Raw genomic sequence first — 72,089 nt, forward strand, 5'->3', positions numbered from 1 at the left:
CACTTTACTCCTCAGTAATGTTGTGAAGTTCGGTTTTTAAAAGGATTGAATCCACGGAGCCGACACTGATGTTTCCATACTGAGAGCTCAGTGACCGAGTCTTTCTCAACCTCATGGCTGTTTTCTGTAAATATTCCGTTTTTACGGAGACCTTTTTCACTCAATAAAATACTTTGATCTACTCCCGTGTTTTTGCTGCTCACTAAATATTTGGATTTCTTTTGTTATTGCTGCTTGCGATTTGGTTTTCCAATAACATGATGCAGTGTCTATTTCCCTGTGATTGGGTCGAAGGAAAGAATGAATGTTTAATTTCCTGCACGCCGGGACAGAGCAGATTCCTCTCCAAATCTCTTCTGCAAAGAGCTGCGACTGGAGAAAAGCAGACAATTCCACCAAATCCCCTCATAACTGCAAACATCTCCAGCCTGCATGGACGGGTCTTTCAAACTAGAATTTGGTTCAATTCTGACTGCTTGAGATTAGATTAAATCAATTCATTGAAAAGCGAAGAAAGTTATTTTTCTTTTCCTAAGCCAAGGGGCCAAAGGTAAAATTCTATTTAGTCCCTAACGTCTACCCTGCCCTGCAGGCTGGTTCATTCTCGGGGAATGTTGCATCTGCCTTTAAAAGTGTGGAGTGATTATAGGTGTTTGGTTAATGCAGCAAAGAAGCCATCCTCTGCAGTCCACTGCCCCTTTCTAAGCATCTGACCTCTTGCAATTAAATGAGGATAATCACACTTTATCCTATTATGCTGAGGGATATATCCACCTCTCAGGGTCTAAACGTACAAATGTTTTCAAGGCTTAGCACATTGATCCCACAACAGGAAAAAAAATGGTGTTAGGAGTATCCAATCAAGCTTTTAAATACTGAAATACCCGTGAAAGTGTGCATTTATAGCTCATCTGTCTTTTCCATTAGTTTTAGCCGGTCAGGGAAAATGCATGACTACTAAAGATGCGATCAAAGTCATTCTTTAACTATTTTTCGCAGAAAATGATTTTATTCAGCTTTACAAGAAATCATATTAACTCAGAGGAAAATCCTTAGAAAACGCCAGTCACAACACGATGAATACACAGCAGGGGGCAACGCTTTAGAGACAGATGACTCAGGAAAACATAATAATACTGTCAAAACCTGTGAGCTGACACATGCTCCGGTTCTTCACTGCTGGGATATATTGAGCTGTTACATCCAGCGAGAGAGCGAAGCTCCAACTGGGTTGTGAATCACTGTCGACACAACACAACAACACAACAGTCTTCTGGAAACTTTGCACACAAAGATTCTCATTGTGTTTGAAGCGTTCGCAGACCTCTGCTCTGACAGAGTTGCTTCATTTGCCAAAAATCTCACTTAATGTTGAAGTGAAGTGGGTTTAATGTGAGTGACGATGTGAGAAAGCAGTTGGCACAGACCGGGGGCCTGGAGCCCCAACTCACCCCCCCCCCCCCCAACCCCCCCACCCCACCCCCACCCGCTTCCCCCGGACCAGAATGCAGCTCGGAGGAGGCCCCCCGCAGCTCCCACAATGAGCCTCTGAAACAAAGAACAAGGCTGAAATATATTTATTGGCTTGACACCAAGCAACACGAGGTCAACAGTTAGAATTACTACAATAACTAAATGACTTAAATGATTAAAAGAAAAACAGAAAAACCCTAACGTCTAAAACTTCAAGAATGAAGACGTCATAACTGTTAATTATGATGTCAACAGTTCTCAACTGTAGCTTCAATTTTGTGATTTATTAATCTTTGATTTGGCTGAAAATGACAAAACTGTCAAACTGTTTATGATTAGATTGGATTAAATTAGATTACATTACACTAGATTAGATTGGATTAGATTACTTTACATCAGACATTATTAATCCCACATGGGGATATTCGGTCATCACAGCAGCAGTATCACATTGCACAAAATAGTTAAAGACAATATAGATACACACAGAAAAACAGACTATGTATGTAAATAGTTTGTGATATATGAGTTGTATTGTGAACACTGTAGCCAAAGTTACCCTGGGAAAGTAATCCGATTACTGATTACTAGTTACTCCTTCAAAAGTAACTTAGTTACTTCACTTATTACTTGTTATTAAAAGTAACTAAGTTAGATTACAAGTAACTTTTTAGTTACTTCCAGCAGCTGCAGACCCCCCCCCCCCCCCATCCCGATCTCAACGTAAACACTCTGTTCTGATCACCACCTGGCCTCCTGCTGATACATATTTAATCTTTGGCCTCTATGGTTGTTTATGGCATTTATATCTGACTCATAGTTTTATTATCAGATTTTTACTATTAATGGTATTTATTTTCCCACAGATGTAGTTGTTGTCTGCAGTTGCATTATTTATCCATTCATTTATTTGCACCACCTGCTCGATGCGACCTTTTAATTGCCCCCAGGTGGAACAAATAAAGTCTTTCATTGATTGATTGATTGAGAAAAGTGGGGGCTGATCGCAATGTTAAGGTTTATTGATGACGTTGGTTTGTTCCCATTCTTTTGTGTTACCTGAACGCACCATTAGAGCGAGTTGGCCTGTGATTGGCTGAGAGTGGAGAAGGGGGCGTGTCAGGTCAGACTGCACGCACTGCAAGCATGTGTGTCAGTTTAGAGGAGAGAGAACCAGGGCCCGTTCTGTTTAATGATAAAGCTGCTTTGCAGAGTATAGTAATATCGTAATATATAGTAATATAATAGTAACGCACGTGCTGGAAGCAGTAACTTTAATTTGATTACTAGTTTGGAAATAATAACGTGTTAGATTACCCGTTACTGAAATAACGGAGTAACGCGTTGCTAATTAACACGTTACCGGCATCACTCATTGTAAAACACTGAACAACAGTTAAAATGGCTAAAGCTGCGTCAACAATGTTTAAAACAGTTTTAACAACAGTTAAAAGAACAACAAGAAATAAAAGTCGAATAAGTCGAACAGCTAAACAACTGCAAGCCGCTCAAGCAGTCAGTATAAACTAAAACATATCATATCATAGATGTAACATGAAGGAAGTTTATAAACGGTGTTGTCTTCACATTGAAGGTTCAGCGCGTGTTTCAGTGGCCGACTCATTATTTGCTGGATATGGGCAGTAACGTCTCTTTTGGTCTTAAAGCTGCAGATTTATGGTTCAAGTTAAGAAAAACAGAATCTCTGTGTTTTCTCTTCTCTCTCCTCTTCTGTGACACCATGCTTAGTGTTTTCTTTCTTTCTTTCTTTCTTTCTTTCTTTCTTTCTTTCTTTCTTTCTTTATACTAATTTCAAAAAAGAAATAAGAAATATCTCTGAGATTTCAGGAATGAAAATACTGAACTATTCGGGTCCCACTTCTTGAACAGGTAAATGTTTTTTTCCGATCACTGTAGACCAAACACTTTGATATGGAAGAAATGTAAGGATCTGACTTTGAATGGCTGGATAATCACCAGGATTCACAAACTGTGTAAGTCATCCATTCATTCAGACTGAAAGATAAAGCTGCACCATGTTTAGGTTTCAATAAAAAATACTTCGTTGTACCTATTGAAACACTTTGAAGTTGTAAGATATAACCTTGTTGTACATTTCAGGGTTTGCTTGTTTTTGTTACCATCAGTTGGGAAAATGTATTTCAAAAGAAGTTGACTGAAATCAGATTTTTGTCATAAATCTTTAAAATAGTCTTCACATTTTCCACATTCTTCTACAAATCAATTAGTTTTTTTTTCAAAAGATAGAAAATGAGTCTTGTAGGTCAAAGGGACAAAAACAAATTTCTGTTCTTATGAGAAGTTTTCCCTTAAATCCTCCACCAGGTTTATTGTCCTCGATGTGCAGCAGAACTTTAACGTTTAATTAGTTTGAAGATCTGAAGGAGGAAATGTGGTTACAAGAAATGGTTAATGGCCCACGAAAGGGTTCATCTTAATGATAACTTTTGCCTTTTGCAGCAAAATAAAATGTTGGGGGGGGGTGAATCACAACTTCGTGGAAGTCAGAAGATAAGACTATTTCCTCTATAGAAACAAAAGCAGAAAGAGCAGAGCGAGTTAAAGTGTGGAGGCTTCTCAGTGACCCCACTTCACTGCTCATCTGGAACACATTGAGCTCACAGGAGAAGATTTATGAGGAGCCGACAGCGGATGGAGGGGTACCCACCTGAGTGAAATACAGCGTCTGCACCCCTCAACACAAACAACCCAGTGAAACTCGGTATTCTTTCCATGTGTGATTTTCCATGAGCAGAAACAAAGGGTTAAGGGTCCAGGCTGGGAGCGAGGAGGGTTAACTTCTGCCGCTCTGTTTTGTTTTATGACTTAAAAGGAGCAGAACAGCCCCACTGAGGGACTCCGGTCAGCTTTCAAGGTGAAGGCCCCCCCTCTCCTCAAGGGTCATAACTCCACAAATGAATGTGGTGGGGAGCCAGGGGCCCCAGCACATACAAAAAAAAAGGTTTCCATGAAACCAGCATGTTCAGCTATGCATTAAACAACCTTCTCTCGACTGATAAAAATAAACTCACGGGGGTCGTTTCAACCGTGTGGACATTTTCCAGCAATCCTGGAAACCACAAGCGCCTCTCTGAATAAAAGGTTATATATGTGAACTTTCTTTACTGTCACAAACACTCATCAACAGAAGACTGTAATCTAAATGCCACCAAAGCTACACGAGTGAGAGAGTCGCATGCTGTTTACCGTTTGATGGAGCTGCAGGTCTGTCGCTGCTTCTTCAGGTCAGCGATCTGCAGCAACACAGCAGGAGGCTCACAGACATTTTCCAATAAAGCTCAGAACGCTTGGATGGAGCACAGCAAACAGCCGATGAACTGAAATTGTGCAGCATCAAAGTGGAACAAGATGTGTGATGTTGGACATGCAGCTCATCACCCAGAACAGAGCCCGACACCCCCTCACATCTTAATGTACGCAGAACCTTCCTGAACACTGACGGGAAATCTGATCACCTATAAACCTGCAGGAGTCTCTGATTGAACGGTATAGGGAATGAAGAAGAACAGGGGTGTCAAACATATAGCCCGTGGGCCAAAAGTGGACTCTCTCAGGGTCTCATGTGGACAAAGTGTGTTCACAGTACAAGGAGCATATTGCCAGAATGTAGGTACTGTGGATTTGAGGGGTATACCCTGAGTAGTGCTCACAACCCTGAGAGCTGAAGGCTGGTGAAGCATGAACCATGAAGTCACGTTATCATCGGAGTCACTTCAGAAAAACCTGCTTTATGACTTCATGACTTTCTCCTGTGAGCTGCACCAGTCTCATTTTGTTGACCAGGCTTTGTGAAACTTGAATTAAATGTTTCTCAATGGGGGGTTTCTGAATATACTCATTGAGCAATTCAGATCTAAATGGACGGTGTGTCTCTCTCTCCCTCTCCTCTCTCTCTCTCTCTCTCTCTCTCTCTCTCTCTCTCTCTCTCTCTCTCTCTCTCTCTCTCTCCCTCCCTCTCTCTCTGTATATCCTGTTGGATGGATGACACCCTGTGGTCTTGTACTGGGACTACATGAAGCTGAGAGCTCGGCTGAGCCTGAACCTTAAACGATCAGAACGCTTCAGTCTGTCTCTCAGCCGGAGACCAGAGAGTGGGAACGACACTCTTCACATACTTTCAAGTCCAAGAAATTATGTTTAAAGTTAGAGAGTCGTTTTATTTCGGTTCATGATGGAGCCCCAAGAAAACTGACTGTCTTCTCCTCTATACAAAGATGTTTCTGCCTGTTTCCACGTGACGAGTGAATAATGACCGGCAGATCAGTGTGTCGTTATCCTGCATGTTTTAGAGCTTTTTAACAGTCAGTCAATTATTTTCACCTTTTCTGAAATGAATTATAGACCGTCAGAGTGATTACCGATATTTACGATCGAAATACCACACGCTACATGATCTGAAATTGTTGACTTTTAGGTCATCTTCCAACATTTCCTTTCCAGTGTGGACCTGATCATCATTTTAAATCCTTCCAACATGCTGGCCATCGTGTTGACAGGGAGCATTGAGTGATGTGATCTATCCTGCTGGTTCTTGTCGGGACTCTCGTTGCAACACTTTGAATTATTTGAAGAATCTTTAAGCAGTTATTCGGACACCCTGAAGTTACAATAGTCTACTCTGGAAATAACAGATGCGTGGATTAGTTTTTCAGTGTCACTCTGAGTCAACTTGTTCTAGAAACATTACGCAGGTGAAAAAGTCCTGCAGACTTATTTAATGTTGGAGTTGAGGGATTAGTTCTGGTGAAAAGTAACTCCCAGGTTCCTCACAGTGGTACTGAGATTTGTGAATGTACCTAGAGGGAGCTCAAGGCTCCAGGTGTGAGTTACCTGGCAGGAAGACTATTAACATCCTGTCATGTGATGCTCACTCTCTCTCTGGGTACGTCCGAATTGTCCCTCCTATCTCCTTAACTATCGACTTTTCCTGAACCCCGGAAGTCTTTTGTGTGGCGGCCATGATAAGGACTGTCCGAATTCTCAATAAGCAAAGGAAAGGAGGCGTGTTGCTTCCTTTAGAGCCTCCTTTAGCTTAGGAACCACTGATGCATCGTTTCGCAAAGGAGACCAGCTCATGCTCCCCCACAATTCCTTGCGGCGACAACATTTAAAGGGACCCGCTCATCCGAGCGTTCAGGGAAACTCAGGATGTCGGAAAAAAGGAGCAGATCATGTAAGTTACCAAAGCAATAATCTGCCTTGAACAACTTTAAATTATATAAAACTCAAATGCACTTTTTGTAGTCCATTTTCGGAAACTTGTAGTTCTTTACCCACCATGGAGGACGTCACTAACCTGGGCCGCCGTCGCATTATCATCATGATGTCGCTCAGTGAAAGTGCTGTCCGACTGCCACACCACTGTGATCACCTTTCACTAACTCCTTTAGGAAGCCTTCTAACACCTTTCCGTAACCCTGTGACGTCGTCCACAGGGTTAAGGTAAAGTCCATAGATAAGGAGATAGGAGGGACAATTCAGACGTACCCTCTGTCTGTACTGAATGCTATGTGCTAGTAAAAAAAACCACACAAGCCATTTGTTGGTGTCCTGCGTCCTCCTTAAAGTTTCCTGGGGTCACAATATACATACCATCCAGTATTTATATATACGTAGATAATTTCTCTCTCAAGATGTTTTTACACACCTCCGTGGGTGTGGAAGTAGTTGTGAATGGGTGAATGTGATTAACAGTGTAAAGCGCTTTGGGGAACGCTCACGTGGTGGAAATACACTATATATGTGAAATCCATTTACCATTTACTAAATATTATTACTTTCAGTTCAGAAGCAGAAAATTACATGTCGTCCAGGATTTTATGTGTTATGTGGAATTTGATCCAGTTTTACAGGCTCATCCTCGTCTACTTGGCAAACCACACAACAGACTCCCCAGCTCTGCTAACCGGTCTGGACATTAACCACCTGCCGTGTGACCATTCTCAAACACAGATACGACAGGAGGTAGAAGAAACATACTCTCAGATACTCCATTGATATATCATGAAACATCCAAATAATAGTCATGGAAAGAAAAAGGCGACGGTACGTCGTTCCCTCGTTCTGAAACAGGCGAAGCCTCACTTAACCACAGGATGGAGACAGAGACTACTGCTGTCTGTGTATCCTGAGGACAAGCAGGGACACATGGTGGAGCACTAGTTAGCTGCCCTCATGAAGGACAAGTCAGGGCCGGCGGCTTTTCACGAGTTTTCCATGTTCTCCCTTTTCCAGATCTAGTTCATGTCTCAGCTGATTATCATTGAAAGAGGTTTGATGCAGCTTCACCGAAGAGCACTGATGTTGTTGTGTTCATACCAGAAATGACTCAGGTTTGCGTCAGTTGTTTTTCACACAGTAAAGTTTCTGATGTACTATTTCAACTTGTCTTCGACAAATCTGACATGGGATGAACACCTGTCCTGGATTTACTGTTGTTCCTCTACATCAACTGGAAAAGACTTTAGCTCCAGTAACCCTGATCTGTGTGACACCGCGATAGATGAATGAATGAACGAATGAATGAATGAATGAATGAATGAATGAATGAACGAATGAATGAATGAATGAATGAATGAATGAATGAAGGGATGAGCCTTAAAGAAGATCTTATCTTGACTTAAAGTTCAAACTTCAGGTAAAAAAGCAGCAAAAAAAGCAAAAAAGCAGCAAAAAAGCAGCAAGATAGTTTGATTTGATTTGATTTGATTTGACTTGACTTGGTAAGTTTATTTCTGACGTGTACAAAACAAAACAAAAACCAATAAATAAAATAAAAACACAGACAAACTTAACAGAGCAAAGCAAGCACAAAATAAGTATCTAAATAAAAGTGGCCTGACAATAGGTATTAGGAAGAAGCAAAGCTTATTTACCTCCACCCCTTCTCCACCTCAACCATCAGTCTTTCATAGTTATTTATGTACAAATTTATCAACAAACTCTATATATCCATTTGTATATGGATATATAGAAATTTAGTTGAGCTGATAATAATGAAGAGCCCTACCCAAGAAATTTATCACCGCCACTGCTCCCATCTCTGGAAAAAAAAAAAAAGCTTTGAGTATTTGTAGGAAGTTAGTTGTTTATTGCTCTACACATTATTTGTGTTGTTCAAAAATATACCAGTTCAGTGACTTTTAGTATTTTTGATTTTAAGAAGAGCAAATTTGTATGATCTCTATACCAGGTATTCTAAATGATCCCTCTTGCTCTTTTTTTGTAGAATTGATAGTGGTTGTAGTGAACATTTCTAAGTGTTGCCCCAGACCCCTGCACAGTAACTTAGCTATGATAACACCAGTGAACAGTATAATGTGCGGGGTGATTTGTGGTCCACAATGTGTTTTACTTTATTGAGCACCGATATTTTTCTTGAGATCTTGTTTTTTATATTGTGTTTTAAGTGTGATTTCCAATTTATGTTATCATCAATTATGACTCAATATACTGTATATCAGAATAACTACAATAATAGTGATGTCAAACAAATAAGTCCCTATAGAGGCACCCACAGCTCTGCAGCCACATGTGACTCTACAGCACCTCTGTAGTGGGTCCATGAAGCTTCCAACAAATTATATGTACATTTTTATTTTATTTTTTTAATCTTGTTTATATTTCACTTTTACACAACAGTCTATATTTTTAAATGACCCTTCTCTCCCAGTTGAAGGTCCAAATGTTCCATTTGAAGCAGGGGTGTCCAAATTCTGTCCTGGAGGGCTCCGGTCCTGCATGTTTTAGTTCTCAGCATAGAGGCACTGCTTTTATTGTACATCTTTATTTGATTGATTTTATTATATATCATGCACACATGGGATCTATCGACGCACGCTGCCTCTCACTTCAGCTGAGAAATGTTTAGTCTCCATGTAACAGGCGACCAGGCTACTCGAGAGGGGTGGACAGAGGCAAGGGCACACAGTTCACCATCTTTATTGATACACACACACACACACACACACACACACACACACACACACACACACACACAAACACCCTTTTCATGGAATCCTACTGTGTTTGTCCTGCTGCAGAGTGCTCTGTCTTTGCCCGTCACACTTTTCTGGCTCTTCCCAGAAGGGTAGGAAGCCAATCAGGCTATTGATGAGGCACGAGTGTGCCTGAAGAATGACGATGAAGTAAATCCAGTCAAATCTGAGGGTTGTCCCACCTAACTCCTTAACTATCGACTTTACCTTAACCCCTGGATGACGTCACAGGGTTAAGGAAAGGTGTTAGAAGGCTTCCTAAAGTAGTTAGTGAAAGGCGATCACGTTAGTGTGGCAGTCGGACCGCACTTTCACTTAGTGACATCATAATAATGCGACGGCGGCGCAAGTTAGTGACGTCCACCATGGTGGGGAAAGAACTACAAGTTTCCGAAAATGGACTACAAAAAGTGCATTTGGGTTTTAGATGATTAAAAGTTGTTCAAGGCAGATTATTGCTTTGGTAACTTACATGACCCGAGTTTCCCTGAACGCTCGGATGGACGGGTCCCTTTAAATGTTGTCGCCGCAAGGAATTGTGAGGCAGCATCAGCTGGTCTCCTTTAATAAAGGAAGCATCAGTGGTTTCTAAGCTAAAGGAGGTTCTAAAGGAAGCAACGAGCCTCCTTTCCTTTGCTTATTGAGAATTCAGACAGTCCTCATCATGGCCGCCACACAAAACACATCCGGGGTGAAGGAAAAGTCAAAAGATAAGGAGATAGGAGGGACAATTTGGACGTACCCCAAGTCTCCTCCCTTTGTGTCTCTGTGTGATTAAAAACAAGAACAAACAGATTCAAAAACAGTTTTTAACCCCCTGCAGTCATTTTACTCAACACTACAAAAAAGATCTGAAACAGATAAAACTAGAATGGTAATAATAATAATAATTATAATAATAATAATAATAATAATAATAATAATAGTACATTTCTCTGTATAAAGCACCTAGAAATGACTGTGTTGTATTCGATGCTATATATATAAAGTTGAATTGAAGTTGACCCAGTCCCGGTGTACCTGTTCTCGTTCAGTTAGCTGGGATTGATCCAACGCCCCGTGACCCTGACCAGGATTATACAAGATGGATGGATGGATGGTAAAAATGTCTGCTTTGGTCCTCAAGGTTTCAGAACTCTGACCCAAAGAACTAAACTAACTCCATGTGTCAGTGGAGGTGAGGCGAACTTTGCATTTATTGATTTTATTAAAAGCAACAGACACCAAAACACTGTCTGGTTTCAATACAACAATAAACTGAGAATAAATACTGATTAAGATGGCATGCCCCAAGCCTGTGCTCTTCATGTTCACAGTACAAGTCAAAAACTGAAACGTAATCGTGATTTGTTATGAGCACAATATTTCCACCCTGGTGGACACGGGTCGCCATCTCACGCCGGCAAATAACCAATAACATTTGTGAAAATATGTCAGCACTGAGTTCAGGGCTCGAAGGTGAAATCCCTGCAAACACAGACAGGGAGGATAAATCCTGCAATATCTCACACTGACCAGCTCACAGAATGATGAATAACTATTTACGCTACATGAATAAAATAATCTGATTAAAGATAGAAAATGATTAGCCTCTAAAACTGATCATAAAGTGTTTATATTAGATTTGACATCATCGTCTATAGTTTTTAAAGCAACAGTAGAATCCACCACCAGAGGAATCAAGCAAACACAACTGAATGAGCATTTTGTTTGACATTTTAAGACAATTCTATGAAAATTTGTTCTAACCGCCATAATTTCAACCATTTGCACGTTACCTGCACTGTACAAACACAATATGTATTCTTTAACACATGGAAACTCACTGCATGTTGTGAGGAGACGGTTTATACGATAACGAACTAATGAGTTTATTTCATGAATCGTCTTCGATCATTTTGTGTTTTCTTTTGGTTCTAGATATGTTTGAATTGGCGTCATTTGTTTCATCAGCATTTCCAGAGCCACATCATTATATTCTACTTTAGAAAAAGAGTTTAGAATATATGAACCATGTTTTTCATTCTGACGTGAAAAACATCTTCTAACCTGATGACGTCTACAGGTTAAAATCGGCTTTAGTTTTCTTCACAAATACAAAGTCTGGAAATAAAAGTGGCACTCTTCAAAGTTTCCAACAATAGTTCCTACTCAATGACATTGAGGTATCTTTATATTAAAACACGAGACTAAGAAATATCACATAATGACATCTTGTAAGATTCCTCAAAGTGCATTGGGGGAAAGTGTGTTTGTGAGGTTGAGACTAGATTTACAATCCGATGTCCTGCTCGTCCTTGAAGTCCAGTAAAAGCTACATTCAAAATATTCCAGCATCTTTCAAACAGTCAAAGAAGTCCATGTTGTTATATTTAGACAGTCGTCTCCATGCTGGGGGGGGGGTCATGTAATCAGATGGAGGTGTAGTGTCTCCCAAAGCTGGTGAGTCTAATCTTTTCTGGCAGGATGATGTGTACTGAGTGCTCCGGCTCCTCCTGGCTGCCTCCGCTTCCTCTCAGCAGGTGTTCCCTCTGCTTCCGAACAAGCTGGCTGTACTTGGCATTGGACAGCCACGTCTCGCAGCGGCCAAAAAACACAATGCCCGTGGTGCCCAGGATGATGAGGCAGGTGAGCAGGGCCAGCATGCCGAAGCAGACCAGCTGAGCGCGGGTGACCAGGACCCCGGACGAGTGCACGGTCTCCTTCAGAGTGATCTTGAGCAGGTCTCTCTCGGCCGGTCTGAGGAGTTTGTGGAAGGCGTGAGCGGGGAGGGAGTAGTGCTGCGGGCTCAGGGCAAACACTCGGTGCTCCGGCCTGCCGGCCTTCAGTCTGCTCCTGGGTTTGTGCTGCAGGGAGCACGTGGGGCCTGTAAACCCCTTCTGGCAAACGCAGTGAAACGTTCCATCGGATTGACTCACACAGGCGCCCTGGTTGGCACAGGGCAGGCCGGCGCAGGCGGACAGGCTGCTGGTGTCATTACAAGTGAAACCAGTGAACCGGTGTGGACAGACACATGTGAAAGCCAAGCCATGGTTTGTGCAGTTGCCACCGTTGAGGCAGGGGTTCGGCTGGCAGCTGTCAGAGCCAATCTCGCAGAAGGCTCCAGAAAATCCGGCGGGACACAAACAGGAAGAGCCGTCGGCGTCCGTGTACATTCCTCCGTTCTGACAGGGAGATCTGGAGGACAGAGCAGCAAGGTCAGTTTATCTCAATCACAAGCATCTTTCATCCTGTGATCAGGAAGCAGCAGCGAAGCAGCAAACCGGTGAGTTCCATCCCCTCGCTGTTTTCAGACATTGATCGGACACTTTGTCACCTCATAATTTGAGGAGTCCTGCAAAGCAGTGTCCTCGGCCCATTATGATTCTGCTCATGAGACGTCCTTCATCTGTTCCCACCGAGGAGCTACGTTCCTCAATTTAGTCATCGCATATTTTTCATACTGATAAACTGTTGCTGGAGAAATTACAGGTTGACTTTAGGGAACAGAAATATCATGCAGATCTCAGGGCAGAGACTGTGAAGCTTCAAAACTTTGAATTGTTTACATTAATTTAAGAGACGTGATGGGAGGCCTGAACAAAAGAAAGAAACCACAGCGCCCGGTCATTGTCATTGTTCCTCACAGCTTGTGAGTGCTGTGACTTCGCGTTCAGGCCCTGCTCAAAACACTTCTGCAAAACATCATACAGATCGTGAATTTAAAGAGCTAAAAACCTTTTTATCAACATTTTTCAAGGTGCAACATGAGGAAGCTCAAGTGACTTTCTTTTATTATTCTGTAAGATCTGGTTTTTGGAAGACTGATCCAGGAGCAGTGAAGTAGCAGCAGACTGAGTAGATTCAGACTCCTGCACCTCATCCGGTGGTTTACAAGTTAAGCCACAAGCATCCAGAACAATGATTTTCTTCTATCAAACATTCAGAAACGATTTATGGACAAAATGGAGGATCACAATAATAAAGAAACAATAATTTCAAATATTTTTCAGGACATCATCTAATAGAAAACATGAAAGAGTGAAAACATGATAAAAGTGATATAAGGAGTGTATTTTAAAAAGATTTAGTTTTGAAGAGGTCTGTATACTTGTATTATCTGCATGATGTTTTTCTTTCTGCTGCTTTTCTTCTTCACTTTGTTCAGTGACACTGCAGCAAGACACAGACATGAATAAGTCCTTAATAACGTGCAAAATCTGGACTTTTGCTTCATATTTGCTTAATATTTTCTGGGTTTTTTGGTTTAATATTTGTAGATTGTGAATTTTTTACCTTTCTCATGTTTCAAATAAAAAAGATCTGAACAGAATATTTTATTTGCAATACGGTATACATTTAATCTGCTAGGAAGATCAATAATTTTGGTTGATGACAATATGGTGAAACACATGCATTAATAGACTGTAGTCATAGCAGAGTCCGGGAATACATAGTTATTGATAACACAGGAGAAACTGGGTTTTAAAAAAGTGTCTATCGTCCATAATTCGAGTTGAAACTAGTGAATAATTCCATTGATTGAGACACCGACTCCTTCGACAGTGATATTGATGGATGTCAGGAGATTGATTTCAGTCTTTTCTTCCTGACTAATGAAAACCACTACAGTTCATTTTCTGCTTATTAGAAATCTGTTACCATGGAGACAAATGAAGGAAACCGCAGGCTATCTGATCAGCACGGTGAAAGCCTGGGGTAAAAAGCCCATCGATATCGCTAACAGTAATTACACAAGTTGTAACACACAGTGAGTCCAAAGAATTATGGCTCTGGCATACTGTCAGACTGTGAGGAGCTGATGAATGGAGTCTTTTGACAGAGCTGAATTCTTCCCGAAAAGCAGAGAAACAGTGAAAATCACATCGAGGATTAGAGTGTGAGAGCTGGAGGAGAGCCGACAAATCTCTTTTCGTGAACTACCATAGGATATTGAATTTGAGGTGTGTGTGATTGGAGTCAATAAGAAGAGCAGAGAAGAACAAACAGAGGAGAGAGGAGGGCTTCGCCAGCTGGCTGATCCCTCAGGGGCTTTTGTATTCCTGATTGGCAGGAGAAAGATTCCCGAGAGCTTCACCTTGTCAGTAAACCAACAGCAGACAGGATGTTATGCCGCCTCAAAGCAACCTGACTTCTTTATGTTTCAGGCAGCCTGTTCCGTTGGAACAATCACTTTACTCGGAGGCTGCAGAGAGTGCCAGGCTCGTTTCCAGTGGTGTGGAGGCCTCAGAAGGTCATTTTCTCTCAGAGGAACGGAGGGCTGAACAACATTTCATTTTAAGGTTAATTTTATTTGATTGCTGCTCATCAGCCCCTGAACCTGAACGTTTCAAGCAGGTTTCCCTCCAGTGACTTCAACTGATCCGATAACTTCAAATTCCATCAAACTTTACAAAACATGTCAGCACCTGATCCAACTCTAATGTGTCCAGGAGGGAAACAGAATCTGACAAATTGTTGACCTAACTGTTCTGATCTTCATCATTCTGACCGTTGCATCGTTCAGTTGCAGAGTCGTGACCTACATGGTTCTGATTTTACATCACTTTGATTGTTGCATCTTTCTGATTGTTTCATAATCTTCCTTGAGGTATCGTTCTGATTGTTAGATTCTTCTTACACTGTTGCACCTTTTCCTGCTGTGTTTCTGTGTGCCGTTAGCCCCATTCAGAGTTGTGTGACAGCACCAATAAAATCATCTCAAGCTGCTCTGAAATAAACACGATAACCGTGTGTGCTTATCGGTGACATGCGGTGAGGTTCCTGCCTGGCGAGGCACTGGGTACTGATTGCATCAGAATCAGATTTACAAATATCGGCCCCCCAGCAGAGTAGATTATTCACTGTTTGATCTGCAAAGGGTTATGTTCCAGATCTCAAACCAGCATTCTTTCCACACACAGAAAAAACACTTTATTAATCCATCTGCTCTCTCCTGTGGAGGGTCGCGTTGTGCTGGAGCCCCGGCGTAGCACGGGCGAGGGCAGGATGCACCCTGGATAAGGTCGCCAGTCTATCACAGGACGAAGACACAGAAACAGACAACCACACACACTCACCTTTACAACTCGGGGCAATTTAGGGTCACCACTTAACCTCTCATGTATTGCTTTTGGACTGTGGGAGGAAACCCGAGTACCCCGGAGGAAACACACACACACACAACAGCAGCAAACACGGCGCTAAGAAGCCACACCACTGCCACGCCTGCAGGGAAGGTTCCCACCGGACTGCAGAAAGGCCCCGGGCCGTACTCCGACCCATGTCCTATACACTGTGGGGAGAGACTCCAATCCACTCCACTCCACTCCACCATGCAGCCCTACTTTATTAATCCCAGAGGAAAATTCTACACAGTTGGCCTCCACAGGATAGAATAAAATATGATTCAAATGAAATATTAAAACATCAACTAAGAATAAAATATTAAATGAGAAAATAATATGTGTAAGGAAGTATTAATATTTACAAGGCAAATGGTTGATAAATATATACACAGTGAATGGCTGGACAGTAAAAACTATCAGCTGATCCCAGTAAACGAGCCAGTCGGTGTCCATTTACTGCTGAGTCTGAGAAAAAAACTGCATATTGGACCAAACCGAGTAAAACTCACCGACACACTCGGAAGAAAGAAACCAAAAGTGATGAAAATAGTTTCAAGATATTAAAGAGGAAAGTCAATGAAAACTGGAGCCCCAGGCAGCATCCAAATAGTGAACAATTACTTATAAATTAAGTTCATCTGCAGATACTTCTGAGGAAAAAACCCTTAATGATTACCCCCTACTGCGATTGAAAGCCCAGTTTACTGTAGACAATAGTTTCATCTTGGATGTATAATCCTACATGGAAAGCGCGCGGCTTCTTCCACTGCAGCTGCAGGACAAGAGTCTCTGGACACACAATCGCCCCCTACCATGAGGCAGAAGAACTCCAGTCTAAAAAATGTTGAGAATTTTAATTAGAAAAGCAATCGGGATGGTTTAAATGGAAAATCGGTTTATGGTTCAAACCATTGGACAGATATAATTATTTATATTCCTTTATTTGTCTGTCCGCCTGTTAACGGGATCGCTCAAAAACTAATGAGCTAATCGTCATGAAAATTGGAACACCGATGTATTTTGATTAAAGGAAGAATCCATTAAAGTTTGGTGGTAATCCGGATTAAAAATAATTGTTAAATAGAACATTTTTACTTCACAATATATTGTATTATCTTCAGTTCCTTCAAATTATGAAACAAAATCAAATGATCACCAAACTACATAAATGAACGAAGGCAGTTGATCTGGATGTGAAATATGTGTCATTTCCCTGTGTCCATGTCTTCCTTCGGCAGAGGTCAGAAATCTCTGACTGCTAGTTTTTTATGGTTTCCATGATGACACACGAGGCTCTGCCTCCCCTGCCTCTAATGACGTCACTGCTGCTGAGGCACCGTCCTTCCATCACACAGTAGCCCCGTTTAGGATTTACAAAGCAAACAAACAAGAAGTCTGCTCTTCACCTTTCAAATCTGAAGGATTTCTTTCTCAGCCTCTTTCAGGTCAGAGTCTTCACGCAGCCTGTGACACTTATTCCACCTCTGCACCCTCACACGCTTTGTCTCTGCCGTCTCATGAGGCCAGGATGAAGACGGCGATTTGACAGATTTTTGCTCTGCATCTCGTGCTGCCTCTTCTGAGGACTTGAGAAAATCTGATCTCCTCCAGTCGGTTGACTAGGAAACCAGAGCTCCTGCAGCCTGGAGAGGATTTTTCACTCAAGAGGCAGTGCAACACTTCATCTCGCAAATGCTCTTTTTCTCCCTCTTTTCTTCCTTCTCCGTGGCGTTTAAACTCGTCTCCGTGATAGCCTGTGTTTTACTCGTGATTTTATCCTACACTTACATGATTGGTGTTTATTTCAACAGCTCAACCCTGACTGCAGTCTCTCCGCCACACGTGAAGAGTTGATTCAGTCTTTTCAAACACTGGATGAGACTAATGTATTATTTATCATATCATTTCAAACAGAGTGTCCTGAGTCTCGGACGATGGAGAAAAAAAAAAAACCTGCTGCACAGTTTGGACTATATCCATCAGTGAGCAATGACAGTGTGAAAACGTGTTTTTATTAGCACTTCATTCATGCAAAGAATATAAAAAGGAATGTTACAGCATTTGGTGTAGTGAAAGGATATTTCAGAAGTGGAGAATTTGTACTGAAATAAACACTATTTGACCACATTCATACACAATGAAAACATGGTGGAAATGGTCAAACTGACCAAAATCGTACAAATTTCATCTTTGCTCTTTGGATGCAGTAATTCAATTGGGTGTGATGAGTGAAGAAAAGAACCAAAGAAAAGCTGTTATAATGAGAAGCGTAAACAGAAAATATATTTTATACATTCTAATTACCATGAGCCGAGGAGAGAGAGAAGAAAATGAAAGGTTTGGAGAAGTTTTCTCATCTGATGAGGGATTAAGTAGGTAAGAAATGGTGCTACAACATAGTGATCCCAGTGAAGCAGGACGTGCAGGTGGTTCTATAACATCCACGTTGGGCTGTTTGTGTGTTCGCTCTGTGAGACAAACACATGCAAAGTGTTTGTTTTGCACTGCAGCCAGAGGAAGGAGTTAGTGCTTCCTGTTGACTGCAGGACTGTTTTCTGTGTATTGACTTGAAGAGACGCCGTGTGTGTGAGGAAGGATGCATTTATGATGCTGCTCAGGTGCGCACAGCCTGCGACAGTATAAAGGAGCACTTTTTAACATGAACCTGCACAATGAGCCGGGCCGGCTGAGAAACTACTGCATCCTCCAGTTTACACGTCCTGGAAACTCAGGTTTAACTGTGTGAGTCTAAATCATCCAATAGTGTGAATTGTTTCTTTTCTACTGTTGATTCGGGGAAAAGGCTTATTTTAACAAAACTGTCAAGGTGGCTTCAAACAGGAGTCAACATGTGCCAGCCTACCGTGGTTTCTGTTGCTCACATTCTTTCACCTGCATTGTGCACAGGGGCTGTTTCAGCCGGCTGGAAAGACTCAACAATCCATTGATTATCGTCACTAATGGCAAATTAAAGCCGATGAGGCTGTAATTACGAGGAGGGTTTCAATAAAAACTCACCCTTTTGTGAGGCCGAGTCCTTTCTTCAGGTGGCAGTTTTCTCCTGTGGAGCCACTGGGGCAGATGCACAGGTACCCCCCCTCTCCAGTGTCGATGCAGGTGGCGTTGGTAGCACAGGGGCTGGATGAGCACAGACGGGTGTCTGTGGAGGAAAAAATGCTGTTTTTAAATCTCTCTCTCTCTCTCTCTCTCTCTCTCTCTCTCTCTCTCTCTGTTTCTCTCCCTCTCTCTCTCTCTCTCTCCCCCTCTCACTCCCCCCCCCCTCTCTTTCTCTTCACCTTCCAGCACAGAAAACGGAACTGAGCGTGTCGTAGCACACAGCTCACCGTGCACCGTGCACAACAATGAGAGGTCAAACTGAGCCAGCAGCTGAAGAAAATGTATTCATTTTAATATAATCCTTTTGTTTCCTGCTTTGCTTGAGGCTTGGCATGTGTTTTTTATTTTATAAAATAAGGTTCATTGGTGCCACAATAACCAGAATTACTACACAAGAGCTTGATTTAAAAACAGCATATACTGAAATAGAAATGTGACTATTAGATGGTTTAAATATCCACATTTAGTCATAGGTAGAGTTACAAGGTTGTGAAAAGTGATTTATGTGTTAAATTGAAAGAAATTAAGAAAAACTATTTTCATCAGTCTTATATTTCTTCTGGTTGGAGTTTGGCTTTTGAAGTCCTGGCTGATAATCCAGCCGACTGAATCCTTCAGAGGCTTCACTGCACGCCAACCTGTGACTCACTGTAACCTCACATGTGGGGATGTGGGGGCAGAAGGAGATAGCAGTGGCGTCTGGGGAGTTTAATGAGCCTCACCTCGGTCACACAGGCTGCCCACCCAGCCGTCCTCGCACACACACTGCCAGGCCTTCTCGCAGCGGCCGTGCAGGCAGCCGGGGAACGTCACACACTGGTCACAGTTTTCTCCCTGCCAACCTGGTTTACACCTGAGAGGAGGAGGAGGAGGAGGAGGAGGAGGAGGAAGAACCATCCGGAACTATTAATACACCACCAATGTGTCTAGTTCAGAGTGTCCTTGGGCCAAAATTGGCCAATCACGTGTCGGTTTTTTTCTAAGTTGTTGATGATTTAACTGGGGGGTTTATTTGGTCCCTAAGCTGAAATGAGTCAGACAGCCCTACTGTAAAATCAATATCAGCACGAGTGGAAAACAATTATTTCCGGAAAGTTTTAGCGGAGATGGGGCCAGCTGTGTGAGCAAGCTTTAGTGTTCAGCAATTTTAAACAAAAGACTAATTAGCGGTGGATTTGACACAATGCAGCGCCACAAATTACTGGCTGGATTGTGATCGTATTTATTTGACAGAGGACATTTCACTGGTCCAACACTTTATGGACATCAGATTACAGGAAGCTTCAGGGTGCCATCATCATCATCATCATCATCATCATCACCATCTACCTCACGTCGTTTAGTACCTGCACTTTCCTGGTTTCTCACAAAAACCATTTTCTTGGTCGCAGCCTCCGTTGCATTCCCAACCTCAGGGACAGACAGGGACAGAAATAACAAAAACCGTAAAGCACATGAGACATTCAGAGGCACGAAAAATTCATCCAACTGCTCCGGGAGGAGTTGGATTCATTACCACAATGTGAAATTACCTCTGACGATGCTTGTCACGACCAGAAATAAGACCACCGCTGTGAGACGCATCGTAATTTCCAGGAAGACGCTCTTTGTCCTATAAAATGCAAAGCAGGTGAAAACGCACAAGGAGCTCCTCTGTGGGGAGAAGCGACATTTTATCTGCGAAAAATCACAATTTAAAAGTTCCTTTTTCCGAAAAGGAAATAAACCAGGGGACCCACGCTGGATGAACGGAGCTTTTCTTCTTTTAATTCTCAGATACCGTTGGAGGAACCGTAATTGGGTCGGAGAGGAGAAGCCCACACAATGCAAAGCTGAATATCTCGTGGTGAAGAACCGACGCACCTGAACCACACGCGTCTTTCCCCAAAGGTATCCATGACGCAAAAAGCGGAGAAAAGCCTCACATTCACCCTCAAGACGCGAGCGTCAAGTTCAAATAAGAATTATCTTACTTATGTCGCCCCTCCGCTCCGTCTCCAAACGCCTCTCAGCATATTTGGGTTGGTTGTTTTTTTTCTGGCTCTCTGCGTATTAATGCGCTCAGGTGTGAGGTAGTCTGAGTCTGAGGAGGACCTGGAGAAGTGATGGGACTGCTGCTGCATCAAGCAGCTCGCTCCTCCCACATGATGAAGGAGCCCGAGACCACACGGATCTATCTATCTATCTATCTATCTATCTATCTATCTATCTATCTATCTATCTATCTATCTATCTATCTATCTATCTATCTATCTATCTATCTATCTATCTATCTATCTATCTGTCTATCTATCTATCTATCTATCTATCTATCTGTGCTCTTTGTTCCACCGGTGGTACTCCAGTACAAACAGGAAAGCCAAATTAAAATAATTAGACTACATGTAGTGGTAAATATTACAAACACTTAGAATAACACATTTAAACTAAGTGTTATAATGCATGTTCGTCTCTCGGGCAGCATCTGCTTCACGCTCTTAGTGAGCAGTGTAGAGAATTGTAATTTTTATGTGTGAAACTATAAACAGAAGAAGGAAGCATTAACAGGAAATAGTCTTCATAATAAGAGTCAACATGTCTCCGTGGCGAGCCAGCGAACAGCTGATCAGGTCAGTTTAAGAAACCTGAAATCAACAAGCAGGACTGGACAAAAACTCCATGAGCATTTACTGAGCGAAAGTAACATTTTACCAAAGTAAAAGCAGCTCCACAAAGAACATTTCATGTATTTCTGGTTTCTTGAAATCATTTCTGTTCTTTATTACTCATCAAAGAGAAAGGGTCGATGAATCAGTGTTCTCGTTTTTGAAGTTTTTACAGGGAACAAATTTCACCTGAAAATTCTCTTGCACTTTATTCCAGTCGTATAAAAGCAGCATTTTATCTTTTACATTTTGTCCAGGAATTTGCACTTGTATGCGCTATTGTATGCTGTTATTTATATTGAATCAGTTTCAAATGTTTTAAATGTGAAGATGTGACATCTGTGTGTGTGTGTGTGTGTGGGGGGGGGGGGGGGGGGGGGGGTAATTGATGAATCCTGATGGCAAAAGCAAGACCAACATATATTAGCCTTCATCCAACTCACACACCTGCACAGGGATGGGCTAAAGTATGCACACACACACACACACACACACGCACACACACACACACACACACCTTCGTCTCACGTATCCTTCCCAGGGGCAGTTGATGAGATTTTCCTCGCCATGATTTTAGCCCCTTTGATAATGACCTCCACCTCCCTGATGTCACTGAAGCCGCAAGATGAAAACGGCTCACACGTCTTTTGTTTTGAAGTGTTGATCCATGTGAGTCGGATGAAACCTGGAGGCTCTTCTCTTCTGTGTCGGGCCGACACTGACGCGGTGAGAAGCAAATTGAAGTGGAAGCAGGTGGACAGAGCTGCCTCCGCTGCTCCAGCAGAGCCAGACTGTACAGCTGCACAGAGGCGAGGGAATCGGATCACGCTCCTCACATCCGATATCATCTTCTCAGAGGTCTCAAGCATCACATCTCTCTGTTCAATTTAGTGTGAGTGGTTATTTCCAAAATCTCCAGAGAGCAAGCTCCCAGCCGCTCTGGCATTCTGCTGGTGACGGAGGAGATGGCATCAGACAGCGGCTCTAAAGAAACGTCTATCAGCTTCATCAACGTGAAGGAGTCCACCCTCAACTGATTTGTTTGTACTCACATTCGTGTGTGTGTGTGTGTGTGTGTGTGTGTGTGTGTGTGTGTGTGTGTGTGTGTGTGTGTGTGTGTGTGTGTGTGTGTGTGTGTGTGTGTATGTGTGTGTGTGTGTGTGTGTGCGTACCATCAAGAAACATTATTCATCCAACAAAACAAAAGATCCAAAATAGCAAATTATTCCTGGTTTGACACAAACAGAAATCTGCGAGCAGCTTTGAGCTTTGGAGGCGAATATGCAGATCAACAAGGGGCCAACATGTCAATGATCAGCACATCTAATGCTCTTAAAGTCCTTGATCTGAGTGATTATGAACAGTTTCATGTTTTAACGGACCAAATATCATCAGTTCACAGTTATTATGTTCATCACTTGGCCGTGTCTCTCCATTTGCATTTATATGACAGTTGTAATGTTCCGCAGAAAGACTTTGATTTCCAGTGATTATGCACCCACAGAGAATGAATATTTCCCCCGATGATACCATCCGTCAATGATACGACAGTCGAAGGAAACATTTCATGCCGTAGCAGCACAGTTTAGGTTTGCATATGAGCCGCACAGATCTTTTTCATTTCAGATGCACTTGACAGCGAAATGATTCAATTAGAATTCCCCGCATGCTCAACAAAGATGGGAGGAAAAGTCCATCAACAGAGCCTGAAATCTGATTAAAGGATTTCACATTCAGCTGACATATACAGCCGCCGTGCAGCAGGTTTCAGTCCTTGCAATCAGACTCTCCACACGTAACGCGGAGCAAACAGGAGTTGAGCAGTGAATCCTAAACACAGCTGGATAATAAAGGTGCTGCTGCTGCTGCCTGCTTCCACTTTCCTTCAGGTGGATCATTACTCACCACGGCTCATGAGGCTTCTTCAGTTCACGCCAGGCAGAACGAAACTCACTGACACACGGAAATAAACCTGTAAGCTGTCCTACAAAACACACAGTTTAATGTACTGCACATTATGTGTGTTGTTATTGCAATAAAAATGAATTAAACTTGAGAAAACACCTTTACTCTATAAAAAGGCTTTACAGCTTCTTATGAGTATGATGTTTTGATTCTGTTTTTCAATTTTATTAAGTTTTGGACAAAATCACGATCGTTTTCAACTGGAACAGCTTCGATCTGGATGAATTCAGGATTTCATCCCTGGAGTGACTCAGCAGGAGTTTATGATGATGGAAAATCCATCTGAATTGTTCACGGCTGTATCACCATCAATCAAATGTCATACAATTTTTCAGTCTTGTCTCTCCTGTTTTGTTGCCCACAGCCCCGCAGTGCCATCCTGGCCTGCAAAATGATATTCAAAATTTAAAAATGACAAAGAAAACGTAATATTTTTTTTTTCAAATAGTCACTCCTACTTCTGACGTATCAACTGTTTTAGAATTAGAGTCTCAGCGAGAAGACAAACCTGGGACAAGAGATGAGTGATCTGCAGGGAAGTCTGTCACAACAACATCACTAGTTTTAGCACTTATTTATTTATATATATATATATATATATATATATATATATATATATATATATATTTATTCCTATGAGAACGTTTTTAAGTGTAAACGCGCACCTTTGATTTATTGATTCATTAACACACAACTCAATAGTCATCTGTGTTGCCACAGTTACCCTGAAAAAGTAATCCAATCACTGATTACTCATTTGAAAACTAAGTAACTTAGTTACTTTTCTGATTACTCATTTGTAAAAGTAACAATTAGATTACAGGTAACTTTTTTTTAGTTACTTTCAGCAGCTGCCGACAACACCCCCCCACGGTCTCGACATAAAAAGGACAACCGGTGTGCTGATGACTGCCTGGCCTCCGGCGCCCTGCTGATTCATACCTGGTGATCGAGTTGTCTGTTGTTGCGCAATTTATCTATTTATTTATTTGCACTGCCTGCGCTGTGTAACCTTTCAATTGCCATCCCGGGGCCAAATAAAGTCTTTGATTGATTGATTGATTGATTGATTGATTGATTGATTGATTGATTGATTGATTGATTGATTGATTGAAGAACGGGTGGGCTTCCTGCCAATATATCTTTTTACTCAGGAAAATTACAAAAGTAGTGTAACATCTCTGCAGTTGTGTTCTTGTTGCAATGAAAAGGTTTATTGATGATGTTTGTTGGTTCTGATTCTTTTGTGTCACCTGAACGCACCGTCAGAGCGAGTTGGCCTGTGATTGGCTGAGAGTGGAGAAGGGGGCGGGTCAGGTGATGGTGCAGAGACGTCATGCACCACGAGCCTGTGTGTCTGTTCGGAGAAGGAAGGAGCCCGTTCTGTCTAATGATAAACAAGAAATTCGTCCTGCGGGACGCGACAACAGTAATACACAGTGACTTGTAGAAGTAACTTTAATCTGATTACTGGTTTGGAAATAGTAATGCATTAGATTAGTCGTCACTGAAATAAGTGGTCATATGAGAGTAACGAGTTACTAATTAACGCGTTACCAGTGTCACTGACAGTAATGGCAGCACATGAACAGAGAAAAACCTTTCTGAAGCATGTATTCCTCTGCAGGAGCTCGACAGTTACAGTCTGGTTCTGCTCATGTAAAAGCAGATGAACATAAATAAATCTTACAGGCAGTTTTATGTTATTTCTTTTCATGAATTTTATTTTTTGATTCAGATGTGCGTATTTATACTGCTACAACAATTTGGTATTTAGTTTCCCTTCTGGGGTAAATCAATCAAACAGTGTATCAATCTGTAGAGCTGTCTGTCTGCATGTATGTATTGCATTACAACAACAACAATGGGTAATAAATCAAATAAATATATTTTTAGAAAAATAATTAATCCTAAATATTAAAACTTTGAGAATTTATTTACAAAGAGAACTTTTCTTCCATAAAGATACTAAGAGGGGCTATAGCATGAAGAAGGATGGAAAAAAGGAGATGGCAGCTTTTCATCCTGTTCTCATGTAACAACAACAACAACAACAACAATAATAATAATAATAATAATAATAATAATAATAATAATAATAATAATAATAATAATAATAATAATAATAATAATAATAATAATGATAAATGTTAGTAAGTTATTAAGGTCACCTCACAAAAGTTCAAAAGAACATAAAAACCAAAACAAGACAGAAAAATGTGTGGTTACGTTCCAACAACACAGCATCAACTAGTGGCCAGGGGTATTATGACACTGGAGTTTCTGTTATTGCGATAACTTCAAGCATTAACCGTGGGTTTTCCGTACTATGATGCTCGTTCACTTCTCACCAGGATAAATCACCCCGGTCCTTAAACTGAAAGCCTAACCTGCTCCGGAGCAGGTTATGTTCTGAATAAGAGGTCAAAGCTTCGCCACCTGACCAATCAGATCTCTTGGAAAATGACCCGCCCATTCTTTAAATGATGATGATTGATGTGCAGGTTCAGCGCTGAGCTGCAGCGGACATGAGATAAGGAAGTATTTAATTTAATCTTTTTGACATAATAAAATAAATCCTGGTCTCTGGGGCTTTGAAGGATGTTTTTATTCTTGACTTGTTCCAAGTCTGTTTTTCTCCACGAGGGTTGATCTGGAATAATGAGGTTAATGATCACACCTGACAGAACTGCAGAAACATGAATTTATGGAACGCAGAAATCAGGATCGTGTGTGTCTAGATAAGATGACCTGGGAAACAGAGAGACCCTGGATATGTTGATCACGGCTCGTGGTACAGGCCTCTGGCTCACAAACCTCAGTGTTGTCAATGTTCGTCATGTTCCTGTGTGCAAGGCGATTGTTATTGATACATTGTTGTCTTCACAGAGGATTATTCTGATACATAAACAGGAAAATCAAACATTTTCCAGCAGAAAAAGAACTTAACATACCTTTAGAGTGAATTTGTAACAACCTGCACTTTAAAGGCTGTAAATGGCCTAATGGTAGTTGGACTTAATCTTTGGACAAATCATTATTTTGAGAGGGCACTTGCTCTGAAAAATACCCCCGCCCCCCAAAAAACCTAACAACTTTCAAACAGGTTTAGTCTAAATACGTCGTACCTCCTTGCACAAAACAAAGAGAGAGAAAACTGTCCATAAGATTGTGTTTTACAATAATTTTGCTGCTCAAACTGTGTGTTGTTCCTCAAAGATCCTCTCTATCCCGTTATCCAATGAAGTACAGTTCCAGTGTCCGCCCCCCCTCCCAGGTTACATTTCATTGTTTTCACATTCAAGCATTCAACTCTATTATGCATTAGTGAAAAGCAGCACCAATGCAGTTGTGGACAAGATAAAGCAATACACAGCACACAGATCTGATTGTGATGTGCAGCGTGTCACACCTCATGATATCATACATCTGACCTGAAAGTCTTTGGATAACACTGATTTTCAGTGGGATGAAGTTTTTCTGATTCCCCCAAGAGATCAGCACAGAAAGATTGTGGAGCTCCTCTCCTCTCTGTGGGTCAGCAGGAGAGAAATGCTTGTGAAAATAATTCTATTTTACACCTCCCGAACCTCTAAACACTCAATAATGAGTCACACAGGAAAAGGATGAGTCTGCCTTCAAGGCTGAGTGGCTCCTTTAATTATAACATAGAGGTGAAAGGTCAAACCCAACAAAGAACACACACACACACACACACACACACACACACACACACACACACACACACACACACACACACACACACACACACACACACACACACACACACACACACACACGCACACACATACACACACACACACACACACACTTTTGAGCAGTACAGTGGTGTGAGTTTATTGCAGGTTCTCCTGTTTTCCTCGAGTGTGGTAAGCTGGTAAAATTCCTGTGTGTTTGTGAGTGTCACTGTGTGTGACTGCAAATGTCCTGTGTGTGTGACTGTCTGCCTCTGTGTGTGTCCTGTGATGGACTGCACACCTGGCCAGGTGAACCTGCCTTCACACACTGTTGGTGGATGAAGGCGTAGAGAAATGTATTCATATTCTATAACTCTTGTTCAAACACAGTTGCATTGTAGAATAATCAAAGGTTTTTAAAATGCCTCATTAGAAACTGATGAATAGTTTAGGAACACCACAGTACTTGCAAGACATGCTTTTATTAACTCTTTATTATAGGAATATGTATTCATGCATCAGTGGATTAATATAGAGCTCCAGGCCTGTGTTGTAACAGCAGCGTCTCCTCATACTGCGTCTCTGCATGCTGAGAACGGACAAAGACACTTGTGTGTCCCTGCAGTGCATCCAGGACTGTTTATGGAAACAGTGAGCACCATTCCAGCATTACAATTGGAGTTGTCTCCGTCTGTTTGCTGCTCTCTCGCTCTATGCTCAGGGACATCTCTGTAGCCTCAGCCTTCAGAGGGGTTTCAGATCTTCAAACAATTTCAAACTCGTACAAAGTCCACTAGAGAATATTATCAAGTAAGAGAGAAATTAAACAAACTGTGCAGGAAAAAATGGCAGCTTGATCTCAGGCTCATTTCCGGAATATAAATTAGCAATTAAAAAGTCAAATGACTACATCACAACTGACTGTACTGATTTTACTGGAATATCGAAGGGGCCATCTACGATTGTAGACTCCGAGTCATTTAATTGAGTTGAAACATTTGATCCCACATAAGATGCTGCTTTGCACTGGATGATTTCCCTTTAAGTTAACTGACTTTTTAAATCACCAGGCACAGTAATTGGCTTGTCATGCTTTGAGCTCCCTTCTTAACGACTTCTGTAGGACTCGGTGTACACTGTCTTGCACTGATGTTACATCAACTGTCTTCAGTGCAGAAAAGACTTTGATCAGCCTTTCTGTGAAAGACTGTGTTTTTTTGTCTCTTTCAGCTCCTCTGCTCCTCCAGCACCTCACCACAAACCAACGCTTTGATTTGCTGTGTAGACCTTTAAATATTAAACACTGATTGTAGTGGCTATTTGTCCACAACAAATTAAATCAAACAATTACTCCAAACTTTTGAAATGGCCACTGAGGCTACGTTGGCTTTACACAGTTCAACAGATCAAAAATGACTCAACGTCCATACCAGAAAAGTCTGTTTGAGGTGGTTTATTTACTCGTTGAAGCAAGCATACATTTTCTGCAGCCTTTCTTTCACCATGGTAAAAAACCGTATGCCCTTGCAGCCTGCGGCTCCACCCACATTGACCCATTTATGTAAATTTACGTCTCGTAAGTGACCAATAAAGAAGAAGGTAAATAATGACGTAATTTAGCAAAATAGTAAACAAGAAATTAATCAGCATAAATTCTAAATAAAACAAATTAACTTTAGCAAAAATGAAATAAATTACTCTAACTAAACTAAAGCCTAAATTAAACAAATCACAAATAGCTCCGACAACCCAGCCCCTAATTGTGAAGGTACTTTACCCACAGTTAACTGTAGCATTGGCACAATGGAGCTATTTCCGATTATAGCTTAAGCGCTAAGTGAAGCTTCTGGATACCTGAAAGAAACAAATAGATGGAGAATAGAACTAGGAAGAGAGAATGAGCTGCTGGTTATTTGTTGGCCTCCGGGGGGAGACAGAGCTTGGTTACTGGTCTGTCCAGGATGCTGGTCCTTGTTTGAACCCTTTACAGAGCCGACCAGTCCTCTGGACTCAGCTGTGGTGCTCAGGACTCAGCCCATCATCCATGAGCCTCTTGGAGCTGTGGCATCAGCAATCATTACAACGTCTCCTGGGGAGAAGCTTCTTTTCTGCCTTGTCCATTTTTGTCGTTCTTGCATAACGAGCAAATACTCTGATGTCCATTTTTTCCAGAAGAGCTCCGCAATGTACTTACTTGCTTCCATCTCCTCTTGATGTACAGGTCAGATTTTTCAAACAGGCCTGGTGGCAGAACGGGTTTACCTTTTAGCTGGAGAGTGTGGTTTGGAGTAAGCACTTCCAAGTTATTGGGATCTTCTGAGACCTTAGTCATTGGCCAGTCAGTGACACCTCACAAAACAGTGTCTGCAGGCCCTCCTCGTCCAGCGTTTGATGTTCAAGAACAGAGGTAAGTACACTGCGCACAGAGTGAATCAGACGCTCCCAAACTCCACCTTGGTGTGAGACACTTCACTCCTTCCTGCACAAAGGTCCTCTAAATTTTAGAGTGAGTTAAAGCAGCCGGACCTTGCCTCAGCTCCTTTTTTGCAGCAATGAAATTGGTGCCATTAACTGTCCTTATACTTGTCACAGGTCCTCTTCTGCAGATAAAGCTTCACATGGCATTGATGCAGGAGTCTGTGCCGAGGGAGTGCACCACCAGCGCCACCTTGGATACAATTCCTTTAAGTTTGACGATGTTACGCAGGTTGAAAAAGCAGGAACGTGTCAACAGGCTGACATGGCTATATAGTGACAGAGACTGGTCAAAAGACACACCCAGGTTACGATATAATCATTTAATGGCCCAATGTGCTGCCCAATGAGTGGAATCCATGTCGGGGGGAAAGTATAAGAGCCTCTGTTTTGCTTGTCTTTAGCTGAAGGCAACTGTCAGTCATCCACATTTTAATGGCCAAACAGTCATTTAAAATGAAAAGTTTATTGATCTCTTTGGGTTTAAAAGAATAATATAACTGAATGTCATCTGCATACAGGTGGTAAGAAATCCCACTAAAACTGCTAATATTCTGACCCAGAAGCAATAAATACAATAAAAATAGTAATGGGCCCAGGACAGACCCCTGAGGTCCACCACAGGACAGATCCCTGAGGTCCACCACAGGACAGAGGGACTGTGTCAGACATGAACTGGCCCACTGAAACAGACAACCTCCTGTGGGAGAGGTAGGATGAGGACCAGTCCAATGCAGAACCTGAGAGACCCACAACCTGCTTTAGCCTGTCCAGCAGAATACTGTGATCCACAGTGTCAACAGCAGAATACTGTGATCCACAGTGTCAACATCGGAATACTGTGATCCACAGTGTCTACAGCAGAATACTGTGATCCACAGTGTCAACAGCAGAGCTGAGGTCCAGAAGTACCAGTACGGAGTATTTCCCATCATCTGCTGCCATCAAAATGTCATTAGTGATTTTAGTCAGAGCAGATTCTGTGGAGTGAAGTTTATGGAAGCCAGATTGGAACGGGTCAAGTGCCTCAAGAGTAGATGTAAGCTGACATTAAAAACCAAAGATGGAGGGAGAAAATCAAAGGGGCCATACGAAGGCTAAATTTTGATCATCAGACCTGTAACTTCCTCCAAGGAGACGGGAAAAGAGTTTAAAATTGAGATGTTGGGAGCAGCTGCAGGAAGATGAGAGATGTCTGGCAGATCTTGGCTCTGATTTCACTCATTTTATTGACAAAATATTTTAATAAATTATTGCACTCAGTGTGAGAGGAAACGGGCACTTGTGGAGTGGAAGGAGAGACTATCGCATTTAAGGTGTTAAAGAGAACTTTTGAATTTCTTTTGTTAGCAGAAATGAGGTTGGTGAAATATGCTGTTCTTGCATCTCGAATCATTTCATTGAGTTCCAGTAATAATTCCTTAAGATGCAGCCGGGGAACCTGTAGTTCAGTGGATTTCCATAAATGCTCTGTCCTCCTCCACTGACGCCTGAGACAGAGAATTGACCCTATAATCCGAGGTGAGGATTTTACTGAGGGATGTTTTTTAGGTTTGAGGGGAGCAACCATGTCTAGAACAGAGGAGCGCCTGCTGTGAAAAAACTCCACCAGGGTTTAACATCATCACAGTCTGACAGGCCATGTTCATCACTAAAAGCAGTACATTTTTCAGCAGTGTCTTCATTTATGATGCGCCTAGATTGAGACATGGAGTTACTTGGTTTCATATCCGGAATACAGGAAATTCCAAAAAGGACACATTTATGATCAGTGACTAGTAAATCCTCATGGCCAATGTTTTCCATAGTGAGTCCATGAGTCCAAAGTACTCCAGCTTTGTGTGTGGGCCCAGAAACATGTTGCCTAAAGCTATAAGACTCGGTGATCCAGATCCAGAAAGGCAGCGGCAACCTTAGAGGTAACATCATCAATGTGAAAATTGAAATCCCCAATAATTAAAACCTTTTCAAACATTATAAGTGAAGATAAAAACTCAGTAGAATCAGACAGGAAAGGGCCAGAAGGTCGGTAGAATAAAATACAGTAAAAAGGGTTAACATGGCCAACTTTTGTTACTGTGAGTTTAGAGGAGGGAAAGTCTCTGTGCTGACTGACCGGCAGTCAAAATGTATTTTGGAAATCACAGCGAGACCTCCAGCGCGGCCTGAGAGCCTCGGTGTGCTGATGTAGCTGCAGTCTGAGGGGCGGAGTTCATTTAAAGAGGTATATTCAGAAGACCTCTGCCAAGTTTCAGTGAGGGAGAAGAAGTCCAAGTTTTCCCTCATGAACAGGTCCTGAGGAAGAAAAGTTTTCTTGGTCATGGAACGTGCATTTAGCAGAGCAATTTCTACAGAACGCTCAGTAGGGGGCGCTGCAGCAGGAGCCAGCGGCAGTGTGCGCAGGTGACAGGTGTTCGCTCCCTGGCATACCTGCTCCTGTGTGACTGCTGTGTAGTGACAGTACAACTGATCATCACAGGGATGTAGTGAAGTGTCGGGCCAGTCTGCCCTCCACAGTGAGGAGGGCTGGAGGGTGAGACGCTGTCCTGGGGTGTGGCAGGAGTGGCAGAGGGGGGGGTTGGAGAGGGAGAGTGTTTAATGTAGCGTCATGATTGTGATCCATACCGGACTGCATACTGAATACTGGAGGAAAGCTTTTCACTGCCATGCTTATTTGGGTGAATTCCATCATTCCTGAAGAGTGAGGATCGATCCAGAAGAGATTAAAGTTCTCAATAAAAACCTGGTTCAAAGTTCTACATGCGGACTATAGCCAGGTGTGCAGGTAGAGGACACGACTGAAACGGTCTTACCCACCACCGATCCAGGGAATCGGATTATTATTATTATTATTATTATTATTATTATTATTATTATTATTATTATTATTATTATTATAATCAGACCTCAGGTATAATATTCACTGTGCAAAAATTGCACTTCTTTTTTGTGTCACTGCTGAAAAGCTCCAACCAAGCAGTTAAAGTTTCGTCTGTGAATTAGAAGTGTTGGCAAAAAAAAAAGTAATTGTCTGGAGTAATTGACAAAACTCAACTTAGTTTGTTGTTGTCTGAATTATTTTCTCTACCCTCCACCACACAACTTCTCTTTTAAAAGGTAAAACATATTGCTTATCACTTCTTGAGAGCTTTACGCAACTCTACTCCAATTTACAGCACTTTGAAAACAACCACAGCTGAACCAAAGTGCTGTAAATAAATAGACTTAATATCAAAAAACACAAAGTGCGAACAGTAAAACAATAAAAATGCAATGGAAAAAACTCTGAAATAGTAATAATAAAAACAGGAACAGAGTCCTAAGCTGGGTTTAACATCAAAGAATATTGATGGGTTTTAAGATTAGTTGGACAGTGAAGCAGCTTGTCTGATGTTTGGTAGTTTCTTCCATAACTTCAGGGCTGCAACAAAAAAACTCCTTCACCTCTGAGCGTCCATTTAGACCTCCGTACCTCCAGCAGCAGCTGATCAGCTGACCTGAGGCACCCAGCAGGAGTGAATGCTAATAGCCTATTGATGATACACCTATTCTTTGGAGGTGAACTGCTGCAGTTTGTGTTTACGGACTCGACGACCGGGCCAAGATGGCGGCCATATTCAGCAGAGCGTGCAAACAATGGGAGTGTTTATACGGCCAATGAACTATTTAAAAATTCACTACCGATCAGCTGACTGCTGCAGTGTAGCTCCTCCTTATGGAACCCAATGTGCTAGGTACCGCAATGGAGGGGTTACAAAAAATCGGTAACGGTTGAGTACGATACTTTTGGTACTTGCGACACCTTTTGTCAGTGGAAACACAAGAAAACTCACAACCATACAGTACTGTACCGAAAAATACTACGCAGTGGAAATGAGAAGAAAACTTAGGAACCTCCGGTAAGCAGCACTCTGACAACCAAGTGTTCTGCTGGGAAATGGGACTAACAGTTCTGAATACTCAACATAACAGTATTTCACCAACAAATCCTGACAAACAAGATCAGACTGAAGTCAGAAACAAACAATTCATAAAAGAAAAATGTGAATTCTCTATTTTCAAGCATTACCAGGGAAGAACTACGATTGTGTTTTTTCTTTTTATTCAGTTCTAACAATACATTTAGAGTAGCCACTCTAGCAAATAGTATTTGTGTTAATTTCATTATGATGATGCATCACTGCTGTGTGTGTGTGTGTGTGTGTGTGTGTGTGTGTGTGTGTGTGTGTGTGTGTGTGTGTGTGTGTGTGTGTGTGTGTGTGTGTGTGTGTGTGTGTGTGTGTGTGTGTGTGTGTGTGTGTGTGTGTGTGTGTGTGTGTGTGCGTGCATCTGATGATGTCAAACCTATAGGAGGGTATTTGTGGAATTTGCCATCTGTTTTATTGAGAACTGTGCTTGGAGATGTTAACTTAATTTCAATAATGGAGATAACGTTTCCCATATCTCCATAGCAACAGTGGCCTTCATTAGCGGGAGAACACTGAGGTTGTGGGAGAGGATGATGGAGAAGACTGATACCTTGCAGGACACAGGAAGAAATCTGAGGAGGGAGATGAGGAGGAAGACGAGGCAAGAAACAGGCAAATATAGAGGAATCCTTCACCTGTTACCACCTGCACCTGAGGTCAGGTTATTCCTGTCTCGTCACCATGGTAACAGGGGAATTATGCTTTGCGCTCTTTTTTTAGAGGGAGCGAGGATTTGCAACTTTGCAGTTCTTAAAAATCTGTTTAGAAATGAGTTTATAAAACATCCTGGAAGGAAATGAATAAAGACTGTTTATGTGTTGTCACCAGTGATGTATTCCCCATGCTTGACGGGAAGCATTCAGTGTGGAAAGTCAAGGAAAACAACCCATAGGGCAGAGGCAAGGCGTCAGATTACATTGAATCCAGTCCAGACTGCCGAGTTAGGAAATGTCATCTACGTGCTGCATTGTCAACTGCAGTAGCCACCATGGGACAAGTAAAGTAATGGGCTTGTATCGTATTTCATTGTGGAAGATAAACAGTTCAAGTCACGTCTCAGAGGTCACAAAGAGAGATGGCAAGGAGTTTTCCTGCATCCAACATTGATCTGCCCACCGTATAACTGTACAACTGTATAAACGGCTTCAACAGTAGTATACCACGTACCTACAGAAGCAAGAGTAGCGACCGCAGTGGACCGAGGAGGCGGTGACGGGGATTGTGAGAAATGAGAGACCTTGTTTGGTCATTGCCATGGTTGTGAGTTGCAGTTCCGTGTTCCAGTTGTGTTACTGTTTGTCATTGTTCCTAATCATTCTTATGTCTTGTTGGTTTATTTAAATGCATTTATTTTGAGTTGCACCGTGAGTTGAGAGGATGTTTTGCTTCCTGAGAGTCCTGAGTGTCTGTAGCTGTGCATTCAAGTTGAATCACTGTCTGTGTTTTGGAGAGCGCTGTCAGATGCAGGCAGCAGAATTGCTCTAACGCAAGTGGGAGCCGAGGTAAACAAATTGCAGAATGGTTACATAATCCACAACATATGACTGATTTATTCTCGATTAGTTTTCACCAGGAACACATTAAACGACGCCCAACCAACGACAGAGTTTTCAAATTGTTCCTCAAGTTTGGTGAACATATTCAGGATTTTAATGACTCCATCTCAGACTACACAGCTGGAAAGCTTTGCTATGGAGGTTTTACCTTATCAAAGTGGCTCAGAGCTCCCCTGCTGCCACTGCTGGGTCCTGATGTTTTCCTGGAAATATAATAGAGATTAATGGCGCTGTTACACATTGTGTCTGTTGTTCCAGACTCTATCCATTACCAGTCTGCACCCTTCCGTTCACCACACATGAAGAGAACAGCGTGAGGAAAGCAGAGAAAGAAGCGAGGGAACAAAGAGAAAATCTTCCACTGACAGGTTCAGTCAACATGGACAGGACACTCATTGACCTTGACTGAAGACCTGCTGCTTCACCTGGAGCGTCGAGATGAGCAGAAACTACAGAAGAAGCATGAAGATCTGAAACACATACAAAGTGATAAAACAGCAAAACATGCCACAATATATCTCCTCCAATAAAATGTAGTCATGAAACTTCTAAATTATAACAAACATAACAAAACCCTATATACAATTTAAAAAGAATTTAAAACAATCTATATAAGGTTTAAACTTATTTTGAGAGTCCACTGAATTCTATGTGATGATAAAGGTAAGTTAAATGAATAAAATAAAAGTGCTGTTTAATCAAGGTAAACTCTGATATCTTTTTTCCTCATCTTAATTTCACTGTGACTCAACCCACATATCACATATTTTCAACACAAAAAGTGTTAGAGTAATTTTATATATAGTTGCCATATCCGTGCTTAATTATATTCATGTTCAAGTTCAGTTATATTCCTTGTGTTCTTTCTTAGCAGCGCCGCTGAGGCACAGGTCAACCTGACCAAGGCTGATAAGCAGGATGAGCCGCGCTATCCACACAGCTGCCTTCTCGAGGTCCCATGCGCAGGGGATGTCCTTTGATTGTACTCATAGTTGATAAAACTGTTAAAGCTCACAGAATGTTTGTTTATATGATATGTATCCTGTAAACCCTCCCCTTTGTTGAATGGAATAAAAACGCAGGAGAAATGGCCTGGGAGCAGAGTGGATAGGAGGTGTATTTGGGCACACTCCTAGCCATTTCTCCTCGAGTAATCAAAAGCTCATTCTTGTTGTCTTCTTCTTTCTTGCAGATTTAATAAATGTCCGTAGCCTAAACCTGACAAAAAGCCAAATTGATTTTGGCTGAAGCTGTGTGCTGTTTAGCACATCCCAGGGCTTCCGAGGCTGAAGTTGAAGTCACCATAATGGATGAAAGCATTGATTCCTCTGCGGGATGACATGGACAGTGTGTCCTGCTGTGTTCACTATATCACCATATCCGGTTCACGGAACAAAACATGTCACTCAGCCCGAGAGGAGGAACACATTACTGTCAGCCTCTTTTCTCACAGCACAGGGCGACTGAAGAAGCAGGCTGTACACTGGTTTGTAAAGGTATTGATCAGCCCTGAACTTTTCCATATTTTGTCACATTCTAACCACAAATGTAAACGTATTTTATCGGAGAGACGAACACAACGTGAAGTGGAAGGAAAATAATTCATTGGGTTAAAAGTGTTTTTCAAATGCAAAACTGAAAAGTGTCGAGTTACAAAAGTCTTCACCCCCATTTACTCTGAAGCCCTTAAATAAAATAAAGGTAAACGAAAAGCATTCAGAAGTCTCCTATTTAGTAAATAGAGCCCAGCTGTGTGCAATCTAATTTCATTATAAATCCAGTGGTTCTGTGAAGGCCTCAGATGTTCTTTAGAGAACATTTATATTGAAGACCAAGGAACACTACAAACAAGTTAGAGAGAAAGATGTGGAGAAGTTTAAAGCAGGTTAAAAAAAAAAAAAAAAAAAAAAACATCACAAGGAGCACCATGCAATCCATCATCCCAAAACGGAAAGTGTATGGCACAACAGCAAACCTACCAAGACATGGCCGTACACCCAAGCTGAAGGCCTGGAAAGGAGAGCATTGATCAGAGAAGTAGCACAGAGGCACAGGGGAACTCTGGATGAGTTATAGAGATCCACAATCTATCCACAGGACAACCGCCCATCTGCACCCCACAAATCAGACATTTATGGAGAGGCAAGAGTTGCAAGAAGAAAGCCCTTGTTGAAACAAAGGCAGAAGTGTTTCCAGTTTGCCACAAGCCACATAGAAGATGCAGCAAACATGAGGAGAACTGAGTTCTGGACAGAGGAGACCACAGCTGAACTTTTTGGACTAAATGCAAAATGCTACAGTATGTGTGGTGGAAGACGAGCATCCACATCTCTGTGAACACTCCATCTCCACTGTCAAACATGGTGGAAGCAGCATCATGATGTGGGGATGCTTTACTTCAGGAGGGGTGGGGAGGCTGCTCAGAGTTGATGGAAGATTGGACGGAGACAAACACAGGACAATTTTGGATGAAAAATCTGTTAATCTGAAAAGACTTCAGAATTAACCCTGGGATTTCCCTACTGTGAAGCAGATTCGCTTCTTACTGGGATAAATCACCCTGGTGCTCTGATGTACCGTAGCAGAGAAAGAAGGTGCCTTCGACTGACCAACCAGATCTCTTGGAAAATGACCTGCCTATTTTTACAATATCTTGATTGGTGCACGGATTGTACCACGTGGTATACGCAGAGCGCAGACAGAGTCTTTAGAACAATCTTTTTGACGTAATAAAATAAATCCTCACCACCGGGGCTTTGAGGATGTTTTTGTTCTTGTTCTTGTCTTGTTTCCAAGTCTGTTTATCTCCACAAGGGTTGATTTGTAATAATGAGGTTAATAATAATGTTGCTTTCAGTCTGGTGGGCTTTCATACCGGGCCTGGCCTCCCCCGCACCTCCTACAGACGGACGGGGGGGTGGCACATTTCTTTCCCAATAAAGAAACATGTGGCTGGAAAAATTCGCCATTGGTCATGTGACCCCCACCAGAGGTTCCCCGCAACCCCTCCTCGGAAGCTGCGCCCCTGCAACTCACCACCAGGGGGATCCACCAACTCCGCCACACCCGTGGTCTGGAAACCTGAGACCAGCCCAAGCAGATTGGTTAAGAGGCAGCCTGGCACCACAGGGTGCCTCAACATGACGCGCAGGTACAAAAGTTCGGCTGCACGAAAACACACCCATCTCCAAGATGGATTGCGGTCGATCAAGACGTCCAACTTCATGCGGAGACACAAGGAGCGGTTAACTAACGCGGACCGGGCCAGGAACTGTTTACTTTGCTGGACAAGTGGAAAAAGCCGTTGTATTCCACCTCTTTATTTTCTTTCTTTTTTTTTTTTTCAACTGGATCTCCGGAACGCACCGCTGCACAGCCGCATCTCCCACCCTCCCATGTACGCGCCGACTGCGCATGAGCCACACCTGACCAGTCACTTGTGTAGGCAATCCTCCATCTCCCCGTCTGAACAATCACAAGTTAAAAGATATCCAGACGGCTCAGAACTCCTGAAGTGAAACATAAAGTACTTTAGGAAAGGTGGAGAACGCCGGGCAGCAGAAGTAGAGATATTTTTGGGATCATTACGTTATGTTATGGAACGCGCACAGAAGTGAGCCTAGAGTGGAGCATAGCCACAATCGTGTATGCCCCGCGGACACTCGCGGACGCTCACCTACTCGCCACACTCGCGGACATTGGTAGCATGGAGGGGCCTTTACAGGTTTGTGTACGCGTGTGAACATTGAATAGTGTGCGAATATTGTGTTCTCTAAAGTGCGGTTAGGGCACACCGACCCCCCCACACACTCACACACATTCACCCCCCAAACAAACAGACACATATATTTATATACAGAACACACACACACACACACACACACACACACACACACACACACACACACACACACACACACACACACACACACACACACACACGAGACAACCTCCCACATTTTCGGCCCTGGAGATCACCCCTCAGTCAGCTGTCCATCCAAGAACCAGAAGTACATTTTCAAACTTTACAGTATAATCAGATAAAGTTTGGATTTCCAGTTCATGAGGATCACCTTTTTTGCGACGCTTAGGGAGACCAGGAGCATGCAGGACAAATTTCTTTCTCTTATAACGTCTGTGAGATCACCTAACAAGCAAAGTGCAGGTGACACTGGAATAGCGTGGCCCAGGCATAATGATAAATCTTCACAGATCTTTTGCCAGAACATTTGGACTGGTGTACACAGCCAAACTGCGTGTAAATAGGTATCGGGGAGATCATCTGTGCAGTTTGAACATATGTTAGTGGAGGTGAGACCCATCTTGAACATCCTTTGTCCTGTGTAATGAACTCTGTAATGGACCTTGTATTGTATGAGCTGTATATTGGTGTTTTTGCTCATTTTGAATGTATTTCTCGTGGAGGCTTGGAAAGATGAGATCAACGAAGGAGTCGAGTCGGCTTTCTTTATTGCCTCCAGCCACATGACAGTTCACCCGTCAAACATTTCTCTCCTGCGTCACCGCACTTCCTCTTTTGACACGTCCCTGTCACCAACACACCCACCGCACGTCACCGCCAGACCCACTCCATTCTGCTTGAGAGAACCTTCCTCCAGGTGCACACCACACAGTTCATTGGCTTGAGGGTTGAAAGCCGTCGTCCGGTGTAGCTGCACCACAGGCCTTTAGCCTTTATTGGTGTCTTCCTTTGCAGGATGTCAGGATTGTTCCAGAGGGTGTGAGTTTGCAGGGGATGAGTGAAGATCCATTCATTTTAAGAAATTCCCCCCAAGATGTCAGCGATGTGTTTATATTGATGCTTTTAAAGCAGCTGTGTTTTTTGATGACAGGACTGAAGAAGGGAAGATCTCTGGTTTGGAGATCTTCACAGAATGTTTTTTCAATGTCCAGCCAGCTTCATCTGAGGTTTTCTGATTAATCCATTTTACAACATAAAGTCATGTATTGGCCAGATAATGATTATAAAAGTTTGGAAGGTCTAAGCCACCTTGGATCTTGGTGTTCTGTGGTGTTTTTAAACTTATACGTGATGGTTTGTTTTTCCATCAGAATGTTGAGACATGAGAATCAAGAGTGTTAAACCAGGTTTTTGGTGGTTTTGTTGGGATCATTGAGAAGATGGAGTTAATTTTAGGCAGGACCATCATTTTGATTGTTGCTACTCTCCCCAGAAGTGAAATAGGAAGTGTCCTCCATCGAGTGAGGTCCTCCTCTATTGTTTTAATAAGGGGGGGTGTAGTTTAAGTACACTAAGTCTGACAGCTTGGCTGAGATGTTAATGCCGAGGTATTTGATGATCCCTGGTTTTAGTGGGCTGTTAGGTGTGTGCTGAAATATAGAGTTAATAGGCAAGACGACAGATTTATTCCAATTTATAGAATATTCTGAGATTGCAGAGAATCTGTTTATTCACCCTATTGTTTCTGGAAGAGAGGTCTGTGCGCAGGAAAATTAGCACATCATCTGCATAGAGACATATTTTATGTGTAACATTTACTGTTCGTATTCCTTTTATGTTATTGTTCTGTCTGATGGCTGCTGCTAGTGGTTCAATAAAAATTGTAAAGAGAGATGGTGAGAGTGGACACCACTGTCTGGTGCCTATCTCAAGATATTTGGTCATTGGTTTTGACACAGGCGCTGAGTGAGGTGTACAGTATTTTTGTCCAGGAGAGCTAATTTTCTCTAAATCCAAATTTTCGTAGTGTAGCGAGTAGGAATTTCCAATTTACCCTATCAAAGGCTTTTTCTGCATCTAAGGAGGTCTTTTGTTTATTGTGGTGGCAGTGGTCTATATGGTTAATTAATCTATGTGTATTGTTAGTACAGTGGTCTATAAGATTAATTAATCTACGTGTATTGTTAGTGCAGTGGTCTATGAGATTAATTAATCTATGTGTATTGTTATTGCAGTGGTCTATAAGATTAATTAATCTATTGTTAGAGGAGTGTCGTCCTTTAATAAACCCAGTTTGATCAGGGTGTATGATGTGGGGTGTAATTTTTTCCAGTCTGCTTGCTAATGTTTTACTAATTATTTTAAGATCTACATTGATTAGTGATATCGGGCGATAGCTAGATGGTAGTGTGGGATCTTTATCCGGCTTTGAAGAAGACTGATATTTGCACAGTTCATATGTGGGGGGAGAGTTAACATTTTTTTATTCTCTTCAATTATTCTAAAAACGATTAGTGATAGTAAAGACCATAATTCTTTGTAAAGTTCAGCGGGGTATCCATCAGGTCCTGGAGCTTTACCATCAGGCATGTGCTGGAGAGCTTCCTGCAGTTTTTCCTTGGCCTTGGATCTGTTCGTCTTTTAATTTTGGGAGGTCAACTGTGCTCAGAAAGTCTATTTCAGATTGTGAAGGGTCAATTTGTGAAGAGTAAAGTTTTTTGTAAAATTCTCTGAAAGTATTGTTTATTTCTTGAGGGTCAAAAATGATTTTACCATTTTGAGTTTGGACCGAGGGGATTGTACATTCTTCTTTATTTCATTTTAATTGATTGCCTAAAGGTTTGATGGATTTATTACCATGTTCAAAGTTCTCCCAAGCGGAGTCTCTGTAGTGGAAATTGTGTTTTATGTTCATTTATTTCATTCAAGTCAATTTTTTAATTTCCTTAATTCCATCAATAAGCGGTCGTCTTTGCAGGCAACATGAGCTGTCTCCATGGTTTTGATTTTATCTTCCAGTTCTTTCTCCTTTATTTTTTCCCTTTGGTCTTGTATGAGGAATAAGAAATGATTTTGCCTCTCATGACAACTTTAGCCGTCTCTCAGAGGACACAGGGAGAGACACCAGGCAGGTCGTTTATTTCTAAAAAGATTGTCCATTGATTTTTAAAGAATGTGAGGAAGTCTGTATCCTTGAGGAGTGATGCGTTAAATCTCCATTCTCTAATAGGAGGGGTGATTGTTCTATTAGTGACTGTCATAGTGACCGGTGCATGGTCAGTGATCGTAATGGGGTGAATCTGTGTGTCCGAGGTGTCTTTAATCACTGATTTACTCACCAGAAAGTAATCTAAGCGTGAATAGGATTGGTGCACTGCTGAGTAGAAGGTGTACTCTTTAAGGGTGGGATGAGAGGTGCGCCAGGCGTCGCAAAGGCCATAGTCACTCATGTACTGCTGGACTATGTCTATGGATTCCCAGTGTCGGGTGTTTGCTGCTTTACTAACTCTGTGTGGATTGAGGACTTTGTTGAGGACTCCTCCCACTATCAGTGTTTTGTCAGAGTGTGTTGAGAGGGTGGTGAAGAAATTATGATAGAAGGAGGGGTCATCAACATTTGGGCCATAGATGTTTGTGATACACATCTCTATGTTCTGCAGAGAGATGTGAATAATTATAAATCTTCCCTCTGGGTCTGTGATTGTGTCTTTACAAGAGAATTGTATTTTATTGTTGATTAATATAGCTACGCCTCTCTGCTTGGAGTTAAAACAAGCTGAGTATGTGTGAGGGAATTGTGGTGAAATGAATTTGTGATGTACTGTGTTAGGAGTGTGTCTCTTGTAACAAGACAATGTCTGCCTGGAGTTTGTTTAAGTGTTCAAAAACTTTTTGTCTTTTTATTTGCGTGCCCATTCCTCGTACATTCCAGGTGACAAACCTGAACGTGTTCCTCTCTACACTCATCTTCTAGGTGTCTCTTCTAGTGTGTGTGTGTGTGTGTGTGTGTGTGTGTGTGTGTGTGTGTGTGTGTGTGTGTGTGTGTGTGTGTGTGTGTGTGTGTGTGTTTAAGAGTGTGATATCATGACAGTTGGATTGTGATGTGGTGGTTTTAATGTGGTGAAAACAATGGAAATGTATTGTTATTAAAACAAGGGAGGGGCTTAGAAGTAGAAAGTAAGAAACCAAAAACAGAACAAAAACCATTTCAAACCCATAGGTGACATTTAGCAGTGATGTAAGGAGTGCTTTGAAAAAAAAAAAAAAAAAAATTGATTATATCCCAGTGCTTACAGTGCAAGTCCAAGATAATTATTATAAAAACAATATCACAAACATCGTGTACATTAATGGTGTAATATTAATTAGCTTTGCCTGATTTTACGTTATTCATGATGTTTACCAATGTTGCTGTTAAATACTTACCTGGACCTGAGTAAACCTGTAGTGTGTTTGTTTGTGTGTGTGTGTGTGTGTGTGTGTGTGTGTGTGTGTGTGTGTGTGTGTGTGTGTGTGTGTGTGTGTGTGTGTGTGTGTGTGTGTGTGTGTGTGTGTGTGTGTGTGTGTGTGTGTGTGTGTCAGAGTGGTTAATACTCAGTCTGTGAGGACCATCAGTAGAGCCAGGGGGTGACAGCGGGGTCCCGGTACAGCTTGTCATTGACGTAAAGCCTGTCCACTGTGACTAAATCGTTTTTAACACCACAGGAAAATCCGACTCGATTTTTTTGCAGACATCCGACAATTGGGCCAGCGCTCCCAATGATGGAGGGGGAAATCGGGACTAAAATCGTCCCTATTATCCTCCTCCTCTGTATCTCCTTCATCACAGCATTATATATGTATATTCTAAAAATGCCTTGATGATTATCTGATTTGTTTATGGTGATTAAAAACATATTTATTGATAGCTTAGTGGTTTTTGAAAGGTTTTTATGAAATGATTTCTAATACAACTACACATATATATATAAACAGTATAAAACAGTAATACAGTAAAAGGGCAGTGTTGTGCGACATGTTAGATAGATAGATAGATGGATGGATGGATGGATGGATAGATAGATAGGCTCGGCGGCTCAATGCATGGCAGGACAGGTGTACTATATTTCAATAGATTTGATTTCAACTTATCGCGGGTCACAGTATTTGCACCATGGGCATGTGTGAACACTGCGTTTTCTATGTTTTCATGATGCTTGCTGCTCTCTGCAGGTGTCGCTGTTCTTTGTGTTTTGAAACCATGTTGAGCAGTTTTAGCTCTTTCATACCCCACAAGCTTCTCCATGACGCCGGCCTTCACTGAAGGGAGGAGTCCTTCAGCGCTGGATGGATAGATAGATAGATAGATAGATAGATAGATAGATAGATAGATAGATAGATAGATAGATAGATAGATAGATAGATAGATAGATAGATAGATAGATAGATAGATAGATAGATAGATAGATAGATAGATAGATAACAATTGTAATACATTTATTAAAAACATCATCCACACGTCCATTCAAACACCACTGTTTCTAATATGTGAATCAAATAAGTTAAATAAGATAAGAAAGTGTACAATAGGTTTAAAATATACGTAAAATTTGTTAAAATGGGAGGATAAATTAGGAAGTGGCAGTGAGCACTGGTTGTTACACTGTGATTGAAATGTTCGAAATTTCATTTCATTTATTTATTTTCCACATTTTCACATATACAACACTGATCTTGATATGTGCATGAATTTGCAAAATTATGACATGTCAGCTTTATTACTATAAAGAAAATCCACTGGGCTCCTCCATGTGTTTCATCTTTCTCGACTTCCACAACTTACATATAGATAGACAGAGTGACTATTTCTTTATTCATTTATTTATTAACAAGATAACCCCTTGAGATGTATAACGTCATAACTCATACATAACACTGATAAGAAATGTGTTCGGAGGATAGAACAACACTTCACAGCAGGTAATGATGTTTGAGATGAGGAGGGGCAGCAGACTGACTTCAGTCAACAGATCCAAACCAGCTTTGTGACAGCAAATAGACTAAACAAACAAGAGAAAATCTAAGCAGGATTTTTTTCGTATTGAGGTAACTTCAGGGTGAACCCTTTCTGTTCACTTTTTACTTGGTAAATCACCATGGTAACTTACTGAACCTCCCAGGAACAGGTTATGTTCTGGTTAAGAGCTCAACAAGCATTCTGACCAATCAGATCGCTTGGAAAATATCCTGCCTGTTGTGAGAAGATCCTGATTGGGGCACGGATTTAGAGCGGAGAGGAGAGCTGAGGAGAGAAAGATCTTTTAGGGAGAGATGCAATCCTTTTCACATAATAAAATAAAGCCTTGTTACTGAGTGTTTGATGTATGTTTTTGTCTGTTAAGTCTCTGTTAAATCTGTTTGGCTCCATTAGAGTTGCTAATAAAGTTGATAATAATGGTCACACATGGCATAACTGCCGAAACATGAATTTATGGAATGCACAACTACTCCCAGCTGTCATTGTGAGGAATTAATACTCCAACACAAAACATGCTCAGATGGGGGGAGGATTCTCTAAACAACTCAACGGAAAAAATAAACTAAAAGAAGAGCAGTGAGGAAGCTCTGTCCGACGTCTGCTCCGTTGTAAAGTGAAATTAAGCGATCACAGAGCCGAGCCTCTCCGTTTTTAGAGTCCAATAAATTAATTGTATAATTTCATAAAGTTAAGCATAAACGGAGTCAGCCATGTTCTGTCAGCATTCCTTCATGACTTTTAGCTGCAGCAGCAGTGGTACTTTTAGCCCGGCTGATGTTTTTAAATTCTTCACATTTTCAGGGAATAATTGCTCCTCCGTTACATGAGCTGCTCTGCAATCTTTGTTTGTAATCGGTCAGCCGCCAGAAAACCCCAGCCCTTAAATGTGCACTGATCCCGATGGGAAAACCCTGGGTATGAAATACCAAGTTGATAACCTGCTTCTTCGTAATGGTTTATCAGGATTGCAAATGTGTGTGTAAAGGCTTCTACACACTGTGCGATTTTAGAACGAAATCCCCCATATAGAGCAGGAGGTGAATATGGATCAGAGAGTGTAGGAGTCGTGCATGCCACCGGCGGATTCACCCACAGAGGCGCAGAGTCAGGGCTTTCCAAATCCGTTCTTTTATTAACGGAAATCACAAGAAAACTCAAAACACACACCAGACACCACTGCCTCTTTCAGGCTCTTCTGTGAGTCGGTGTGTTCACTCCCGCCTGCCACCCCTGTGTGTCCAGCGGCTCCTCCTTTATGGGCAGAGAGGTGAGGCAGCCCACATGATTCACATCAGGGCTTAGCCGCCTCTCTGCCAGAGAGAGAGAGAGAACAACCTGGATGGTAACGTGGCAACGGGAGCTTGAAGTATAGACTAGTTAGCATTTATTAAGATTTACTACCATTTGATGTTAGTATTTCCTGTTGTGGTCTTTCGTTTCCCAACAAAACACATTACATATAAATTAAAGGAACAGGCTGCAAGTCGCAGCAGTAACCATGATCACCCCAAATATCTGACACGGTCTGCTATTGACTGCAGGCTTACGAGCACCAAATCGGCCATCTGTGAACCTTGCACTCAGTGCCACAAACAGCCTCCGATTAGCGCCTCGACCACAGATTTTACTAACGCTTCTCCCACAATCCAATCTTTCATCTCCAATGGTCAAAAATTGCACAGTGTATGGGAGCCTTAAGTCAACCCAGGTAACAGATCGATATCCCGGGTATGTTAAACTCGGTTCATACTATAGAGCTTAGGACTGACAGGGTAGATGAAATGTTACCCTCTCACACGTTGTCCCCTCCAAAGGTACATGCTAATTGCAGGCACAAGAGTCTCCTATTAGACCGATAACGTCCCGCGCCTCTTGTGATTTTGATGAAAAAGCAGCTGGGCATTAGAGAAGGCGTGTAGAGGAAGGCCAGCAAAGGCAGGAGCACGCAGAGGGAGCGCTGCCTGAAAAAGTACAGATCGAGAGACGCATGGATGGAAATTACAGCAGCTGGAGAGCACGGTGAACCACGCGGCCTGAAATAGGCAGCAGCAGTAGGAGTTGTGTGTAAGTGATGGCTAATGAAACGGTTAAAAGAAAAGCTGTCTCCTGTTACACCCCTACTCTACCTTACATTTGGCATTTTTCTAGTACCTATTCGGTTCGACTCGACTCGCTTCTACTCGACTCAGTTTCGTTTTTCGTTACAATGCAGTACCACCTCAGCATCATGAGAGGAGAGGATACGGAGAAGACGAAGTGTAATGGTAAGCTAATGTTAGCAAATGCAAGTCAAGTCATTGCTCTTAGGTATTATAATATGTATGGTGTGTGTGTGTGTTTCAGATGTCTCGCTTGGTGCAAAATGGCCACAGGTCTGGGTCTCGGTGTTCCGCTGAGTGTCCAGTGGTGGGATGTTATTGTTCCCGGCTTCACAGAGGCACAGCGGCTACAGAACTTCAGGATGTCTGAAGAGACATTTAGCTTTCTGTGCAACCAATTGCACCCGGCTGTGTTAATGACAGAACTAATCCGTTTTCCTGACGCATGATGCAAGGGTCCTGAGGAAGTCCACAGTGTGGGAATTAGCCAGCCAGGCAAACTTCTTCCTCGCTCATATCAGGACTGTTGGTCTAGTTCCTGCTGACTACTACATCCTCCATCGTCTGCAGAACTGGCTCTTCAAACCATTCCACGGCGACTGACGGCAGAACAGCATCTCTTCAACCACAAAAATTGCTTTAGCATCGATGGTGCATTGCATTGCCTGCATACAGGAGACCATGATCTTACTTGTAAATTATCTGTCTGTTTGTTTTGACTGTACCAGTAACATACAATAATGTTTTATTTGACAAACATTCATTAGCCTCAATCACGATTTCTAAAGTCGTGGCAGAGTCAACGCCAGTCTCCCTCCTGTTGCTCGCCGATATGTGTCTGAAAATGGCGTCCATTTGGCTGAACCACTTCTAGGCTTTTTCCCGGCACTGCTTCACTGTTCTATGGTATCCGTGGGTATCCATCAGCTCGCAGAGCTCCCGGTTAACTGTTTCATTGCAGGTTGCTCCGTCCAGCTTCCGCTGGATCCTCTCATCAGCCACCAGACAAAGAAATGTGTCGACCCGTTCCATGAGCAGCCATCTCTTTGGTAATTTTGTCTTGTGGTTGGATCTTTAAAATGGCAGGGTTAACTCTTTGAATGAGTCGCTCTCATGCTGATTCATCCGTGTTGCCATGCCCCAGCCAATCAGGGGCCTGACTTCTACCAACGTCACATTGTCCACTCGCTTCAGCTCGCTTGGATCCTTGATCGGGGAGGTACAACGAAAGTACCTGGTACCAGGTACCAGGTACTAACACGTAATGGAAAAGTCTAAAAGGCAAGGTGAGGCGAAGGGTGTGGAGTCGAGTCAGGCCTTGTCGTCACTAGTGGAAAAGCGCCTTTTGCGGTATCTCCCAGAACCTTTGATTCGTCTGTATTTTAATGCCTCCTGCAACTCCTAATCATCAATCAAACTGATTTCTGTCTTTGACTTTTTCTTTCAGGCTCATCCTCGACCAACAGCCGTGAAGCACAAACACACAATAAAAACAAAGTGAGTTCAATCAGCACCGTCTGTTTTCAATCTGTAAATAAAACCAATCAACGCAGACTCTCCTGCGGTGCTTTGTCTTTACAGATATTTTGGAATATCAAGCCAACCGCACCTAAATCTATCTCCGTTACAATCTGAACAGTTTCTACATTGAGTTTAATATCTTCTATTGGTGCTACGTAATTAATTGACTTTGTGCTGCATCGGCTCACACAGCCCATAAAATCTTCCTCTGGTGATGTAATTGAATTTCACGTCCATAGAAACCTGTGGCTGCAGTTCAAGGTTAAGGCAGTGTTGATATTGCAGCTCAGCCCCCGCCGACTACGGTCCTCCTTTATGAATTATTCACATGCTCAGTCACAGCTAAAAGGAAGTGAGGGGTGATGAACTCTGTTTTTAGATCCAGCCACTGGGTATGAAGAATGCGTCAACAAAACACCTTTTCCCGAGGCGTGTCTGCAGGTATGGGACTGTTTTATGAGGGTACTCACCAAACTGTTCACGAGATTACTCCCAGTGGAGACAGCATCACAGTCCGTGTGTTCAGGTTCACTCACAGTTAAAGAGAGGGGTCATGATCTCTGAAGCAATGTAATATTCATTCATTCATTCAATCATGCATTCATTCATTACCTAATTAATGAATATATGTATTTTTGAATGGTCCTAATGCCCTTCACTTTTTCCAGATTGAGACAAGATTGTTTTTCTTTCTTTAGAAAAGAAAATCCAGGCCTCTGATGTAAATGATTAAATGAGTGAAGGAAGCACACAGAGAGGAGAGAGACAGAGGACTGACGGTACATTTTGACCTTGCTCTGCTATTTTATTGCCGGCTGTTCTTTCATTACCACTTCCTTTCACCCTCATTGAAAAGGAAAAAGAGTGATAGAATACTGAAATAGAGTTGATGAATGGATGGAGGCTGGAAAGGAGGTGAGGAGGTGCAGAAGAAGTGGCTCTTCCACTACACTGTGTAGGGATGTGATGTTGATGGGAAAGTGAGGATGATGAACAGGAAGAAAACTGAGAGAGAGTGAAGCTTGTTTAGTGGAGTGCGATCAGACTCTATGAAAATGCAAGGACAAATCCCGCCGAACCTCCAGGGGCAACAGTGCAAGGATATTCAGGTTTTGTAAAAAGATAATAAATTAAATGTAGACCTTCTTCATAACGGCATCACACACTGAAAAAAAACAATTCTCAGTCATTTCCACAAACACAGAAATAATTTGTTGAGTTAATGTAATTTAATCACGTCACACATTTCGACCTATTCATACTAAGTAGATTGAATCCCATTTATTCATATTATCTGAACAACATGTATTAGAATGAACCATTTAACAACAAGAAACTCAATGTGCTCATGTTAATCAAACATATTTCTGATATGTAAACTGAAAAACTGCATAGTTGATTCTTTTGGAGTGCACGTTACACGTGTTCATGCTATTATGCATTTTAAAGCCTAAAATTATGGATGCATATTCAATTGATATATCAACCATATTCTATAATGTGCCCCTAAAGGCATATTAGGGGCAAATTCAGGCATTCATGACATATTTAGGCAAGTGAAGACATACATGTAGATTGAAATCTAATTCAATCTACAAATATCTTGACTAAACAAACTTTTTACAGATCGTGTGTACATGCTAGGAACGTGAATGTGACATCAATAAACCAGATGTAACGTTTGCTCTTTTCATTTCAGTCGCCCCCACTGGAGTTTGGACTTATACATGTGTAGAGGTTGCTGAATGTTGAGGCCAATGTTAAATTGGATGATAGGACAGATTTTTCATGTTCGGATATTGATGTATTCGTGTGCACAAATGTTTAAAGTTGATAGACACCATATTTTATTTTCAAATAAGAATTAAAGATGTTTGATTGAATATCCATTGGTCTGTATCTTTTTTATTTTACATACGCACGCATATCTATGTTGCAATCAACATTTGAGATATATTTATTTTTATATGCTCATATCAGAATATCTATATTCTGAAGTGTACTAAGTACTTTATTACATATATGTCAATATATTCATCCATATATATCACAAAGTGTATTGAGTATATTATTACATATATTTTAATATATATTTCTTAACATATTCTTCCATATATATCACAAAGTGTATTAAATATATTATTACGTATATGTAATCAATATAAAAGTAAATATATTGTAAAAAAAAAATTTAATGTATGAAAAGCGGCAAGCGGGGGGGGGGGGGGGGGGGGGGGGCAGGCAGTGCAAATAAATAAATAGATAAATAGTGCAACAGACTACAACTACATCATAGTAATAAATACCAGTAATAGTAAAGTCAGAGTGTGAGTCAGAAAGATAAATACAACAAAGACTGTAAGTCAAAAGTTAAAGTATACATAAACATGGTACATGAGCCCAGACAGTGATCAGCACACAGCTTTTTGCAAAACCGGCTGAGACGGTGGAGCGTGTTGTGTTGTGTTGTGTTGTGTTGTGTCGTGTTGTGTTGTGTTGTGTTGTGTCGTGTTGTGTTGTGTTGTGTTGTGTCGTGTTGTGTTGTGTTGTGTTGTGTCGTGTTGTGTCGTGTCGTGTCGTGTCGTGTCGTGTCATATCGTTTTGTGTTGTGTTGTGTTGTGTGGTGTTGTGGCAGCTGCTAAAAGTGACTAAAATGTTATTTGTAATCTAGCAGGTCTGCAGACTTTATGACCAAAACAGACTCCGTTGCCTAGTTTTCAGGAGGATTTTCCTAGTAAAAAACCTCAGAGAGACAAAATACAAAGGAATCAGACTGAGAGCACAACCTCTGCATGATTGTCCAGGAGTTTCTCTCACTCTGAAGTCACAGTTCCTTCTTAAAGACTGAATTGTTTTGAGTCTGCATTGAAGGTCACCTAAAGTAGCACCGAGGTTTCAGAAGCGCTGACACAGGTCATCCTTGAACACAGACTGCAAAATTACACTTCATTCTTTATGAGACAAAACAAGATTTCTATAACACATATGTATTTAACTCTGCAATATGGTATGAAGTTTATTAAAATAGAATTACCACAGCTGTCGTTTATGCATGTCTGACATTTAAATCCTACAATTAAGACCTGCTAATGTTTCACTGTTTGAGCTGTTTTAAAAGTTTGCCTGAATCTTTTGTTTGGTTGTGACACATATTTATGTTATTTAGTTTAGCACATATGAAAGTCCCATCCATCCATCCATCCATCCATCCATCCATCCATCCATCCATCCATCCATCCATCCATTCATCCATCCATCCATTCATCCGTCCATCCATCCATCCATCCATCCATCCATCCATCCATCCATCCATCCATCCATCCATCCATCCATCCATCCATCCATCCATCCATTCATCCGTCCATCCATCCATCCATCCATCCATCCATCCATTCATCCGTCCATCCATCCGTCCATCCATCCATCCATCCATCCATCCATCCATCCATTCATCCATCCATCCATCCATCCATCCATCCATCCATCCATCCATCCAGCTTCTATCCCGCTTACCCAGTTCGGGGCTGCAGGGTGCTGGAGCCGATCCCTGTGGGCGAGGGCAGAGTACAACGTGGACAGGTCGCCAGTCTGTCACAGGGACATATGAAAGTGAAATCTAATAAGAACCAATGAAAGCTGCAGTCAGCTCTTATTTGAATACTTTAGAAATGTATCCAGACACAAACACTGAAACGTCGTTGATCCAGACTATACAGTCTATAATATACAGTACTCAGTGTTAATGTGTTTGGAGGTGAAGGTAGTATTAAATGCTACTGATCTGACTGCTCGTCATTTATTTTGTTAGATTGATGTTTGGGACTGGATTGAAAAGACTAGTTTGATTGACATGGAATCTAAACATAGTGTTTTTTAACATTGAACCTATTTCACTCTGTTGATTAGAAATACTGGGCTGTGTGTGACAACACCTTGTCAAGACCAATAACTATACAGCAGCAAAGATTATGTGAATGAAATAAATCACACCTGTGAGCAGCCAGACGGCGTCTCAGATATTCCTCTGCTTTAAATATACTATATATAAATAACTGTGACCCTCTCCAGTGTCAAAATGGTGATAATTCCAACCTGTGCAGGGATACATGAACTCATGAATACCTCTGGAATTTTCAAATACCAAATGTTTATGAAGCAGAGCTGCATCTCTTTCTGGTTAGAGTCACATGGGTGTTTCCTGTGCACGTGGCCTCGGCCCATCAGGATGGACATCCACCCAAAGTAGACCAGAAACCTTTTTGACTCCTTCTTGGCCACAGCAAACAGAAAATCTCATCATGCTTTTTCCATCTCACACAAAACTGTATATTTATGCAATTATCCACTGATTGAATGTGTTTGAAGGTGTGGAGGAGAGGAAAAGAAAAAGTAATAAGTGCTAATCAGTCAGGAGCATAGTGAAGCATGCCATTAGTCCTCTCAATTGGAAAACAGGAAAAAAATCAACCTTATTTCTTAAGTGATTATATACTCTTTTATTAAATTGTTCTGGGTTGAATATTTCAGGAAAGTTGAGAATATTTTTTATTTGCACACTATAAAAACGTCAGCATTTAAAAAAAAAAAAAATGTTTATAGCACTGTATTAATCCCGAATTGACCCATTGGTAGCAGCCGCACAGAGCAGCGCTCAGGGGGACGAGGGGGGTCCGGGGGTCTTGCTCAGGTACCCCCAGTGCATGTGTTTTGGGTGACGCAAAAAGGCCATTTGGTGATAATTACTAAGAGAACCCTATAAGCAAAGCTTCATAAACTGAAAGTGAATCTATTATTATTGACGGGACAAAGCAGTCCTCACAGACCAGCTGCTAAAATCAGTTGTTGCTGGGAAACACACACCGGGTCCACCTCACTGCATTTCTACCGTTCAGACACACCGTGACGTCTTCAAGCTGTGGCATCTCGAGAGACCTGTAATCCAGAGTGATGTGATGTTTCCCAGCTGTGAGGTTCAGAAAATGTGTTGCATGATAGCTTTTCTTCCATGTTGTAGGTTCCTGGGGATCCCTTGAGATTAATGAACCCATAACAGGGACATGCTCAGAGAACGGTTTAAAAGGCTGTGTTAAATCCATCCATTCATCAGCCCTCCACACTGTTCTATCCCATTCAGGGCTGTGGGAGCTGTGTCCCGTCCTCTCTATGAATAGAAGAATGATTTCTAGGCTTTTGAGTTGTTTGTATCAGTATAACTGACGATGAGGATGAGGAAGGCACTTTTTCTGGGTCAAACATAGCAGCGGCACTAGTGGTGTGTGTGTGTGTGTGTGTGTGTGTGTGTGTGTGTGTGTGTGTGTGTGTGTGTGTGTGTGTGTGTGTGTGTGTGTGTGTGTGTGTGTGTGTGTGTGTGTGTGTGTGTGTGTGTGTGTGTGTGTTTGTGAGACAGAGCTTTGTTCCTTGTTGGGTTTGACACTGTGGAATTTGTCCATTTAACATAAACTCCTCAAACAAGTTGGGAAACATTATTTGATTACATTTTTTCTCCCCTTTAAATGATACGAAGGAGTTTTTTTATTATATATTGTTGGAAAGCCTGATCAGTCACCTTTATAACAAGGTACCACTTGTAAGGATTGTGCTTTCGTAGAATTGAGGAACGCAACTCAAAATGTGCCAAAATCCCCTGCAATGTTCTCCTGTTGTTATTCACTCTTTGATTGGTTGGTTGATTGCCCTTTCTCACAGCAATAAGGAAAAAAAAAAACACCACATGCTGGCCATTTTTTTACTTTATTCATTTGACACTATCAGGGACCTCAGTAGCATTTGGAAGATCCATCCACAGCCACAACAGCTTGGCACCTCCTCCTCATGCTGGTCACCAACCGAGCCACATTTAGCTGTGGGATGGTATCCCTTTCTCAAACCAGGAGTTGTTGAAGATGAACTAGCGGGGTTGTGTGGGTCACTCTGGCACGTACAGCACACCCAAGCTGATCCCACAAGCATTCACTCGGATTGACGTCTGGACTCAAAGCAGGCCGTTCCATCCTCTCCACGCCCAGATCCTGTAGTGGTCTGTAATGATCCTGGCTCTGTGGGGGGGGGGGGGGGGGGACGTTGTCCTCCTGGAGGATGGAGTTCGCTCCCAGATTCTGCAGATATGGGATTGCCCCTGGCAATATCTCACTCGCATTGAGATTGCCTTCAATGATGACAAGTTCCGTTTTGTGCAGCAATCTGCATCCTTTGATTCTGCTATCCAGCTTCCACAGACACAACTTTGATTCTTCACTGAACGTGACGTTGCCCCACATTGTTAGGTTTCACTGTGTGACAGTGAAGGACAGTCATTGCAGGACTACTGGCCTTACTGACCACTGACCACTTTTTTCAGTAACGAGTAATCTAACACATTAAACCAGTTATCAGATTAGAGTTACTTCTCCAAGTCACTGTGCGTTACTGTTGCAGCGTCCCGCAGGACATTGGAACGGAAGACGGGTTTCTTGTCTGTAAAGCTGATTTATTACTGAGCCAGGCTGCTCCTTCATTCACCTCCAAACGGACACACACACACACACACACACACACACACACACACACACACACACACACACACACACACACACACACACAGTCTCTGCACGCTCGCCTGACGCCCGCCCCCTTCTCCACTCTCAGCCAATCACAGGCCAACTTGCTCTAACGCTGCATTCAGGTAATACAAAAGAATTGGAATCAACAAACATCAACACCAAAGCTTATCAATGCAACAGCAGAGATGTTACACTATTTTTGTAGTTTATACGGAGTAAAAAGACGGAAAGAAGCCCCCCTTTTTCAATCAATCAATCAATCAATCAATCAATCAATCAATCAATCAATCAATCAATCAATCAATCAATCAATCAAAGATTTTATTTGTCCCCCGGGGGGAATTAAAAGGTCCCATAGAGCAAGCTGTGCAAATAAATAAATACATAAATAAATACATCGCTAATTAGATGCAACAACAGACTGACAGGTTTTGTTAGTGTGAAGAAGAAGAAGTCTGCTGCACACCACTATGTGATTGTTATGCAGTACATCGGCTGGACCAGCAGTCAGGTACTCTGCAGGCCAAATGTGAGAAGATGCTCTCCTATTTTAATCAGATATTTCTCTGAATTAGTTCACGATAACACTGTGGCTTTATTCAGCAGGTCTGAGCTTAAAGAAGAGGCATGCTTCACTATCAGCAGGGAATTTCCCAGTGCTATGAGCTGTGGCATGGCTCTGTACCCAGTCTTTGTTCAGTGCATCTGGCCTTCCAGATGGCCTAAAGGATAATAGGATGAACGTTCACTCTGGCTGCTCCTGTTCAGAAGAAGGCCGGGGATATGTGGAGGCCTGCCAAAGGAGACGATCACAGCCTGGCTTCCAGTGTGGTCCAGTGAAAATGGACTCACTCTCTCCAACATTTCCTCGGTTCAACTATCGGAGCCTCAACCTCAGCATCCCACAATGATCGAACTGAGGAAGAAGAAGAAGATGAAGACGAATGAAGAACTATACTATAAATCTGTGCTGTCAGTTCTACAGGAGGAGGTGTGGTCAGTCTGAGTTCAGAGGAGACAAACACTTTTCACAAAATTAAACAGCATCACCGTCATTACATTATTCTGTCCTTCATATTTTGATTAATGTAAGTGTTTAAGTTTCTAAGTTGATTTATTTGCAATTCAGGTGTAATACTCAATTCAAACCAAAAGGTGTTGCTGTTTACTTGGTAACTTTACTTATTTAACTTCTTTAAGATTTACTTTGTTTGTGGTAGTGCCACCTACTGTCCTGTAAGCAGCAGGTTAAAAACGAGTTCACTTCCAAATTGCTCCTCTCTGTTCACTTTTCTTGTGTTGATCTTGACCAGACATAATCTGTAAGTAACAAATGTTCTGTAAGTTATTATTTGATGTAAATTCATGTTTATGTATTTTCTGCATAAATCTTTGTTCTGTGTGAGCCAGCTAAGCTAATTTGAGTCTGTGCTAGTTGTGTTATGCACTACTACCTCATGTGTATTAAGTTATACACTCTTTTATTTGAGTTTTGTACATAAATTCGAATGTATTTTTGTATCTGTTTTGCAGTTTTACAAGTTTAAGAAATGGTCTTCGGACATAAAAGACAGCCTGTTTCCTCTGTCGTTTCTGGGGCCTTTTCTTTTGAGTTTAGCTCGCTGTCTAAGTTGAGTTGGGAGGAAACGCTGAACTGATGGCAGGAGAACATGTAAGGCAAAGGACTTTTAGAGGTCACTTTATTGTGGAAGGTTACCGAGTGTACAAGATAACAAATTTTTCAAATGTAGTCGGCCCAGAAAGGACATTTAGATGTTACTGATCCCATCCTACATTTTATCATCTTCTTTTGATGATCATTGATTTTTATTTGCAACCAGACTCAGAGGTTGAGGCTTTCTACTTAAACTGTCCTCAGGCCAATTCGAAATTTCCTCATCCGCGTGTCCATGTGGTCCATGTGACGTAAATATCGTCATCCAGCCCTGTGCACCAGGGACCACGAGGCCCAACTGCGCATGCACCAGAGCAATGAACAACAACAACAACAATGGACCCCCACTGGGCACTTTCGTGAGCAGATCCCCTGGTATCCCCGTCTGTAAATTCCCAATTCAAAAGAAAATAAAGATAGCCAGATCCCACTGAGCAGAAAGTCTTCCAAAGCACGTCTGGGGCCCCGTTTACACGACAACAAAATCGAGTGTATCCGCAAAACCTTCTTCACTTTTGGGTGGTCCGTTTACACGCCACCAGTTTGCAGATGCACTGTATCCGCAAAGTTTTTAATCCGGCTTCCAAGGTGGAAAGATTCTTTCACGGCGCAAATCCCTCCTGCAGAGACTGATGGAAGCTACAGAGCCTGTTACTGCGCATGCACCTCTCTCCCCCTCCCTCCTGCTCATCCAGTTGTAAACAAACATGGCGGCCGCATAGTGGTACGACCCGCGGTCCATATTCTAGTTTTATCGTCCAGATCAGTAGTTTAATAGTTGAGACTCTCCCTGATAGTATCCGATGTGTCATCAGTCCATGCGGATGTCCGGTTCTCTCCATTTTCTTCACGTTTATAGTGTATTGTTCTCTGCGCACGTCTGTGTCGTTTCATAACGAAATCAAGCAACAGCGCCCTCCCGTGGCCCAGCATACTAACTACATCGTTGTCGCTGTGTCCGCTGCTGCAGCGTAAACGCACTCCTTTTTTTTTAGCGGATTAGGTGTTGTCACGTGAAACGTTGTCGTGTAAACAGGGCCTAAAAGACGTCATCTCAATACATCCAGAAGACGTCTTCAGGGGGGCCAGAATGAACATTTTTTTTAGACGTCTTTCTTGGACGTTGTCTTTACGTCTTGTCTGGACATCATATGGACGTCAATGAAAATATGTTAAAAAACAATGAGGACAGCTCATCAGTCTATCATAAGACGTGCACAGACGCACAATTTCAATCACCTGCATGCTTCTGGAATGTGGGAGGAAACCCATGCACAAACTCTACAAACACCTCCAGCTGGTTTTCAACCCACAACATTCTGTCTGTGAGATAAGAGCACTAACCACTGCACCAATGAAAGTTATCCATGGAAATTTAAAAAGTTCAATGCTTTGCCCCCGAAGCTGAACATGGTCATAACTCAGACATTGTGCAGTCTGTGTTAAACTTCACATGCTTGTCATGATCTACTTCTGGTGTCAAATAGACGTCCAGATTATGGCCTGGACGGACGGACGTGTCTTGGACGTCTATGGATATTGCTTGCTCAGTGGGGTGGCTCAGAACCCCTGGAGTAAAATACAAAAAACTTCAGGTACTGATGTGAACCCCAGTGCGCGTTCTGCATGCAAGTCAAAGAGGTCTGCAACGTGGAAAGTATGGAAGGGCCTTCAGAGGGAGAGAGTTTCTGCAGAAACACATTCAGGCGTGGACCATCTTCAGAATCAAATACATATTGCAACTTTGGATGTAAAATCAGTCAGCTCCTTATTTCAGTACAATAAAATTAAAGCAAACATACCAAAGGAGACAAGTTAACTTAAATTAATCTACGGCAAATGTTCCTCAGAGCAAAGTAGCTAATGGTCTCTAAAAATGAGTGATGAAGCATCACTTCAAGCGGTATGCTTGCAGAATTTGGATCCTGGCAGATATTCTCTCATATCTGCCAGCTCTGCTTGTTTCAAAAGGTAGAAACACTCACAATTTATGGACAAATGCCTGCGAGGAAATTTGGAGCTGTTCTTCTAAATTAGCTTTGTGTGGTTCCAGCAGCTTTTTATAGTGCAGCCGTCACAATATGACATGTAATTTCCATAATATGCTCATCGAGATAATTGCACAGGCATCCCCACCATTCTTTCCATTTGCTCTAGTTCATGTCGCACCATCCTGCATGTAATGAGCATTGATGAGTGTCTTTTCATTTCATAGGCGCGATGTTCTGTGAAGGGCAGGGACATGAAGGGATAACGTTGTCCTATTAATGTGCAGCCGTGAACTTCACATGTAATCTGTGCTCTTAATTGAAACCATTAATTTGATCTGAAACTCATGTAAGGCTTTAAAATGATTCTGTAACTGAAACATTACTTTGCCTCACAGCGTCATGGGGGAAGCACCAGCGGGAGGAAGAGTCTCACGCACCACGCACGCACTTCAAGCGGGTGAAGGAGATGAAAGATTAGATGGGATGATAGTTAAAAACCACAAAGACACAATTAATGTCTTTGTGTCAGTTAATATAAAGCTCAAATAAATGGGAGATTGTAAATACACTGCCTTCCCTTTTCAGTTATCATCCATCCATCTCCAAAAGCAAAAAAAAGCCCAGACATCTCTGTCCCCCACAACTTCAACCAGCCCTCCCGGGGGGGGGGGGGGGGGGGGACACTAAGCTGCTCCCAGGCCAAGCCAGAGATGTAGTCTCCCTAGAGTCCTGGACTGACCTTCTGGGACCCGTGTTAAAAAACCCTAAAATGCCAGGCTATGTGGATGATCGGTCAAAGATAGTGCATTTTTCCATGAAACAGCGTTCTCATGTGGACGGGCCCTGAGACTGATAGTTTGTTATAAATAAGCTTTTACATAAATTCTGAAATGGACTCCACACAGAACTGTTATAGCCCCAATTTGACTGTAGAGGGCAGAAGACCAAATTTGGGATTTTGTCTGCATTACAATGTTTCTCAGTGTTGTCTCAAGTTCTGGCAGGTTTAGCCTGATTCATATAGCACCTTAAAACAACACAGTTGGCCAAAGTGCTGTACAGACAGGAGCATTTATTTATTTATTAATTAAAATGTATTATTGCACATTACTGAATGTAGAGCAACAAATGTAAATTGTAGAGATGCAACCTGGTCATTAAAAATGGTTGAATCCCGAGCAGTGGTTGTCTCTCTCACTGTCCCGGAGCTCCCGCCGGACGTTACAGTCGATGTGGACATCACTACACACACAGGCTAAACTCGCTAGTCGCTAAACTAATAGCACAAGAGACATGTTCCGAACTCCGTCGTGCTGCACTCAACTCACTCTCCAGCAGAGAGGCCCTTTTTATTTAGCAGTGACCGCGGAAAGACAACATACGTCACATATGCTCGCAGAGATCATTATGAGTGACAGACATCGCACTTCAACAAAAATTATTACAAATGTGATTTTTTTATTAATTTTATTTTCTTAGGCGGTCCTCAGTCCAATGTTGGGTTCCTAAATTGGCCCTCAGCTATCAAAACTTTGAGAACTCCTGCTCTAAAGGGAGACTACCAGGAGGCGCCCTCCTCTGGTGCCCGAACCGCCTGAACTGGCTCCTCTCAATGTGGAGGAGCAGCGACTCGACTTTGAGTTCCTCCCGGATGGCTGAGCTCCTCACTTTATCACCAAGAGTGACACCTGCCACCCAGCGGAGAAAACTTATTTCATCTGCTTGTATCTGTGATCTCATTCTTTCAGTCACGACTCAAACGTCATGACCATAGGTGAGGGTGGGGATGTGGATCTAAACAGAGAGCTTTGCTTTACAGCTCAGCTCCTCCTCACCACAGGGATCCAGTGACTGCATTATTGCATCTGCCTAATCCAGTCTGTGGCCAATCTCACAATCCCTCCTCCCATCACTCTTGAATAAGACCCTGAGATATTCCTCCGAAGGTGCTCTCTCCCTACCTGCAGCAGAATCTGGTTTAATTATTATTCTAATGACATTTATTCTGCATTGTTATTCCACAAATGATCTCCATATTTACTCAATTACAACTTCAGCTTCCTGAACATCCTTTTCAGAGCATGCCTTCATGCCCGGAATCTCCAGAAAGAAATAATTGGTCCCTGTGTGGCTACGCTCCAGCTGTCACACTATATATGCACAGGGAGACTCTGCTGTAACCATAGAAACAGAGGACCATTGATACCCCAATTTTATTGGAGTAAACATACATCACTACACCCATAAAGCCATTGGATCCCTCTGTTTCCCACTCTTCATACCATCCCCAGTACTTTCTGCCTCTGCCTTTTGTTTGGCTGATAGAGCGACTGTAGATACGAACATGTTCCCATATGAAGAAAGACGGAGGTAATTTGGAGCTAAATGTGGATATGAAATATGTGACTTGAAGTGTGCTGGTCAAGCTGAAGGCCAAAGACTCTTATGTAGCTGAAGTAAAGGAGGTCAGTCACAGCTCAGCTCACAGCAGCTTTAACTTCACTCCACACATTTATAGAAAATAGTATTTTCAGTATCAAACAAGAATATTTAGTTTTCTACTCAGTCAAATAAAATGCGCTGGTGTTTCTTCACTCTTAAGATCAGAGATGGGAACATGTTCCAGTTCATGAAACATATTATGAAACATATTATGTTGACTCAATATGATGAATGACTAAAACTTAAGATTTTCAAGCTATTAAGATATTCTGCTATACCGGCTGGCTGGAGGACAGAGGAGAGGAGAGGAGTCATGAGACAGATTGTGGTAGGGATTCTATCCCTAGTTCAGGCTGGGTATGGCTATAGATTGGATGATGTGCATTGATGGCGACGTAGGCACAAGATCAGGAGGAGGAGGGGCCGAGGAGGGTGACAACACGGTTGGCACAAACAAGACTTGAACGAGGTCTTATGAGGCAGAATCTGATGATTTGCTGAGGGGTAGACGATCAGCAGCAGGGATTGGCTGCCGCATAATGGTGTAAAGACTGTAAAGAGGAGGCCTGGTGAGGAGGACCGGTGAGGAGGCCCGGCGAGGAGCCCTGGTGAGGAGGCCTGGTGAGGAGGACCGGTGAGGAGGCCCGGCGAGGAGGACCGGTGAGGGCGGCTAAAAGAGCCTGTCAAGGGTGTACTTCTTTTCTCTTCTCTTATTCTTCTCCCTTTCCTCCTCTTCATCATTTCAATTTTCTTCTTTTTCTTCTTCTTCTCTTCACCCTTTCTCCTCTCTTCTTCTTGCTGCTTTCCTCTTCTTCTGAGAGGCTCATCGAGGGTGGCCTTCTTTTTCTCTTCCGTTTTTCCCTCTTCTTCATTTCTACTCCCTCCTTTCTTCTTCTTCTCTTTTCTCATTTTTCTTCTGCGAGGCCCGTCGAGGGCGGACTATTTATTCTTCTTTTTCCCCTCTCATCATTTCTACTCTCTTCTTTCTTCTTCTCTTCTTCTTGCTGCTTACCTCTTCTTCAAAGGGGCCCTGCGAAAGTGGGCTTCTTTTTCTCTTCTCTTGTTCTTCTCACTTTTCCCCCCTTTTTTGTCATTTCTACTCTCTTCTCTTTCTTCTTCTTCTTGCTGCTTTCTGCTTATCCTGGGAGGCCCGGCGGGGGCAACGGGAGAGCCCGGTGCCTATGAAGAGAGCCTGGCGAAAGCTACCGACGGCCCAGCGGCGACAGATAAAGGCGTGCGTTTACACGTAACGACGACAAGTCAGGAATTGCATGAATTTCAATTCCTGACCGCCGATCAAGATTTTGATCTGAATTATATCCTTCAGAGCAGAAGTGTCATGCGCCGTCATGGACAGTCGTGACCTGTCATCGTGCGTTACAAGTAATAGCATGAAGCGGTGGCGACTCATCACGAGTCATTACACACAGTCACCAATATTGTTGAGCGCTAATGCACACAGCTGCGTGCCGCTGTGTACCATTGCGCATTGTCACTTTTTCTCACCAATCTGTCAGGGATGTGGTGAATCGGGAGGATTTGGTGAATACAGTGGTGGATTTTGCTATGAGCGATGTGGGCAGCCGCCCAGGGCACGATCTGTGAATGTGGCACATTTCCTCTCGTGAACATTGCACGAGAGGGAATGAGAATCATCTCGTCTCATGGAGGCGCGGGTGTTCGCCCAGGGTGTAAAACAAGTCATTTCCACGACTGGGTATATACAGTATATGGCTCCATAAACACCCTAGTCATTCTATCATCAGCTGCTGTATGCATCACCACGCATCACAACTAATGCACACACTCAGTTTTGAACTTTACTGATCTTGTCTTATTATTCTTGAAAGATCTTTTGGCAGCCAAAAACATGCTCCACGAGTATCAGGAATGTCACGCACCAATACGCACCATTTAAGAACCTTATTCAGATGCATTATGTCACAAAAAGAATGTCAGGAATGTGCCAGGACAGACCGGAAAATAATGTTTGTAACTCATCATGCCGATGTGTAGCAATTTCTTTTTGGAGCAATTTGGAAGTGTCATGAAGTGGGCTGAAGGCCCTCCGGTGTGAGCGATGATGATATATAGACAGTGGCGACTGGTCATTAAGGGCAGGTTGGGCTGAGCCCCACCTGGTGTCATCAGAAAAGACTGCATGTAAAGTATGTTATTAATTCTTTAAGATTATCTATAATATGTCCTTGCCTGTGAATAAAACGTCCTACTAAATGGCACATAATGACTGTGTGAGGACTGTACTCCCTGGTTAATGTTCTCCTCTTGCTGCTTCAGGTTGTTTCCTCCTGATCCACACCGATGGTGCATTAGTGGGGCTCGCCCCTCCCTCACCATGCAGTGTGTATTGCATGCAGTCAAGTGTAAGTGCACATGCTCAGGCTGTGGCAACGTCTCAGATCATGTGATTTTGGCTGGAATCCCCACTAACAACGTCATTTAGAAACTCAGAGCTGATTGACTGACGCTGATTGAGTCACTGCTTCACAGAACCGGAGCGAGTCGTCAGAAACAAACAAACGGTTTAGAATCAAAATGAATTAGGACGATTGTTTACTGTAGTAGGAGTTTGATTTACATCAGTGGAGAAACTGGAGGTAGCTGGTGGTAAACTGAGTGACACGATGTTAAAGAATTTCTAAGTATCTCATGTTTGTGTAACTCTGCTGGTGGTGGAAATTTCATCTTCTAAACAGCAGAACCAGGTTCGATTCCCTATAACCAGTGCTCAAACATTTTACAGGATCGGTGCCTATATGGTTGGCATACTGTTGTGGCAAAAGACTTGTGCACCCACTTTACTTTGGCATTCAGTGGTGTCACTAGACCTGAAATAAAGTCTTACCCCACCAAGTATTCACACGTAGAAACACCACTGTATACAGAGCTTTTACCTTGAGTCTTTCAGGAACACATTATACTAATCTGGATGGCGACACAGGTCTGGAAGTGGGCCTTGGAAGAATTAAGGTTGTGTTTAGGGAAGGGAATTCACCTATGCGAAGAAGCAGTAAGATGCAGAGAGTAAGGCACTGGAGATTAATGATGAGGAGTGAGAGAATGGTTCCCCGGCTAGCTCAGTTGGTAGAGCATGAGACTGGCAATCTCAAGGTAGAGGGTTCATGTCCCACGCCGGGCACCACCTTCCTGTGGGTTCACCACCTGCAGGAAGGTTCTTAATCGGTGCAATGTGATCTGGGTGACAGTGCTCAGACTGTCACCCCTGCAACCTGGAAAAGCATAAGTGGAAGTGGATGGATGGATGGATGGAGTGAGAGAATGTAGCTGGGTGCGGTGAGCAATCTGTGTAGAAGTGGTCAAGTGATGAGGTTCATGCTATTAGTTGGACTGCAACGAGTTTGGCAATTCCTCTGAGGAGACGTTCATACAGTTATTGGCAAATGGCTGCTGGCGGCATTTGGTTTGGAAATGATGCCAGCTACTAAGCTTTTGATGTAAAGGACTTTGAACGGCAGTAATCTGAGCAATAGACGATGAAGGCCAGGCCTGTGGAAATAGCACAGGATGAGGAACAGATTCCAGACGAGTCATGGATTTTATTTTTAGAGTGGACAGAGCAGGTCTGTTTTGATGTACGTAGCTGGCTGTCTCAATGAACGGTTGCAGGGAGGTGCGGATTAGTTCAGGACCAGTTCTTCCGTCGAGGGAGTGGCAGAAGGCACGAGTGATAGAAAGTCCCAACCTTTATGAGCGTTGGCACTTATTTATCTATTTATTTATTTATTTATTTATTTATTTATTTATTTATTTATTTATTTATTTATTTATTTATTTATTTATTTATTTATTTGATTATTTATTTGTTTGTTTATTTATTTGTTTGTTTGTTTGTTTGTTTATAATCAATTAATTAATAAATTCATTTCTCTTTTTATTCGTTTAATTTAATTTCATATTATTTAATTTTATTCTATTTTTCGAATTTCATTTGATTGTATTTTTTTTTCTAAATTAATCAAAAAAATGTTGTGCTTTTTTGCTGGAATATTTGCTGGTGGCGATGCTGAGAGGACTGGAGTAAAACAGCAAAATGGGGATCAGTAAATCAACCTTTCGAAACCTCTTCCTCTAACGCTGAGAAACGACTTCAGGATCTCTTAGACTGAGATTATTGAACGAGACAACGAATGCAGGTGAAAATCCCATGTGACCTTGAGAGAGCGGGAATGCTCTCTGTGGAAAAACAGTTAACTTGATGCTGTCGATGGGCAGGTAGCTAAAGGTTACTTGAATAATTTGACCTAAGCTATCCATTATAGTTCTGAGTGGAGCTATAATGAAGATTTTTTTCCCCGCAGATTAATAGAGTGCCTTGAATTCCAATAAGAAATTATCAAAACTTGTTCGGGGTGACCGCAAAGGGAGGGACGGGTGTCTTTGTGAACCTTGATTTTCTGGCTGGCTGTAGAAGGGGAGGTTAGAGTGGACAAGCGCAGCTGGATGGAAGCGTGGGCAGGATGAGTGGACGACACGGCCGGGGAAGAGCAAGGTTGCTTGGAAGAGCGTGATCAGATCTTGGTATCTCGACTGGGCGTGTGTTATTCGACTGCTGAAAGAGGGCTGCTGATGTCGCTTTATGATATGATGGAAAACAGAAGAGCTGTTTTTGGTTGCAGGTCGCCGATCGGCTGAGGTGCAAGTGGAGCTAAGCCTGAACTGATTTCGCAGCAAATTCTTTATTAATTTTTTTATTAACTGTGGCTGTTTAGAGAGGCCGTGCACCGCTGGACGGAAACGTGGCAGAGATGGCTGCAAAAACTTTATGATATTGATGGAGAACCACGTATGTGGGCGTAGGCCACTGATCAACGACATCCGACTCGGGCTCGGCCTGAACGTGTGTTGGACTGCTGAACGAGGGCTGCTGATTACGCTGCGAGCTTTAAGATATTGATGGATAAAGGGACGGCCGTGATTGAGCTCTTGAAAACGGCCGTGAGCTGCCGCGGAAGACAGAGCCCGACAGAAATGAACAGAAACGCCCCGGAGAATCCTGGAGCGCAACAAAGGGGAAATAATTGTGTTCATGGGTGTGTGTGTCCTACTGAGGATCAGCCCTGATGGGCGCCGCCCGTGAAGAGAGCAGCGGGCCCTTCTAGAGCCGCCAGTGTGACTTTTTTTTTTTTTTTTTTAAGTGTTTGTTTTTTTTACGCGTGAATATAATCATTTCTTGCCTGCTTGATGTATTTTACTTTTTGACTAAAAAGCAGTGTGATCTGATTCAGCCAGTCGGTACAGTGGACGTATTAACCTTTGAACTTACCACTTCCTCTTATTGAGAGCGAATTTTTCCTGGCGACTGCATAACTTACCTGGTCACAAAACACGGAGCGCTTTTTTGCAAAGAACATGTGACAAAACCTTTGCTGTGTTTATTAATATGTCATTAGATCCATTGAACCGAATATTTTTACTTCTTGGAAGATAGTGGTCTTTGTGTGTGAGGCCGAAATTAAAACTTGCCGTGTGTTTTGCTTACTGCTGCTGCTGCTGTTGTGCCGCCGTCCTTAATATAATTGTGTTAAAGTTTACGTTCAGTGTTGTGTTTACGTGGCAGGATTGCAAACCTTTCACCTTTATCACTTTGACCAAATATATTTCGCGTATTGTGTCTCTTAATGATGTTTTCAATAGCTAAGCTTCTACTGTACGTGTGCGACTGTCACGTCGCGGCGCATGTTGTCGGTGTTACAGTAGAAAATAAACTAGAGCTCCCTAAATCCCCCAGCACCATCACTGAACGTTCGAGCTCCGCCGTAGCGCCAGCAGAAAGAAATCTTCTGGCGCCGACATTGTAGTGCCGGCTGCAGGACATGGGAGCACGCCCGCAGTGGCGGGACCTATGGAGGAGCTGAGAGCTGATATCAAGCAGTGGATGCGTCCGTCACGCCTGTGGGGAGAAGAACATCGGTGACACTGTGGAAAAGCAGTGGCAGGAATACAGCGCGGCCGGGGGAGCGGCAGCCGGGACACCCGGAGCTGCAGCGCCGGCGGCCTGGAAAAGGTTCACATCTATGCTGCACATTAGACCTGCGTCTCTGAAGACGTTCTGTATGTCTGGAGCAGGAAAGAGACATGGGGAGGAGAGGACCATAGGAGAGGACGGCACGGGGCTGGAGGAGAGGCCTTAAAATAAAGTAGGGAAATCTTTTACTGTAAAGGTAAACAGAGTTAACAGTGTATGAGCCTGATTACATCTGCGTATCAGTTGTTAAATGTTTATTCTGTTTGACAAAAACCTTAACACTGACTTTTTTTTTTAGCTTTTGTAAGTCAAATGCTAAAACTGTACATTAATATGTGTAATGTTGTCTGTTGTAAATACATGAATGTCATGCAGGGACATCAGGGGCTGGAGACAGGGAATCAAAGTGAGGGAGGGACAGGAGCAGAGCAACAGCAGATGTTTTATAAAAGTTCACTAAAGTTAAAAAAATTATTGTTGCTTTCTGGTAGTAAGTTCAAACTTATTGGCGCCTTGTTGGACAAGAAGTCAATATGTGAGCAATTCATGGTTGCAAATGACAGGAGGAAAACACCTTTAGTCTCTTTGGCTCAGGACAAGAGGATTTCAACCTTTAGTGTGTCTGTTCATGTTTGACTCTGAAGAAATCCTCTGACGTGCAGATTATTGAAAACAAGGCTGTTAAGTGCAGGAACAGACTGAGTGCCAGTGAGGCACTAAACTAAACTAAACTAAACAGGTATGAGTTTTATTTAGTTTTGATGGGCAGACCTTTGAACTGAACCAGACGAAGTTGTTGGAAAAGAACAAATCTTGTTTATTTATTAGACTTTATTTTTATTGTCCAAATTTTCTGTATTGAGTTTCAAACTGATTACGTCTATTTTACTATCTATTGTTTTACTTAAGGTTTTAGTAAGGGGCATAACATTAAGAAGTATAATTACATAATATAAAAACTTATAATTTTTACATTTTAATCACCAAATATACAAAAGTAAATCATTTTGATCACTATATTCATCTTGTTTTATTCAGGTCAGTAAGTTGTTACTGAAAGAACCACTTCCATTGCCAAACAACCAGTAAATGCGTTTTGTACCATAATCAAATGGATTTTAACCGATATAAACATAGTAAACTGAGCACCTGTGTGCTACTAAAGTTGTCTTTGTGCTACTGAAATATTTATCCTGTGATAATCATTATGCTTTGTTTAACACTCAAGGCATTTTGTTTTTCTGAATGGTTTTCAATGTAGTTAATCTTTGACATTTCTGCGTAAACTTTTTCAAAATTAAATCATAGTAGCTTGTTTCCATGGCAACCAAAATCAATTTTGACGTAAAAGTACTTATTACACACATACATATACAAATACATATACACACACACACACACACACACACACACACACACACACACACACACACACACACACACACACACACACACACACATACATACATACATACATACATACATACATACATACATACATATAACTCAACACACCTCAGTTATTCTACCAACAGCTAGTGAACAGTTCACACACTCCAGATCGCTCAGCATTCAGAGAAATTCCATGGAGTTGATCAGAGAGGAGGATGCTGCAGGGAGCGAATGCTGTCACGATGTAGAACACATCAACACACATCAACACACATCACTACTAATACACACGCTCAGTTGCAAATTTCATGAATAGAGATGATTCTTGATATTCCTGGAAGATTTATTGGCAGCCCCAAAAGATTTTCCACAAATATCAGGAATGTCAGGCCCCTTTAAGAACTATATTCAGATGCATTACGTCACATTAAGAATGTGAGGAATGTTTTAGGAATGACGGGAAAATGATATTGGTAACTCATCATGCTGATGTGTAAACTCACCTTAAATCAGGTGACGCTGTCGGATAGTACTGCGACAAGAAGAGTGTAGGATTTAGTGGAGGAGTGTTCTTCACCTCTGGTCACCGACTTAAAGAAACAGAATCCAGAAACAGACTTTCTGATGATCATCTTGGCCTCAGGATTCAGACGACAGGATACGTCAGAGGGATTTCCTCATCCCATCACTGTCACTTTTCTCACTGAGCGGTGAGTGAATTCATTCATTTTTCTTTATTTGGCAATTTAACTGGTGTATTATAACAAAATTTACAACAATAGTACTAATAACTTCATCTATATGGCAGTTTTTATACTTCACATACAACTGACCACAGTTAAAAACAAGAAATGGATGAAATGAGAAAACAGAAACAAAAGCAGCATTGAAACAACAATCATGTTATTTAACCTACTGTAAATCTCTCCATGTATTTCTGTCTCTCTCTGTGTGTAAATAATTAGTTAGTTGGTTTTGCACTTACTTTTTTCAAGAGTGCTTTTTTATGTGACCCTCAATACACGTTTTGAAAATCCCAGGCTTAAATTATTACTACAACCACCTTGACAACTATAACTCATAATAATAATAATGATAACAACAATAATAATAGTAATAATGGTAACATCAGCTAAAACATCTGCAATTAAAACAACTTTTACTGACATAGTGCGAAGGATCTGTGGCTGTTCTGGCCCTTGTTTTGGCATGATGGTCTGATTTTGGCACCTCGGGGGGGAAATAATTGAGGACCCCTGTTGTAGAGTGACGGTACTCACTGATTATAAGGTCGCAGCATCTCTTTTCTTCTGTGTGTTTTCTCTGCTTGTGTGCCAAATTAATACAGGTACCTTCAAACCACCGACACTGAATCTCACATCATGTTTCTAATCTGAGAAAAAGAGATTAATAAAAACATCTAATCCACTATTTTGATTAAAGCTTGAGACGATCATGACCAGTCATCTTCAGACACCTGTTTTGATTTTTGATATATAAAGAAAGTGGTCATCCCACAAGAGCCACTCTAAACCAATATTTCCTGAAAGACATTAGGCTGCTGTTGGATAAAAGAGGAAGTCATAATACTGATTATGAACCGTGTGATTTTTCTGGACTTGATCTGTTGAAAGATGAGTGTGAGGCCGATTCTGTTGAAGGAGGCTCCTGATGAAAACGTCCTGATATAATCTCTTTAATCTGCGATCTGAACTCTTTCCTGGGCACAAAGAAGCGATCTGCCTTCTTTCTATCTATCTATCTATCTATCTATCTATCTATCTATCTATCTATCTATCTATCTATCTAACTATCCATCCATCCATCCATCCATCCATCCATCCATCCATCCATCCATCCATCCATCCATCCATCCATCCATCTATCTATCTATGCATTGCATGAAGCTTATTTTCCACCTTGGTTTAATTTTTTTCAGATGAAAATTCTGTTTTTGTTCGATTGTTTCTGTGGACCGCAATAACAAAGCTGTTTCTTTTGCAAAATAATTCTTTTTTTAAATACTTAAATGTGATTACCTGAAAGTCGGGTGATGAATGAAATCATTGTTATTAGTTCCTGTGGACGTCCGTCTTTGTTGAAGCAATGTGGGGTTGAAAGGAGACACACAGTAGATTTGACAGGCCTGAAATGAGTTTGTGACCTGAAGGCAACAGGAACCGCAGAGGGAGAACCTGGAGAGATGAGACTCTTATTTACCTGGTGTCGCCACTAGAGGGCGCTGCTGCATATATAAACCAAACGTCTGACGCATTAAAAGTGTGCTTGTGAGTTAAATGTATGCAGGGGTTAGAGTGTTTCACTGACGTTAATGAGAATGCACCACTCACCCCCCTTTACTTTTCATACTGTCTTTAATGACAAGGGAGCTCAGTCAGGGTTTGCCTTTACGTGAAAATGAGAAGCATCGGCTTGTCCTGGTTGCCAGACCTCCTCCCCTCAGTCCGACAGCGCTGCTGACATTTCTTATAGGCGTCTGTTTTATTGCCGTGGCATTTCGAGGAAAAGCCTCACAGAGAGCTCCGGCACATCGCAGACAGGAAGTGATGGATCCAAATAAGTAATAACAGTTTCCATGACAACGTCAACATTGACAACGGGGTAAATGTGGCTCTGCCATTTCTTTGAGTGTTCATTAATAAAAGGAGGAGAGGAAAAACATCACGTGGGTCCTGAAGGAGAGTGGCTGACATCTGTTAAAATAAATGTGAATTGTTTCCCTCGCTTAGTTGTTCTCTTCCGCTGCAGTTGGGATAATTGTCTCATCTGAACTGAGCGGCAAGACTGATAGGCTGAGATTTGAAGACGTTTTCCAGGGAAATACCCGCCGTGGATCCTCGTTCAGGCTGATGAGACTGAATATCACTTCAGCGTGTGCTGTTATTGTCACCTGGACAACATCAGGTGGCGAACAATATCGCCTGATTGGTGGAGCTGAAGCTTAGAAAGAGGAGTCTCTGAAGAGTTCTTCAGGCAGATGTCTGAGCAGATTAAATGAGCCATCTGATCTTTTTGTTTCCTGTGTGGAAGCTTCAGGGAATCAGATGTAGTTGGAGGATTTGATGAGTTGTCAGAGATCTTCTTAGTGTGTAGACCGGAGGCCTGTACTACGAACTGTGATAAACATATCCAGGCCCTCTCCGTTTCCTGGGTTGACTTGCCCAGACACATGTGATCCTGATAACCGTGACTATGAAGCAGGTTAACAACTCACTATTGTTTTCCATCCAGTTCTTTTGAGGCTGAGTTTCCCCCGTGACTGTGTTTTGTGTTGGAATATGAATTCATCACCACGACAGGATAAGATGATTTGCGCTCCATAAATTCATGTTTCTGCACTTCTGTCAGGTGTGATCATTAACCTCATTATTACAGATCAACCCTCGTGGAGATAAACAGACTTGGAACAACCATCATAAACACAGAGAAACATCCTTCAAAGCCTCAGTGACCAGGATTTATTCCATCCTGTCAAAAAGATCGCTCTAAATTGCTTTCTCGTCTTCTCTCCGCTGCAGCTCAGCGCTGAACCCATGCACCAATCACGATCATTTAAGAACGGGCAGGTCATCTTCCAAGAGATTTGATTGGACAGGAGGCGGAGCCGTTACACTCATTG

General features: G+C 42.2%; 1 protein-coding gene across 1 annotated transcript; it reads right to left on the reverse strand.

Moving 5' to 3' along the window:
• Positions 1-10,703: 10,703 nt before the first annotated feature.
• Positions 10,704-20,821, reverse strand: dlk1 (delta like non-canonical Notch ligand 1). Its single transcript, XM_080480389.1, has 6 exons — positions 20,710-20,821; positions 20,269-20,348; positions 20,083-20,146; positions 19,459-19,589; positions 18,638-18,779; positions 10,704-12,689 (listed from the first exon to the last, which is right to left on the reverse strand). The coding sequence occupies exons 2-6, from the start codon at positions 20,318-20,320 to the stop codon at positions 11,924-11,926; spliced, it is 1,155 nt and encodes a 384-aa protein (XP_080336515.1). The 5' UTR covers positions 20,321-20,348; positions 20,710-20,821; the 3' UTR covers positions 10,704-11,923.
• Between the last annotated feature and the right edge of the window lie 51,268 nt (positions 20,822-72,089).

This window comes from Lipophrys pholis (genome assembly GCF_963383615.2).
Source record: "Lipophrys pholis genome assembly, chromosome: 14".
Lineage (NCBI taxonomy): Eukaryota > Metazoa > Chordata > Actinopteri > Blenniiformes > Blenniidae > Lipophrys > Lipophrys pholis.

Bases quoted from the DNA above. Each gene is read 5' to 3' on its own strand.
- dlk1 (XM_080480389.1), bottom strand. From the start codon at position 20,320: ATGCGTCTCACAGCGGTGGTCTTATTTCTGGTCGTGACAAGCATCGTC. The intron at 19,590-20,082 runs GTACTAAACGAC...TCCTCCTCTCAG, and splicing joins GAGAAACCAGGAAAGTGCAG to GTGTAAACCAGGTTGGCAGG. The intron at 12,690-18,637 runs GTGAGTTTTTAT...TCTGTCCTCCAG, and splicing joins GGACTCGGCCTCACAAAAGG to ATCTCCCTGTCAGAACGGAG.